The following is a 72,089-nucleotide window of genomic DNA, read 5'->3' as shown; positions in this document are numbered from 1 at the left end:
TAGCTACCACTTTCAGCTTTGGGTGGGGCTTGGAATGCATTTATACCTTCACCTAGGAGGGTATATAGTTTGTCTTGGTGAATTTTTTTAGTCTGATTTCACCCTTTGTGAGTTCTGGTGCTAGTGTCAGTTCGAAGGTGACTGATTTGTGGTCACTTTTAACTAGTGAGAGTCCAAACGTTGCAGCAGTGCACCTGTTTGACATGTTGGTGAGGACTAGATCTAGAATGTTTGTTTCTGTTGTTGGGGTATGGACAATTTGCTACAGGGAAGTTTAATTCACAGAGTCAGGGAACTTTTGTGCTAGCAAGTTTGGGCTAGAGTAGGTTTCCCATTTGATGGTTGGATAATTAAAATCTCCCATAACCAGTGTATTTGGTAAAATTTGGATTGTCTTCAGTTTGCTTAAGTAGGCTTTGTGGGTGTTGTGACCCATACAGGGGGATCTATACCTAGTTAGGACTTGAATGGGGGTCTTACCCACTGTAACTTGGATCTGGAGTAACTCCATGGAGTTGTACAGTATAACTAGACATGAGGTGAATTTATCTCTAATATAGATTAAAACACCACCTCCTTTGGATTTCTCACATTCATTTTACGGTCTAAAGGTGTGGAAGGCATTGTAGCCTTGCAGGGCTGGGGTACTCTCTGAGGCCTTAAATCAGGTTTCTGTGACTGCACAGACATCTGCATCTTCTAGTAATAGAAGTGCTTCTGGGGATGCAGTTTTTGGTTTAAGCTCCTAGCATTTAGCTTATTTTGTTTTGCTTGGTTAATTTCACATCGGTAATGTTGTTTTTGAGACCTTGCCTAAGAAAGGCACTATGGGGGAAGCAAGAATCTTTGCCAGCAGCTGAAAGCCTAGTGTTGCCAGGTACAAACATTTTCTGGCAATGCAGCAAAGATTGTCAACCATGGCTTCCCAGGCAGACAGGAACTGAATCCCCTTGGAATGGCACTAAAAACTAAGCCAGTTATTGAAATGAATTATTTTTTGTTTATACTGTGGCATCATTCTAGGTGAGGGTAGTATACTGCTCAAGGCTAGGGACATACCTGCCTGGGACACATACTCAGGGAGCTCGACCATGTCTCTCTTCATATAGTCCAATGAGGTAAGTCTCAGGTCATTCACACCAACGTGAAATATGACAGAGTCATAACGGTACTTGTTGCTGAGACACCTGAGTGCATGCATGATTTGGTGAATCCTGGCACCAGACAGGCAGCTGACTGTGACTTTCTCCTTGTCCATCCTGGTGTCTTGGACATCTGTGTGTCTCACTATTGAGTCTCCAATGACAGGAAAACTTGCGTTTTGAGTGTTACACCTTACGGGCTTGGTGGGTGAGATACTGGTGTTGCTATGTGTCATGGGTTCTGTGCAGACTGTATTAGCTATAGCAGACTTATGTTTTGGAGGCCTATGGTGTTTCAGTAAGTTTTTTGGGAGAACCTTCGCGTATGTGGATTTATGTGTTTGATGCGTACTATGCGTATGAGTAGTGGCATGTATATGAGTAGTGGTACTATGTGAATATGTAGTGGTGGGTGAGTTGACAACCTTTTCCGTGTTACTGTTTTGAGTGAGAGAGAGCATGGATTCTAGATTATTAGTGTAAATACATCTCTTGCACTCTGTACTAGACTGTGTTATTAGTAGCGGGTTGTCTGTGTACATGAGGCAATTGCTAAACTGCCTCAAGAGACCCACATCAACAAGGTCGGCAGGAGAAACAAGGGTAGTCCAACTGTCCATAATGTTAGGTTGAAGACTGTTTTCACTAGGGGTGGCTTTTCAGAAATGATCACTGAGGAGCTTGGAAAATGGATATTTCTGCCTGGGTTTTAAGGGAAAATTTGTTGAATTTAACTGTCCAGCTTTGGTGCACAATTGCGTGGTAGTGCATGGTGCAAATATACTATTTAAATTTCTAGAATTTTTATGAACAAAACACAGGTGTTCACCAACTATTGGGGAGATGGTAGGATTAATTTTCAAAATACTTCAATTTTTTTTCTGGTATATTTTTAATTGTTCCTGAACCCACATTATGTTACATTATACATGCCCTTTCATAAATACCCCGTTTGTGGACTAAAATTAGGTATAGTTAATTTAGTGGACTCATCACTTTGAAGAAGAGGTTTGTATTGAGTACCCCATTTATCCACCACCTCTTGAGTTACTTCCTTAATTAATTTTTTGGGATATCCCCTCTCCCTAAACATATCCTGAAGCTTGTGTATTTCTTGAATAAAAACTTCTGTATTAGAAATCATCCATGCTAATCGAAGACACTGGCCTTTGCTCAAACTTTTTTATACTTTAAAGGATCTATAAATATTGTAATGGAACCTTCTGTCTACCACAACAATGTAGGTGTCCAAGTAATTAATCTCCTTTTTGTTAGACTGACATAACAACAGCCAGTTGCTGTTTTATAAACCCCAAATGCCTTTTTGGAAATTACCAATATCAAAGGGGAGCTTACAAAGTTAGTTGAGTTATTCACTCAAAATGCCATTACCCAGGTGAATGAAAATAATATACTAGACACACAAAGTGTGAATATGAATAGACCTTGTGAGGTTTATCCTAGACCCGTGGTGGTAAACCTTTTGGGCTCGGCATGTCAAAAATTCGGAAATGCTTATCTTGACTCTGCTGGCGTGTCACCCCCCCCCCCCCGCCCCAGAATAAAAGAGAAACAATTCTTTACATATTCATTTATTTAAAAAAATACAGTCCAATCATGTATGCTGCTATGTATTATAAAAGTGAAAGAAATATCAGTGACTTACAATAGGGAAAATTATATGCTCACTGATAATTAGACTTAAAACAGTGCACCAAGAAACTTTTAATAGTAATTTTGAATTGAACTGAAAAAAAAAAATGGAACGCATTGCATTTCATTTGATTAACATCAATTAATGACTGTTTTGTTGCTGAGTTTTAATAGATAAGTGCAGGGTCACATATTTCTTGTATTTTTGTTCATTCAGTTTCTCTGATAACTTGGATGTTGGCGAACGCTGGTGTGTCACCCGAAACATTGTGGCGTGTCACCTTTGACATGCGTGCCATAGGTTCGCCATCATTGCCTTAGACTCTGTAATTCTACTGGGATGAGAGGTTTAGAACCATCAATGGTGTCCACCATTGGATACATAAAGAAATCTTCATATGTTCAGGGTGAAGGTCCTGAAGACAACTCAGAGCCAGAAGTGGTTATGAGACCAAAGAAAGCCTTATTGGTTCAGGCAAGTGGTAACACCATGATCAATCCTAGAGTTGGGAACCACTACAGGTTATCTGATGCCTGGAACCTTCCACAGTTTAATATGTATATGAGACCAAAGGAAGCCTTTTTGGTGTAGGCAAGTGGTAACACCATGATTGGTCCTAGAGTTGGGAACCGCCACAGGTTACCTGATGCCTGGAAGTTGGAACCTTTCCTGGTTTAATAAGTATACAATTCTGATTGTGGTGGCACAAGGAACAGTGCATTTTATGCACACTAATGGAAGTAGTTTTGAATGTAATGTGCATTGGGATGAAGGAGTAAGACCCAGAGAAGTTACATCAAGTACTGTTGCTAATTCTTTTTCCAAGTTTAACAGGAGGAACACCTTTAACTTTTCAGTTTGATTGTCTAATGCCTTTTCTTTTTCTCAAAATATGACTGGGTTCTGTGCCTGTGATTTCAGGTGCAGTGTATCCTGGGTTGGCTGACATGATTCTTTCCTTTTAAGAAAAAAAAAGATTAAAACATTTGCAATTACAGAACAGTTATTACTAGAATGTATTAAGTGCAATATAGTCCAACATGGACTATGATTCAACAAGTTCCCTAATGGGTTGGACACGATCAGTACATTTTTTGACCGTTTTGTAGATTTCTTTAACACGCAAAGCTTATAACTCATGGAATTAATTATTTCATTGAACAAAGATTTGATTTCAGGGTTGCTAAATAATGCTGACACTTAAAAAAAAAAAAAAAATGAAGATCTGTTATTTGATAGTTATGAAGAGTTGTGTTTTAACGCTTCTAAAAAAGTGGATGAACAGTATGTACTCATTAGGGATAGGAAAGTGAAGATGTTTAATAGAGATCTTTTACAATACAGAGGACAACATGGCTTATTCACTTAAAGATAACAAGAATAAACACAATCTTTACCATCACACTAACAACAAAGGGGACATACAGCTGTTCACCAAACTAATAGGGGGAAAGAATATGAGGTCAACATGAAAAGGAATGATTTTGGTCCAGTTAGTCTAAATGACCCTTCATAATTCCCCCTTCTGAGATGGTCACAAAGGCTAGCAGAGAGGAGGGGACAAATGGGACCCCAAAGGTATCAGTGCTATGACCATCAAGGGAATTTGGGACACCAAAAGCCTACTGACAAAGGAGGGCAAGAATGAAGAAACACTAATTACTGAAATAAAATAAAAACACAAGTCATGTAAAACATGGCAAAAGACTTTAAGAATGGTAGGCACTTTCACAGCTACAATTCTGCTTCTTCAGACCATTAAAATACACAATAAAAAAACCTTCTTAAATACAAAAAATTAATTCAAAAGCACAAATCAGTACAAACTAATAAAATCATGTGATCAGTTTTGAAGCTTAGATACAACCAATCAAGTAACAATGAAGCTTAAAGAAACAGAACCACTAAAACAGCACCTCATCTCCTTAAACTCCTAGATTTTAATACAGGTTTCAAATAAACTTTCTCATTCAATCCTTTGTCTTTATAAGCTTGTAACTTAATTACCCAGCATGGAGGCTAATATGGAATATATTCAATTATTGATTGACTTCTTTAAGCCATTGATTGACATTGATAGATGAGATAAACACTGTCAGAGCATCTTAGATAAGTATCCTGTCTCAGCTGTAAGAGCATAATTTTCAGAAGTAAATGGACATATTCTTGCCTATGAATCCAGACTGCTGAGAAGAGGCAGGTCTTCTTCTGGCCAAGGAAACTTAACAGCAAGCTGGCAGTGTCTAGTACATCGACTGCTTTCATAGAGAGAGAACTTGTTAATCCCCTTATTAATGTCACTGCCCCAACAGTCAATATTAATATTACCTTGGCAGCCAAGTGCTCCATATTATGAGAAATGCTCCGCATTCAACCATAAATGAATGCAGTGTTCCGCTGTTCTGCATTGAACAGCTTTGGCTCCACTAAACGGCTTTTGATTGGTTCATATACCATAATTACTGCCAATTGGCATTGTGATATACAAACAAATCAACGCACCCAACACTTTAGTCATAGGTGACTCTATAGTCGGGCACGTTGATGTCCCACTCACCAGTCTGAACAAGGAGAAAATTAAGTCAGCTGCCTGTTGGGTGCCAGGATCCGCCACATAATGCATGCACTCAAGTCACTCCACAACAAGTACAAATACGACTTTGTCATTGTCCATGTTGGAGTGAATGACTTGAGATGCACCTCCCTGGACTACATGAAAAGAGACATGGAAGAGCTCTCGGATCATGTGACCCAGGCAGGTATGACCCTAGCCCTGAGTAGCATCCTGCCTTCACCCAGAATGATACCACATTATAAGGACAAAATGATGGACTTCAACAATTGGCTAAGCTTCTAGTGTCATTCAAAGGGGATCCAGTATCTGTCTGCCTGGAATGACATGATCGACAAACCACGATGCTTTGCCAGAGAGGGTCTACACCTGTCACCCCTGGGATTCAGGTTACTGGCTAAGGCTCTTGCCACCCCTATAGTGCCTTTTTTAGGCAAGGCTCAAAGGACAAAACCACCACTGTAACAGGTACAAGCATGCAAAATCTGAAGGTAATGCTACTCAATGCTAGAAGTCTAAACCTCAAAATGCACTCTCTCGAGGCACTCCTAAAAAATGGAGAACATCGATATCTGTGCAGTACCTGAGACCTGGTTCAGGGCTCCAGAGAGCACAGGCTACAACTCTTACCACACTTTTTGGCCACAAAACCAGGACCGAAGCACTAAAGGTGGAGGAGTGCCCATATTCACCAAGGATATTTACACCTCCAGGCTAGTTGGCCAACACAGTGCAAACAAAATTCTCCAGGTGCAACTAACACTAGGTAAGACTGCAATCCAAATTGTACCTTGCTACAGATCCCCCACCATTCCCCAAGATTCTCACTACACCTTTCTAAACATACTGGAAAATATTAAGATACAACCAAACACCCTAATACTGGGTGATTTCAACTACCCTGCCATTAAGTGGGAAAGCTACTTGTGTACCAACACCTTTGCCCAATGATTCTTGGAATTCATAAATTCCAATGCCCTGGATCAACTAATCCATAGTCCCACCAGAGGCTCCAATATCCTGGACCTGGTCATTACAAACATGGGAAATTGATGCTCCACACCAGTGGTCACCCTTTCATTGGTTAGGTCTGACCATAAGCTAATCATCTTTAACATCCACATCCCACCCCCACCTCCCAGTAAGGAAACATCTGTAAAAAACTTCTCCAAGGCCAAATCCATGGTACTCAGGTCAGAAGTGACAAACTTTATGACCCCCCTGCAGACAGGAACTGAAAGTTCGACTGCTGAATCTTACACTAAAGCACTGTATGAGCACATCCACTGGTCCATGAATCATGACATCCCAAATAGAACCAAGATGCTCTCCTCCAAAAAAATGAAGCCAATCTGGTGGTCCCCTGTCATAAACAAACTATACAACAGAAGGAAGAAACTGTTGCAGAAAAGAGGAAAATCCCAGGATGCAAAAAAACTCCCTTACCAGCCTCAGTAAGAAGCTGATATCCCTCATAAAATCCTCCAAAGCTAGTTACGAAAATAAAATTGCCAAAGATTCCAAAGACAACCACATGACATTCTATAGCTATGTCAAGAATCTAAATGGCAATGCTCAGATCTGCTCTGAGCTACAACAGAATGGCATTAAATATACTGATCCCAAGGACATTACCAATATCCTGGCAGATCGATTCAGTGCCAACTTCACCCCCTTACCCCCTAAAGGGCCCATCTCAATACCAAAAGATTGCCATATTCTGGTAATCACTGCCACACAGGTAAAAACCGCACTCTCCAAAGCTAAGAATGCAGCATTCATGGGACCAGACATCATCCTCGGCTGTGTACTACATGAACAACAAAATGAACTGTCACCTCACCTAAGTGTCATGTTTAATCATAGCCTCACCTCAGGCTTCATGCCCACTGAGTGGCGCACAGCTACAGTTATCCCACTCCACAAGGGGGGATCCACCTTGGATCCTGGGAACTATGGGTCCCATCAGTCTGATGAGCCTGATCGGCAAGGCCATGGAACGTATTATCATGGAACTTATAAACAAAGACATTGCACCTTCAAACACTAGACTGCACCCAGTTTGGGTTCGTGAAGGGCCGATCATGTTTCCTGAACCTGATTGACTTCTTCGAATTAGTCTCCAGAGCCATGGACGAGGGTAAGGCGGTCCACACAGCCTATCTGGACCTCACCAAGGCCTTCAACACCATCCCCCACTCTGGAATCATAGATAAACTTACTAAGTTGGGCATAAATCCCTACGTCACTCGATGGGTTGCCAACTGGCTTACTGACAGAACCCACACTGTAAAAGTAGCCAATTCCAAATCCACCTCCAGACAAGTGGCAAGTGGAATACCTCAGGGTTCAGTTCTGGGACCGCTGTTGTCTGGCATCTACTTCTCTGAAGTACAGACCAACACTAAGGGACTCTGGCTAACAAAGTTCGCAGATGACTGCAAACTGGGAGCTATTATTGAATCCCCAAATGATGTGGATATTCTACAAAAGGGCCTTAAAGAAACAGATGCTTGGTGCCAGAGCCATGTGCTCAAGCTCAATGCCAAGAAGTGCATAGTTATCCCCTTTGGGAAAAAACATATACCCATGAATGACCACATAGGTGGCAGTATGCTAAACACTGAAAGTGTGATAAGAGACTTAGGAACACAGGTGGACAGTGGTCTCACCTTCGATAACCACATTGCCACAACAGTCAAAAAATCCTTTTATGTGGCACACCACACTGTGGGCTTGTCATCCAGAAAAAAGGCGGTCATTGTCTCACTGTACTCATCCCTCATTAGACCCATCATGGAGTACAATGCCCCATTTGGTACCTCACAAGACATCTGCAACAACAGGAAAGGCCACAGAAACACTTCACTAAAAGAATCACAGGCCTAAAGCAGATGCCCTATGCTGACCAACTAAAAAAACTCCAGCTATACTCTGTCACATATCGTCTACTCAGAGGCGATCTCTGCTTAACATACAAGGCTATATCAAACCCAGAGCTGTTGGACATGCTACACTTAAAGAAATCCCAATCCATCAGAGCCACATGCTCCAGGGACCTAAACCTTGTCATCACAATGAACAAAACATGCTGGAGGCATAGGTTCCTGACCCAGAGACTCCTTATACTGTGGAATAGACTGCCCATACATGTGAAGCAGAGCGCCTCCTTGGCCCTCTTCAAAAGGAACCTTGACGACTGGATGTGAGATAGAAAATTTACCCTGGGGATCACGTCAGTCACCCTGTTAGACAGGAGTTCAGGGAAGTAAATATTGTGGGAAGAAATAGCCAGGAAATTGTTATGGCTAAGCTTGTACTGGCCCTAGGGCCGATAGCCTAGTACCAACCTATGAACCTATGCTCCACTGTTCTGTGTTGAACAGTGTTTGCTGTGCTGCATAGTTTTTCATTGGCTCGTATACCACAATTACAGCCAATCAGCATTATAGTATAAGATCCAATCAAGTAACTGTTCCTGAGGATGGGAGCCAATCAGAGCTCTGAAATTACAAATTCACCGACATAGGACTTTGGCAACATTGCATGGTGGATTAAGTGGGCTTCATCATTCACTACCTGTTTGATTAAAGGATTTACATTTCTACAGTGGTACTGAAGCCATCAATATCCAGAATTCTAAACAGATGCACCATATAAGGTAAGATCACATAATGGTGTTAACACAGTCTGGTATAAATGAATTGTATGAAATATTTGAACAGTTATTTTAAAATGTATAATTAAATTTTTTATTTAAAACTGTGTTTGTAGGGAGTTTGCAAACTGCTCTACCCCAGTGTATCGGGTACTTTGCCCTGACACAGGGGATATAGAGGTCATGCTGCGAGGACTACAGTTGCCTGAAAAATAGTGACTCTGTATTTTAATTGGTCATATAGGTTTATCTTTATATTGTCGATCACACATGATTGACTGGCCACTTAATCGACTAATTTAAGTGAACCGAAACCGCAAAAAAATTTAAATGTCGAAAATATGTCGAATTTCAACATTTCCGGCTGCACCACACCTCCACACCAGTGCTACCATGGGTCAAAAAGGGGCGAGATTTTGCTGTTCGCTTATGCGTAATTCGACATTGGAGACGTTCGCACTTCGGTATTCGTGGAAGCTGTTTCGCCCATATTGGGTTAGACGATGTAAAGGTAAACCGGTCATATATCCTTTTTTAACAAGTACTACATAAATATTAATGGTGGCCACCCAAACAACGTTTGAAGAAATATTAACAATCTCTACAGACTTTTTTTTAAAGATTGTTGACATGTTTCTGAAAGTTAGGTACTTTATAATGTGACAATCACTCATTATACTCTTAGCCTTAGCTACAATTCAATCAATGCACATTGATCAATTAGAGAGAGCTGTAATAGCTGTAATTTTCTACACTCAAAAATTACAGACAGACTACCTATGGCTTTCAAAAATTTAAAGCAGTGAAATAAGATAATTTTTTTTTAGAAGGTCAGTAGAAAATATTTTTTGTGGTTTCAGGATTAAATAATACTGGTGGTAAATCACAGCAATAAACAATATAAAATTAGTACAGTAACTCATGACAGTGCAAGTGACTGATGTATAGTCTGTATTCCACAATGGCCTATTAGCAGGTTGAGATCTATGTTTAATGAATTAAATTCTCAGTGATTTGCTAGAAAAACACAAACTCTATGAGGAATAGACTGAAAATATGAGGCAAAGATCTGGACAGTTGACAGGTTCAATGTAATTTTCCAGAAAACTACATAATTTATGAGGTACAGACCAAAAATATGAGGCAAAAATTTGGGCAGTCTGCAGAATTCTGGGCAGTTGAGAAGTATGACAAGAGTGAATGTGTGTGCATGTTTGAGTTTTTCTATATCAGTGAGCCACTGTTTTTTTGCTTTTGCATCTCTGTGTATATGTGAATGTCTGTGTCTGCAAGAGAGTGTGTGTATTATTAAATACTTACATATGGTATATTTTGGTTGAAAGGCCATGACCATGGTCGAGGTATGCTTTTCGCTCAGTGCGAAAATAATGTGTTCCACATTTTGACTGTTTGTCACACATTGCTATGGCCTGTGTTCCACATTGGCCTATTAGCAGGTGCAACCTATGAATACTACTGCTCAACCAGCCAACATTCCATCTACCAAAAATTTAAATGTGGCATCTGATTCAAGTAGTTAACCAGTTATATGCAGAAAGGTATCAGCAACAGTGATCCAACCACAGATTTTTCCGAACCTCCCCCACCCATACAATTGAATGGTACAAGTGAATAAAACTAATCTTTGATCTGGGGGAGGAAGAGGAGAAAGCACTCACGGGAACATCATTTGAGTCAGAACATCAAAAAGATGTGGCAAAATAAATCACTGACATGGAATATATCTGATAAATAGTTAACTGAGAGTGAGAAAGGAGCACTTGAGAGAAAGGTTTGACCTTTATTCCTGTCAGTGGGGCAGATTTTAGCCAAACTGTTATTGACTTAAGACTATTTGCACATAACATAATTCTAAAGACTATGTATGCTAATAATGGTTCTGTTAACCTTTTTAAAAAAACAAGTGTGTTTAACTCTAATTTATCTCCAGCACTTGAAGTTTTTTTTAATACATGTGAAAGAGATTTTACTGAAATATTTTATGGTAAAGCTAACAAGTTTAAGAAGTTTTATAATATGTCAAAAAAGGAATATGAAGGACTGCAAGCCTTACGAAATGAAGATAATATATCTATTCGGTCAACCGATAAAGGCAGGTCCATAGTGATAATGAACATATATTTTTATGATAAATATACTGAGACTTAAGTTATTCAGAGGTATATATGAAAGTGAACTATGAAAGAGTTAAGTCATGTCTGTTCACTCGGTGCTTTATGATTGCTTGTTGGAAAATTATATCACCTGTGATTTATACAAATATTTAAAGGTTGAAAATCCATTAATACCTATTTTAATGGGCTGCCTAAAATACACAAAAATCCTGGAAACCCTCCAGTTAGACCAATAGTTTCAGGTCATGGATGGGTAATGGAGCCCACTTTGATATATGTTGAACATAAATTGAAAGGTGTTTTTAGAAAATATTAGTACTGTCTTAAGAGACACCAAACACTGACTTATATGTTTTTATGGAAACTTGTCTTTATAAGTCTGATATATTATTAGTTACATTAGATATTTACTCTCTATTTACAGTTATTGCAAACAATATTGGGATTGAGTTTTTGAGAGAGCTTTTGAATTGCAATATAACAATGACTGCTAAAGATACAGAATTGTCTTTTTGTTGAACTAGTCCTAGAGAATAATGTTTTTGTTTCAGCTAGTGAATATTATTGACAGCACACTATGGGCACATCTTGTGCCAATAGTTAAGCCAACGCTGTTTTAGCACATCGGGAAAACAACTATGTTTTGAAAGATAATGTTTTTGCTTCGCTTATCTGTTTTTATACATGCTTTGTTGATGATGTGTTTTTGCTGTGGAGGGGAACAGAACAACAATTCTATGAATTTATTAAATATATTCATACCACTACCTCCTTTTTAAAATTTACAGTCAAGAGTTCGTATGCATTTTTAGAATTTGTAGAGGTACAAATTATGAAAGATGAAGAAGAATAGTTTAGTACAGGTCTATAGAGACAGGATTGTCACAAGAACTCTATTCTACATAGATAAAGTATGCATCCTCAATATATTTACAGCAATATAATCAAAAGACAAGGTTTGAGGATGTCCAGATTAAACAGCAGGCATAAAGGAGAGATCTTGAAAGAACTTTTGCAAAGGGGTTATAAACATGATGAAGTTAGCAAGAGTTTAAGTAGTATGATAGATTTACATGACAGTTTGGCAAAACCTTACTTCTTGGCAGGGACCACTGAGTCAGTCCAATGCACAGAGTCTATTGACTCAGGTAGAGTCATCTTTGTCTTATTTTCCTTCAGCAATATAGGTAGAACATGCCAAGTTATATGCAACAACTTGCATATATTGACTACAGATGAGAAGTTGAAAGCTCTAGTAGGGGAGAAACATGTCTTTAGTTATAAGAATAAAAAAAAATCGGAAGTGAGTTTTATGCTATAACAATGGTCGTAAACAGAGCAGGGACTTTTCCCTGCAATGCTTTTAGTTTCTGTAGCTTTATAAACAGTGACAGTAGTTTCCAACATCCAACATTAGGTAGGAACTTTGTATTTAATGTGACTGCAGACTGTAATACAAGAGACATTGTTTATCTGGCACAATGCATATTGTGCTCTTCTTTTTATATAGGAAAAACTAACAGGAGTCTGAAAGAATGCATAAGAGATCACGTTAGAAGTATTAGACTTCTGGAAGAAACTAATGCACTTGCATGACATGTCTGTCGGTATGAGGAAGCACATGCTTCTACCTTTATGGCTATGCTAAGTTATATTTTTATTTTAGGTTGGATGATTTTAATAATATCACTGAAGAAAGAGAATTACGCTGGATAATTAAATTACAAGCTTATAAAGACAAAGGATTGAATGTGAAAGTTTATTTGAAACTTGTATTAAAATCTAGGAGTTTAAGGAGAAGAGGTGCTGTTTTAGTGATACTGTTTCTTTAAGCTTCATTGTTACATGGTTGGTTACATTTTATCCAAGCTTCAAATTTGATCACATGATTTTATTAGTTTGTACTGATTTGTGTTTTTGAATTTTTTTTATATTTAAGAAGGTTTTTTATTGTGTATTTTAATGGTCTAAAGAAGCAGCGTTTTAGCTGTGAAAGCGCTTACCTTAAGATTATTAAAGTCTTTAATCATGTTTTACGTGACACATATTTTTATTTTATTTCAGTGATTTATAATACTATTGAGTTATGTTTTAATCAGCCTACTTTTATATTTCTTATTTGCTTTTAAACATTGATTACTATTGATGGTGGAGAGATTATATTGACCCCAAAGGTTTCAGCATATTTAATTACAGTCACCTGGATATTACACCAACTCATTTTAATTTGTACCAGAATGGCTTTAAATATAAGATTTACGAAACCCAACAAAAGTGGGGATGGTCTTATTTGACACTAAAGATTATTGTAGTAATATGTTTGAGATTTTACACAATGATGCCACTTACATTATCAGCCCTAGAAATAAGGTGAATATAGCTCATAGGAAAATAGACCTTCAGTTGGAAGATCATGAATTACAGAATTTATTGATGCCTGACTTGTTTCATTTCCTTACTGGCACTTCACCTAAAATTCCTACTATATTTGGCATCTCCAAAATACATAAAGATGTTTTCAACCACCCACGTAGACCTATAGTGGCTGTACAAGGTTCAAAAACTTATTATTTGGCTGTTTTTGTGGACAGAATACTTAAATCTGTGTATGCGCTATTAACACATCTTTTAAAGGATTCATGGGACATTTTAAGTAGGTTAAAAAAGGATATTTAGGAAGAAATCTTGATTTTAGTAACCATAGATGTGAAAGATCTTTTCAGTAGCATTCCTAAAATAGAAGATTTTAAGTTGGATTACTTATACATTTTGTAAACTATACTTACTTTTCTTGGATAATATTTTTATTTTATGGAATAGATCTGAAGAAGCATTGAATGATTTTATATTAAAACTTAACAACTATGCCAGATTTTTGGATTTTATGTATCAGTCTGATTAAAAGGAAAATAATTACTTGGACACCATTATTATTATGGTAGACAAATGGTTCCATTCTAATATTTATAGAAAACCAACCTTAATAGCTTCCATTCTTTGACATGTAAAAAAAAAAAAAGTTTGATTAGCATGGATGATTTCTAATAGAGAAGTTTTTATTCAAGAAATATGTAAGCTTCAGGATATGTTTAGGGACAGGTGATATCCCAAAAAATTAATTGAGGAAGTAACTCAAGGAGTGGTGGATAAATGGGATACACAATACAAACCCCTTTTTGGTAGTGATGAGTCCGCTAAATTAACTACACCTAATTTAAATCCACAAATGGGGTATCTATGAAAAGGCATGTGCAATCAAACATACTGTGGATTCAAAAACAATTAAAAATAATAGAAAAAAAATTAAGAGTATTTTGAAAATGAATACTACTATCCCCGATAGTAATTGAACCCCATGTTTTGTTTATAAAAATTCTAGAAATTTATAAAGTATATTTGAAAAAGAACATAGGATACCTTTTAACAGGAGTGATAAAACAAAAGGAAGTAGAAAGTGTGGTTTTTGCAACTACTGCCCATATTTTTATGAAGGGGAAACTATCAAAGTAAGGAGTGAACAAGGAATTTTATTCCATTTGCAAGATGGACATTGTCTTCATAGGGCTGTAGTATATATAGCACAATGTTCTACCTGCATTTGTTTTTACATAGGGAAAACAGAGAGGAATTTTAAGAAAAAGATATATGAACATATTCATGAAACATCTATCAAAATACTAACAGTGTTCTGATTAAACATAGTGAAACATGTACAGGTTTTGAAAAGTTTAGATTTGGTATTATAGACAAAGTTAACATACCCCCTAGTGTAGGTAATTGGGAGACATTATTCAAGTATAGAGAGCTTTACTGGCAGTTTAGATTGAATGCTACTATAGCACCAGGATTGAATGAGAATGTGTCACTTGTAACTGTTTTAAAGCTTAGGTCAGCTAAACTATAAAGTCATATTGCTATTATGTTGTGAATAATAAAACATTTTCAAAAATAGTATTTATTCATCTATATTATTAGGATTTTTTTCAGGTGTCAATATACAGTTTTGAAAGAAGGGCAGAAGAAAATGTAATCCAAACAAGGGATTTTAATGAGGTAAGTTATAAGTGTTAGTGAAAACGTCTGTCCCCTGTCACCGCCACATATCCCCCAAAGCATCCCTACCACATGCTCTCCACCTAGCATCTCCAAAGAGCAGATTGTACAGCTCCTATTGGACCTGAAAATACTCCATGCTGCATTCTAACTGGATTAAAACAGAAACTAGCTGCACTGCTGGGTACTCTTTTTAACCACATTCTGTGAACTGGTTTTGTACCTGCTGAATGGAAAACAGCAACTGTCATCCCATTACATAAAAGAGGCTTCTCCACAGACCCTGGGAACTATAGACCCATAAGCCTGGCCAGCCTAATGTGCAAGGATATGGAAAGAATAATCATGGACCTTATCAACAAAGATATAGGAGACCTACAAACACTTGATCTGACCCAGTTTGGCTTCATTAAAGGGAGATCCTGCCTCTTGAACTTGGTGGACTTCTTTGAGACAGTCACCAAAGCCATGGACAAAGGCAAATCCATGCATATAGCTTACCTGGAACTGGCCAAGGCCTTTGACACTATTCCCCATTCAGGCATCATTGAGAAACTCACCCAGCTGTAGATCATCTCATATATTGTCTGGTGACTTGCAAACTGGCTCACCGATAGAACATACACAGTCAAAATAGGTGAGTCTACTGCTGCCAGCAGACCCGTTACCAGTGTTGTTCCACAGGGATCTGTGCTGGGGGCCCTATTGTTTGGAATCTACTTATTGGATGTACAGGCTAAAACAAAAGGCCTATGGCTGACAAAGATTGCTGATGATTACAAACTGGGGGCAGTCACAGACTGCTCAAACAAAGTCAACATCCTACAAGAGGGACTTGCACAGACAAACGACTGGTGCCAAAGTCATAGGCTAAAACTAAATGCAAAAAATACATTATCATCCCCTTTGGCAGACTACCACATTAATAACAACACCCTAAGCACACAGTCAGTGGTGAGAGATTTGAGCACACTGGTTGACAGCAACAGTTCCTTTGACCACTACATTTCCACAGTGGTAATAAAGGCTTTCTACATTGTCCACCTCATAAGTAAGGGCATTGCATCCTGAACAAAAGAGGTTATAACCCCCATTACTCCTCACTCATCAGGCCAATAATAGAGTACAATACTGCCTTAATATGCTCCTGCAGCAATAGGAAAAACCTCAGAGATTTCTTACAAAGAAAATTCAGGGTCTTTACCATATGTCATACACTGATAGACTGAAATCACTGTCTCTATACTCTGTTTCTAACAAACTACTCAGAGCTTACCTCTGCATTGTATATAAATCAATTGTAGATCCTGCTCTAATGGAAATGCTGCACATTCATAAATCAAATGGTATAAGATGCACTTGGTTTAAGGAACTCAACCTAGTTTGTGACATCAACAGGACTTGCTGGAGAGACAGATATGTCTCACAGAGGTTACCTCTCCTCTGGAACAAACTTCCAATTCAGGTGAAGCAGAGCCCTTCACTAACCCTATTTAAGTAGAATTTGGATGACTGGATGGGAAACTACAAATTCACCTTGGGAGTTTCACCTGTGTCCCTCCTAGATAGGGGCAGTAGTTGTTGACTTAGCTCTGCTTAATATCTTGATATTCTTGGTAACAGGGGTTGTACTTGGCTAGGCTTGTAAAGGCCCTAGGGCAATTAGCCTAGTAAACTCCTATGATCCTATGAAATGCAACTAAGAATATAATTGGTTGTTGAGTATATTTAAACAGGGAATTTTTTGTATTGAATGGTTCTGATGAAGTTTTGATAAACAATGAAATGAAAGTGCTCAACTTTTTTTTATTAAAAAGAGTTTTTATCCAGTATTTTGCTGTTTCCATGGTGGCGACATCTAATAAACACTATTTCTTTGGTTATTAGTTTGGATTTTTGGTGTATTAGCCTGTTTTTTTTTGTTTGTTTTGTTTTGTTTAAATGTTCAGCTGTAGTTTATGACAAGCACTCAAACTGATTTTTTACTTTTTTTTTATTTTTATTTTTGCTCAGTTATTGCCCCTTCCCCCAACTGACCATCAGCTACTTCTAGCACCTTTCCTTCTTCACCAGGTCTTGCAAATCTGCCTGCCCTTCTCTGGCCTTACTCTGACCACATTCAGGACCAATGAGAAGATTGGCGTATCTTGGGAAATAATAACACTGTTGTCAAGGGAATGTTTTTCCTTAAACCTAACTTCTCCACCTGTCTGTGCTTGTAATGTTCAACTGGTTGGCATGTAGTATATCGTCCATGCCTCCACATGCAACTCAGCCAGTGCTTTGTTCCACTTGCAGGCAACAGCCTGTGTGCTTCCCCACTCTATACCAGTGATCAGTCATGGTGGTAAGCCAGAGCATACATCTCTTTCTTGTTTCCCCTTCCCAGATAAGTAAGCTAACAAAAGCCACTCAAGCCCACCCCCTTCCTGGCTTCTAAAGTGCCTGATGCAATAATTGACCTTGAGTTGTCTGGGAGCCAGGTCACTCAAACTGATTTTGTAATACATAGACCACCTTTTATTCCAGGACTACAATTGGAGAAACTGAATATTAGGTCAGCCAATTTTTCTGACAGCAGTTGTGGAAAAAATGAAAGCATGAGATATTATAGCTGAAAATCTTTTGTTTTATAACTTTGGTAGAAGGTTTGATCCCAAAAGACCATCTGTCATCCATGAGTCACATTGTAAAACCAACTTAAATTACAAATGCTGTAAACATTGACACCGCTGTGTTGTAAGCAGCAGCATTGCAGTGTCAATGCATTAAGCATATGTCATCAAAAATAAGTGTTAGCATAACACTAATAGCAAAATAAACATAGATCCTTATGTGGTTCACCAATGAGGTAACCATGCACACAGAGTTTGTAAGTGGTCCAGTCATGATATAACCACGCATATATTGTTCCTTAAGAGGTTTAGTAATGATATAACTATGCATGCATATGACCATAAGAGGTCCAGTAATGATGTAACAGTGCACTGGTATAAGTGGCCCAATAATGATGTAGCCATACATACATAGGTCCATATGTGGTCCAATAATTATATAACTGCATACACTAGTCTGTGAGTGGTCCAGTAATGATATAATCCTGCAGCATAATTCCACAAGTGGTTCATTAATGATGTAACTTTGCAAGCATAAGAGGTTCATTAATGAAGTAACTGTGCATACGTAGGTCAAAAGTGGTCCGGTAATGATGGAACTTTATATGCACTGGTTTGAAAGTGGTCAAGTAATGATAAAACCAGGCATACATAGTTCTATACATAGCTTTGTAATGTTACAACTATGAATGCATACATCTATAAATGGTCCAGAATGATGTAACTGTGGATGCATAGGTCTATAAATGTTCCAATAATGATGCAACTATGCACGCATTGTTCCATAAGTGGTTAAGTGATTCCTCATATAGAAGTCTATTGATACAGTTGAAATGAAGAACCAGATGAGACGCGTTATTACCTCTAGAGTGATCTGGTTTTATTTTCCTTCAGCAGTGGCAAACTGCCAGTATCCAGGCACATAGAGTACTGCACACTGCCAATGGCTATACAATCTTAGAATAAAATGAAACCTGCAAAAACTGTAGCATGGGGGATATTTTAGGCAGTTAGGAACATAGAGTGAAATATTCTGACTCCACTAAGAGGCTTTCAGTTCAAGAGATACAAGATAATCAAGTCAAAGTATAATGTGCTTAAGTAGGCCCAAACATATGGCTTAAAGTTTGTACCAGTATTACAAAGGAACAAATATGGATTCACTCAGTGAAGAAAAATTTTTCCTGTATATCCCTCAAATAAATAAGGCTACTGTATGAATTATATTTATTTTGTTTTGTTATTAAAGTTATCAGTGTTGTTAGTGTACTCACACTGAAACAATAATTTGACTGGAATGCTAGCTCTGTTGCAACAGAAGGCTATAGATGACCCAGGTTTGACTAGCAGCCAGGGTACTGTAAGAGATGGCAGAGGAGAGAGAAGAATGAAAAGGCAATGCCTGCTCATCTCCCTCTGAGGAAGGAGAGGGTGGGGCTGCATGCCTGAAGTATGTGTTGCTGTGGTAGAATCCCCAGTGCAGATTATAGACTTCATGCTAGTGCTAGCTTGGGGGGGGGGGTGAGCAAGGCTTTTTTTTTTTTTTGGTTGTCTGATTTACCAAGTCTACTGGACCTGCTTTAGCCACGTCCAGGCTCTACCTGACTTATGTCCAGGGTGGTTGAGGTGCTCGAGGACTCTGGCATGGTGTCAAACTGCTTTCAGGAGTATTTTTCTGTAATACCTTAGTCCACCCCTGCATAAGCTTTGCACTGTCTGCTGCCCTCAGGAGGTACTTCTGTGCATGGATACCTTTTGATGAAATGACATACTGCTTGTAGCATGGGATTTGTCTAGCTTTTCATGCTGTTCATACAATTACACTTAGCCAGACTGCTCCCCCCCCCGCTGGGTGATCCACCACAGGTCCATTCATGCCTAATTCCCCCCATCGCTCTAGTGTCCATGCTGCAAACCTTAACACAAAAGAGTTTGACTAGGAAGTAGAAAATAATAGGTATGTATACAATCACTGAAGTTAGAGGTATTAGCTACTATTAGACATTGCATGTACACTGGTGAAAAACAATCATATAAAATTACAGGATTTATAGATATTAAGTTCATTGCAACATTTTAAAGGAAGAAAGTACCATTTAAATTAGATTATAATATTTCAGTATTTAGTCAATCATGTTTACTTTTATTGGCAGCTCTTGAATTTAATTAGATAATAAGCAATGTAGGAAAGTAATGTGAGCTGCACTTGTTGTTACTATTATCACTTAACTTCTTCTGGGGTTTTTGTAGATGTTAAAACTGGGTAGTTGTAGTAGGATCAGTTTTTTTAATATCTCCGTTCATGTAGTCAGTTATAAACTGGAAGTAGGACCGTGAGATGTATATGCTATGGTTGATACAGGCATGAAGCAAATATAAGAAGCATGGTTGAAGAGGTACAGTTTTGCAGCCTATTTTATAAGAGACAGAGAATAAGGTGTTTTTTATTGTAGTTGGTGATGCAGGGCAGCTCTAGATATTGGAGCCTTTTGTAAAGAATGTGCTGGGGTTGCTAGAGATTTCCGAGACACAGTCACGATATGAACTGTCCAGTAATGAGTTTTTCCCAGGTGGTCATACATTTAGATGTAATAATTTACATACAGGGGTCACTATAATGTATTGTACCTGAAGATTAACAGGCATCATATTGGCTTTATTAAGAGAGAAGCATTGATACTCTAGTTTGGAGGACAGGCCCATACATTGATAGGCTCTAGTAAGGCATGCTTGTTGCATAAGGGTATTTTTAGCACAGTGAAGTACTGCTGTCAAGACACAATTTACCCAGGGTCCCTTGGTTTGTTTTGATAACCAATTCTGGAGCTGGTGCAGTACTTTTATTTTTCTGTGGGATTTGCAGTAGATTTCTTACATGAATGATGATATGAGGTAGTGCCATCTGTGCCAGGGAGAGTAGGGCAGTGCATATGTAACATATACCAGCATAGCTAGTTAGAGTTTTGTAAAGAGTTTTATGTCATTTGACTATCACACTGATTTGTACAGTTGCTTGTGTTAAAAATGTATTTGTAAAGTTGCTTGTGTTAAATAAGCATCAGCAGTGGGTCCTGCTGGACAGAAAAAGGTTATACATTGATGTCAGACAGTATTATTATAACTGATTAAATGTATATGTTTTTACAGAGAATTCTGGAAGGAAAGAGGTTAATCTCATTCCAGCTAATTTTGAAAATAGGTTGAAAATTAAATGGGTTGTTTTAGGCCATAAACATTTTATCTTATAGGTCTGATTGCAGCCAGAGAAAAAAAATGCCTGGGAAAATTAAGACTAGGAATCTTACTGTATTGTCAGGTGACCAGATGTGACGTCAGTCTATAACAGCACTAAAATGATTCATTAGATATTAGTGAGAGATATGACAGAACTCTCACAGCAGCACTTTGTTTGTCAGAATCTGACAAGAAAGATCTCTCACAGATATCTCATAGAACCTCAAATTTCATCTTGCCTTGCTGTAGTAAGCAACTCAACACCTCATCTTGCCCTGATGTAATAAGTAACTTAACTAGGGAAGAATAATTCTTTAGTCAGCCAGGAAAATATAATAAGATTAGTTAAATATTGTTTTCTACATCTGTGTGAATCTATCCATCTGTGTTATGTTTTATATCTCTTGTGACTGAAACTCTGGTGTTTATTGTAACTAGATATTCAGTATTCTCATGTTTTCTATTTTATTATTTATTATTAAATATTTCTATACCTTTCATTGTGGCTGGTCTTTTAGAGAATACTTTTAACATCTTAAGAGTACTTATGCTTATTTTAGTGACACTGTGGCTGCTTCTGAAAGCCTTGATGCTTTGGTCAAACACTACCATTTGTATTAGTATTCATTTTACTCGGTATAATTGGGTACCCTTGTAACAGCCTTAGAGTTGCTGATTAGTGGCAGCATAATTATGGATATTGTGGGGCCTCTGAGTACCACAATTCCACAGGGAAGAAGCATATCCTGTTAAATTATGCTACTAGATACCCTGAGGCAGTGTCTCTGTCCTCTGTCAATGCACAGAAGGTGGCAAATGCTTTGTTAGAGATTTTCAGCAGGGTAGGTTTCCAAGAGAAATACTAACTGACAGAGGTGCCAATTTCATATCAGACCTGCTGGCTTATCTGTGAAAGCACTGTGGGGTGAAGCACTTAAAGACCACCCCTACCACCCCCAGACTAATGGTCTTGTGGAGAGGTTAAACTCTACACTAAAGACCATGCTACAGGAAGTTGCAGACCAGTTTAAGAGAGAGTGGAACAAATATTTGCCCTTTCTTCTGTTTGCATACAGAGAGGTACCTGAGGAATCTACAGGTTTTTCACCCTTTGAGTTGCTGCATGGGCATACGATGAGGGGGTCTTTAGCTTTGATTTGTTATGTGTGGGAGGGTGAGTGTGAATCCCACAAGGTGTCTGTTGTGGCAGATGTCCAAACCTCAGGACAAGGTTAGGGAACTCATGGGCTTGGCTCAGGAGAACCTGGCAGGAACCCAACAGCAGAAAAATGTCTGGTGTGACAGGAATGCCGAAGCCTGAGAGTATTCTGTGGGACAGCAGGTTATGGTGCTCATTCCTGTCAGGCACAATAAGCTGCAGGAAGCTTGTGAGTGACCCTTCAAAGTGGTAAGGAAGGTCAGTGATGTTGAGTAAATGGTAAACCTGCTAGGCAGGAGTCAGGGGCACAAATTGTACCATGTTAAGATGGTGAAGCCTTACCATGATAAGGAGGCCCTGGTGCTGAGTATTTTCAGTGGGTGGCAGGAGGAGTCTTAGGGGGACCTGGTGACTGATCTCCTCAGTGAGGCTTGGACTGACACCTCAGTGGAAGGGGTTGTAATGTCCCAGCTGCTATGCCCTACAAAGGTTTGAGAAGTCTGAGCAGTATTGCAGGGGTTTGCGAGCATGTTCACTGAAAAACCTGGGTGTATCCACCTGGTGCAGCACCATGTGGATACAGGACCCCAAAGGATTATCAGGCAGATCCCTTACAGGGTGCCTGTGTGAGTCAGACAGACTCTAAGGGAGGAGATACAGGAAATGATGGAACTGGAGGTAATCCATGGGTCCAGCAGTCCCTGGGCATCCCCAGTGGTACTGGTACCAAAGAAAGCTGGCAGCTCTATGTTCTGTGTGTACTACAGAAAACTAAAGAGTCACACAGTCAGATGCTTACCCCATGCCTAGGAGAGATGAAGCCTTAGAGCAGCTTGGTTAGGCTAATTATCTGATCACTGTTGATATGACCAAGGGCTACTGGCAGGTGCCATTGACTCCCACAACTAGAGAGAAGTGAGCCTTTGTGACTCCTTTCAGATTATACTAGTAAAAAAAGATGCCCTTTTGGATGAAAAATGCCCCAGCAACCTTCCAGAGGCTGGTAGATTGTATCCTAGCAGAAGCAGGAGGTTATGTCCTTGCTTACCTGGACTATATTGTCATCGACAGCCATTCCTGGCAAGAGCACCTCAGCATATCAGGGAGGTCCTGGGCAGACTGCAAATGGCAGGGTTGATCATTAAACCCATTGTGTCAGGTGGGTATGGTAGAGGTCTCCTACCTGGGACATAGAGTGGAGAGTGGTAAGATCAGGCAAGAATTTGCCAAAGTGGAAGCTATTCAAGTGTGGCCTGCCCCTGTTACCAAAAAGCAGGTGAGGGCATTCTTTGGGACAGTGGGGTATTGCAGAAAGTTAATTCCCAATTAGAGTACAATAGCTGCTCCCCTAATAGACCTCATGAGGAAAAACATGCCAGATAAGGTAGTGTGGACCCCAGCCTGCTAGTAGGCATTCCAAAAGCTTAAAAGGGTTTTGGGATGACCTCCTGTGTTAGCCAGCCCAGATTACAGCAAAGAATTTGTCGTGCAGGTGGATGCTTTGAACCATGGAGTGGGGGCTGTACTCAGCCAGGTTTCCTCAGAGGAGGAAGAGCACCCAGTTGTATAACTCATCAGTAGATTCCAATGCAGGGAGGAATATTATGCAGCTGTAGAAAAAGAATGTCTAGTGATAGTATGGGCTGTACAGAAACTTCAGCCCTATCTATATGGAAGGAAATTCACTGTGGTTACAGACCACTATCTGTTAACATGGCTACATCATACCAGCCAGCAAAATGCCAAGCTGTTAAGGGGGAGCCTAGGGTTGCAGGCATAGGACATGACAGTACAGCACCACAGTGGGGTCAGCAATGCCAATGCAGATAGGCTCTCAAGACAAGGTATAGAATAATGTGTTCCCAGACAGGCCTATTTCTCTCAAGCAACATTTTTCCAGGGTCACTTGAAAACCTAGATTGAGTCTTCAAACGGGGGAGAGATGTGATGATATGAAGTAGCGCCATCTGTGCCAGGGGGAGTAGGGCAATGCATGTGTAACATATGCCACCATAGCAAGCTGGAGTTTTGTGAAGAATTTTATGTCATTTGACTATCACACTGATTTGTACAGATACTTGTGTTAAAAATGTATTTGTAAAGTTGCTTGTGTTAAAAAATGCCTCAACAGTAGGTCCTACTGGACAGAAAAGAGATATACATGTATGTCAGACAGTATTATTATAACTGATTAAATGTCTATGATTTAACAGAGAATTCTGGAAGGGAAGAGGTTAGTATCAATCCATTTAATTTTGAAAATAGTTTGAAAATGAAATAGGTTGGTTTAGGCAATAAAGATATTATCTTACAGGTCTGATTGCAGTCAGAGACAACAATGTCTGGGAAAAGCAGGACTAGGAATCTTGTTGTATTGTCCTTAGGGTGAACTAATTGGTACCCTGGAATGGGTGGAAGGTTTTGAAATTGTTTTTATAGCTTTCAGATGCTGCAACAGATCTTAGCAAAGCTCTGGGCGTGTATTGTACCAAGAGTTGGGTGATGTTATTCTTGAGAGAGAGAGAGCGAGAGAGAGAGAATGAGAGAGAGAGAGAGAGAGAGAGATCTGTTAAGGGAAATTGTGCTTCATACAGAGAGGTGCATCAGAAAATACTGTGTATATACATTTTTGTTCCTAGTGGCTGTCCATCACCAGTGACAGTGGTGAGGCTCCTTGATTACTGACACGGAGGAGGGACCATCTCAGCATGGTCTTTGAAAGACAATGTTGAATTTATCCAAAGTCTAATAATTTGAAACAATAGATTTGTTCAGTACATGTAAGTCATAAAGAATGTAGTCATTCATGCAGCAGGTCTATGTTAAAAGACAGAGAGGAGCTTGAGAGTGTTGCCATATTGGAGAGCTAAAAAATCAGAAAAGTCAGCATCATATGGAAGAGCATTGTAAGATGGCAGAACATTGATAAATTTGTTAATGAAGAGAGATAAAAGGGAAAGTCACAATATTGCTGGTAGGAGCCGTGTAGGTTTGGTCATGTGAGAATATGGAGCAGTCATAGTGACTATGAATGTAGCAGAATTTAAAGGAGTTTATCAAGTAATATAGTATTTAAGGCATTGACAGGAGTAGGAATACAGCTGAAAGCACTCATTGTTTTTGTTCTATCAAATGAAGTGTTTTTTTATTTTAAACACTTGTCCAGTTTAAGTGTTTTACCTGCAGAGCATAAACCGTGGTATTTAGCCAAAGATTTCTCCTTGCGATTTTGGTGTTTGTTCCTTGTCTAACTTCAGCAGTGCCTACTGAGCTCTTTTTTGCTGGAGTAGGAATATAGCCCCTCTGAGATATCCTGATTCTATATTATTATTATTATAGAGGAGACCAGTAAATTAATATAAGGAGAACACTAGAGGTAGTGTGATTTTGGAGAATCTCTGTTGATTGTTACAAAGCAGCTTATTTTTGTATGCTTTTCTTCTTCTGGCTTTTCCCAGTTAGGGGTTGCCACAGCGGAACTCCGGTCTGCTAATGATTGGCAGTTGATTTTTACGGTGCCAAGGTGTCAGCCCGACACCCAACCTTCAACGAAGGCACACCCATTCACACACGTCTTTTGAATGCCATTCGACCACAGGGAGGACATGCAGACTCCACACAGAAGGTGCTCCAGCCGGGAATCGAACAGGAGAACCTCTTGCTGTGAGGTGACAACGCTACCGCTGCACCACTGCGGCTCTACATTTTTGTATTCTCTTCGAATCAAATAAAAAAGACTTAAACAAGAAAAAAATTATTTTTTTTGAGAGTCCATGGATACGTGTGACTTTTGGATGTAATGGTGAGTGTAGACAATGTGAGCCAACATGGAAGAGGACAGACAGTAAAAGTACCAACAAGGTTAATGTAAAGTATGTCTGGGTATATACAGTCTCTATGGAGACACCTGTGTTGCAGTATTTTTGCAATTTCCTTTTGACACTGTGGGACATAGAGATGCTATGCATTGTTGAGAATAGAATATTTCTAGTCTTACTAGCAAAGGAAATTTCTATATTCAGGCAGATGTTGCATGGATTGGAAAGCTAGTCTTTCTTCAATTTAATTAAAAATGAAACATTTTTGGATGTCATAGAAGTCAGCAAATAATACAGTGCTGATGTCTATGGCACACAGCTTCCAGCTGATGATCTGATTTATTGTACTGATTGTGCACCTTCAATTGATAACTATTTGCTTTTTCATTTTTAAATTAAGGCTCATTTAACTACCTCTCTTTTTCCTTATAGAAATAACTGATGTTTTAACAGACATTTTAACCCAGCTCTGAGTTACACAGTATACAAGCAGATACTGAAAGATTATATTTGATCTCATTGCTTTAATCCTATGTGCTATACATTGAGTATGAAGTAAAAACAATAACCATGTGAGGGAGGAAGGTAACACACATTCTACCAGTAGTTGTATCCAATTTACTTTTAACAAAAAAGTCAGTTTAGTGCAGTATCTTTAGGAATACTTAAAGGTGGAGTCTACACTGTTCTCTAACTTTGTGCCACCTACACTTACAGTAATTAATGGATTACGAAAGGAAATATGTAACATGTGAAAGAGGAAATTGGCAGCAGTCAGCAGCCACAAAATTCACTAAGACAGGAAGGCTTTTAAATCATTAAACAAAGACAATAGTCTGAGACATTAGCCTTGCAGCTTTAATAAAATATTCTCATATTATGACTAAATGATGCAGTGAATTGCAGAATATAGGCGAAGAGTCCAAGAACCATCCAGAAATTCTGGTATTTTTACATGGATATATTGATGTTAGCTATACAGCCTTTAAATTAGTTGTAGAAATTTTATGTGATGAGTCATTGTATTGTAATTCTGCATGACTTAGTGTTGAAGTTGCTTGTTATTGGGGAAAGTTTATGATAATTTCTTGCTTCAGTAACAGAATAGAACATCATTTCAAAGTCTAACAGCCTCTTGATTTATGAAAGCATTTACTTTCTAGTTGCTTATTCACATCTGTATCTCATTCTAGATCCCTGCCAGCCCTATCATATGTTTTATGTCACATCTTATTCCTTTTAATGCCCCAACATGTCCTTTTACTTACAGTAGAAGTATGTTTAGCTAGAACATGGCATTGCCTACAAAGCACCTGTGGTGTGCAGGTTCAGGAACACAGACTGTGATGGAAGTTAAGGATAACTTAGCCCACTGTTTTCCTGCCTTCTGTATAATCTGCAGATCCTATTTAATAAAAAGCTTAATTGTTCCTAGTCTGTGTAGCAAATAACTTAAAATAAAAAGCTTAATCATTCCTAGTCTGTGTAGCAAATAACTTATATTTGCTCCAAGCATTTTTGATTTCTTGACTGCTTTTTGTGGCTTCAACATCTTCATGAAGGCAGAGGTTGCTATAGTCATCTACTACTCTTTTCAGGAAAACATGCTTACTTGTTTCTGTTTTGTGGTATTTACCTTGTATCATCAAGTTGTTTTCATATGTCAGTGTTTTGGAAGATGATCCCTACTCAGCCTCTGTGGATTCCTGGTGGGTACTTGAATATTTCAGTCATATCCCTTGTCTGTTGCCTTTCATTGTCAGTGTATATGTTTAGTTTTTCTTGACTTTATATTTTGTTCTGGTGAATACTATACGGCATTTTCCCTGAAATGCCTGTACCAGATTTATAACCCTGTAAAGAGAAGGTCCCCAGAACTGCACACATTTCCCCAGAAGATGTGTTACCAGCTATAAGAAAGGATAACAGCTTCTTATTTTATAATGGTACTGCAATTTCATCTGCTTTACAGACTCATTTTCTGCATTCCTTACCTATACTATATGCTATGACTACCTCCAGGAGTTTTCCTTAGTTTTGTGGTTGCCAGTGCTTCTTCTCTGATTGTCTTCTCCTTTTTCTGGGTTACTGCTTTCCAGATTCATTGCAAAGTATTTATTTCACTAAATTCAAGATGCCATGCTTTATATCATTCTCCCAATCTGCAAAGTCATGTTTCCTCATTTCTAAACCTTGTTATGCATTGACCCTGTAGCTTATATTTGCCATCAACAAAATGGCATACTTTTCCTTGTAGACCATCTGATAAGTCACTTATTCTGGACATGGAAAAGGTAGCCATAGTTTTAAATTAATGAATTCCTCATATTGTTAATACCCCTGGGGCTCTTTATCCAGAGATTTGCCCATGTAAGCACCTTGCAGGCTCCCACAAGTCAGTCCCCTTTGTTCATTAACCTGTTATGTGATGTACTGACAAATGCCTTGCTAATATTTAAGTAGGCCTCAGTATGATACCCATTCTTGCCTTCTGCCCTGGTTACCCAGTGAAAGGACTTTGTCAGATTACAGACATAGCATTTTCTGCAGTTTCTTTTCAATTTATTTTAATTGTCCAAAAACATTTTGCATACAAATTCAAAAAGTTACAGTGAAAAAAATACATGATCATGACCATCCAAACAGCATGAACTAAACAGACATTGAGACATTCAAGTGACTATTCATAGACAACTTGCCTAACATGCCAGCCAAACAAGTTGCTTTACATACTAGCCAAGGCTGCCCAATTTATATTTACACTCACTGTCCAGTAGTGCATCCCTAAACAGTAAGAGGTTTGGCACTGCATGTAAATACAGTGGTGGTTGTGTTTATGTAATATACTACTGAACTCCACTGGTATTTTATTGCACTGCATTACTGAGTAAATTGCCCTGTTTGGTGATTCATAGATGTCTGCAATAACTGATGTTATTTGTGTTCATTCTGTGTTTATTTTTATTTTTAAATGCCACATATTTTCCTTTAAATTTGATACTGTTTAATTTGAGAAATGTTATGATGTTTTTCCAGTTTTAGTTGCACTGCCAACTTTCAAACTTAAGAACCTCTTTTTTCTCCATCTCTCTCTCTCTCTCTCTCTCTCTCTCTCTCATTTTCCATTTATTTATTTGTTTATTGGGATATAGCACTGATCTCATTGGGCTGTTTAGGTTATGCACCCAAGATAAACATAAAATTCTTTGTAATTGCAATCACAAAATAAATAAATAAAAATAAAAAAAAAAAAACAATCACACAACAATTTATATAAGCCACTAAGTATATTGAAATGGACTACCTAATTACATTAAATCAGGCATTAGTTTAGATATTTTTTAGAACAGCCTGGACACATTATGGCAACAAGTGTTTTGGTATATTAGCAAGCTAGAAGGGCATTAATGTCCATGCTTGAAATATATGTATGTATTAAAGAAATTAGGCATTTATGATAGAAGTAATATTTGGCAATTGAAATTGTTAAATAACCATTTGCATTGATTTGAGAGAAAGTGTACAGTTTTTTTGCAGAATGTCCAGATTTTTGTCTCATATTTCTGGTCTGTTCCTAATACAATTTGGGGTTTTCTGGCAAATCACTGAGGATTGAAGTCACTAAATAATGACATATATTTTACTTTCAGACTTCATATCCATCAGGAAATGCATACTAACTAAAAGAGTGAATGTAGAAAAGAAGATTAGTAAAGTAGAAGTTAAAAAAAATAGAAGTTGAAGTTATGGAGTGCCTGCAAAGTGAAGGATTTTGTGTAGAAGGTTCAACACAGGTTACATCACAGTGTGATGGAGTGAGTCCCCAAAGTAAGGAGAAACAGGAAGATCATGAGACATCTGAAGAAGAAATATGGACAAGGGAAAGAAAAAAGAGATTTAATATGGTGTAATATTTATGCAAAGGAGAAAGCAAAACTAATCAATGCAAAAAGAGCAGCGCCCAGATATTTGAAGAGAAATGCAAGCAAAGGAATCCAGATATGGAAAACTTTACAATACAAAAAAATAAGAAGACAAAGAGGAAAAGTAGAAAAGGAGATTAGTAATGGAGAAGTTAAAGAAATAGAAACTGAGGTAATGGAGTACCCGTGAAGTGAAGGATTCAGTGTAGAAAATCTAATTCAGAAAGCACCACAACAGGATAGAGCAATGGATATCCAAATTAAAGGGAAACCAGTAGAACAGGAAGCAATTACTCAGGTGCCATATGAAGATATTTTTGAGCCTTCCACAAGAAACCAGTATAAATGTTCACTTGAACTTAGACAGCAAGGGAAGGAACAGGAAACTTTGGAAATTGATGCAGTCAATGTTGAGAAGTGATAGGCCAGTGAGTTCCCATATGACAGAGCAACAGATGGCACAGGATGATATTGAAGATAATGTGCCACAGGAAGATGCTATAGAACTTTCTATAGAATGCCTGCAGGAAATGGAAAAAATATATACCCTCAGTTTAGAAGAAAATGAGCTAAGAGAAGAGCTGCTTGATTTAATAGAGATAGATAGACATATTTAAATCAATGAAAGAAATAGATCGCAGAAAGTCAATAAAGTCCAAAGTCAGAAGTTTGATAAAACAAATGAATACAGTAATTAAGACTGTCCATAGAGATCCATGCAATATAACAGAAGTAAACAGGATATATTACTGTGCAGCTAAATTAATAGCTGATAAAGTTCTACCACAAAAGCACAGGGTAGTAAGGGAAAGGAATGGGAGAAATCAATACCATCATGGAAGTATCGAATAGAGAAAACTATAAAGTAATCAAGGCAAGAAGTGTCATTGTTAAAAGCATATAGAAGAGGGAACAGATCAACAACAACAAAAATACTTAGAAAGATAGATGTAATAAAAGTAATGTGCAGTATTAGAACAGACCAGGATCAATCATGCACTATCGCAAATAACAAACTAAAAATCTCAGCACAGGGGGAAAACTTAGAAGATATGTAGGTAAATATAAAGGAAAAGTAGAAAATAAACAATTTATTATTGACCTAAAAACGTTTTACAGAGACCTGGGAAACAAGGTAAAAGGAATAGAAAGACCACTAAAAAAAAAGAAGAAATAGATACGTCTTGGAGAAGTATTTATGAAGATCCCGTGGAACATAACAAAGATGCTAAATGGATAGGAAAAGTAAAAGAAAGAATAAGAAGTTTAAAGATGCAGGATATAAAATGGGATGAAGTAACAGCCAGACAGATTGAAACAAATTTAAGAAAAGCCTCTAATTGGAAAAGCCCAGGCCTAGATGCGGTACCTAACTTCTCGTTAAAAGTATTAACATCTTTGCACGAAGATTTAGCTATGAGTAAGAACTATTTATATGCACACACTGAACACACACCAACCTGGCTAACAAAAGGAAAAACAATGCTCCTACTTAAGAGTGAACCTACAAGCTACCCTAAAAACTATAGACCAATAACTTGCCTTCCGACGATGTATAAACTATATACTGGAATTGATGCCAACAGAGTTTATAGTCATTTAGAAGAAAACTCAATTATGGCAGTAGAACAAAAGGGTGATAAAAGAAAGTCATATGGAACAAAGTTTCATTTGTTGTTAAATAAAGTCATAGTGAAGAACTGTGGAAAGGGGAAGAATCTAAGTATGGCATGGATGAACTATAAAAAAGCATTTGATGGTATCCCACATTCATAGATAAAAGACTGCTTAAAATGTATGATACACCCTACATTGATTGATTACATTACAGTGACCATAAAACAGTGCCAGTCCACTTTGCAGTTAAGCCATGATAAAAGACAAATTATTATTCTAGGGATAAAAATTCAAAGGGGATAATCCAAGGTGACTTTCTGTCACCACTGTTATTCTGTCTTGCCCTTAACTCATTAAGCTGTCTACTTAACAGCTAATGCCATGGCTATAATTTGGCTCCTAGAAAACAACAAACTGTAAAGACTTCTCATCTTTTCTTTGTTGATGATTTAAAACTGTATAGCCCATCAGATGAGAAACTGAAAGCACAACTGCAAGTTGTCAAAACCTTTTCAGATGATATAAGAATGTCATTTGGTTTTGATAAATGTGCAGAAGCAACCTTTAAAGCAGGAAAACTGCAACACCAAGAAAACATCAGTTTGAGACAAAAATGTGATATAAAAGAACATGAACAAGAGCGAGTGTATAAATGTTTGGGAATTGATGAAGGATCAACAATAAAATATGAACAAATGTGAACAAAACTTAGTAAGAATACTATAGAAGACTTAAATTAATCCTGAAAACAGCACTGACATCTAGGAACAAAATTCAAGCTATAAATTAATTTGTTCTTCCTGTCCTAACTTACAGTTTTGGAGTGACTGACTGGCCCCAAAACATGTTGGATAGATTAAACAGGAAAACAAGAAGAATGCTTCATGCTCGCCAAATGATTTATAAAATTCAGTGCATACCAAGATTATATATTCCCTGTTCCGAAGGAGGGATTGGATTCTTTGAAACTTATTGCGTGTACAGATCTGCAATTGTAGGACTACACACATATCTGCTGACTTCACAACACCCAAATGTAGTGAAAGTTTTGAAACATGAGGAGAATAAATCTAAAATGACTTCTCTGCTTAGTCTAACAGAAGCATATCAGCATCAGGCAGGAATGGAAATCAAACCAGAAGAAGATAAAAATCAGATAGCAACTGAATGTGCCAAAAAACAAAAGAAAGAAGATAAGGTGAAGGCAAGAACTGTGGAAAATGTATAGATATAGGTGCAAGTATAGAAAACTTCTGGAAGAACCTCACGTTGATCAGGAATGAACACAGGAATGGTTAAGGAGAGGCAAATTCAAACCAAGAGATGAAGGTTAATATTGACAGCCCAAGATCGTGGGCTACGTACACATTGGTTTACAAAGTCCATTGAAGAGACAAATGTAGGTTTTGTAAAACAGAATTGGGAACAGTTGCACACCTCGTTGCTGGTTGTGACATACTAATGGTGGATTGACTGTATACTGAAAGGCATAATAATGCGGCAAGGCTGTTGCACTGGGGATTGTGCAAACATTATGGTATTGAAGTGGTTGAAAAACACTGGAAACATGAGCCACAAAGCATCACAGAAAATGATGACGTTTACATCACATGGGATCACCCATTACCAACAGTTCAAAAGATAGATGGTAGAAAAACAGATGGTCCATGAAAAGAAGACAAAAGTAGCACTGATCACTGAAATCGCCACTCCCAGTGACTATTGTCTTGCAGAGAGACACATAGTAATAAAATATCAGGATCTGCAGGCAGAAACAAGAGCAATGTGGAAGAAAGATCCCCAGAGAGTTCCAATAGTATAAGGAGCAATGGGTCTTATAAAAAGAATCTACAATCGTATTTAGATATGTTACTATTACATGTAACCCCATACAAATTGCAGAAGGCTTACTAGGCACACTGAAGGTGCTGCGAAGAGCACTTCTAGCTGAAATCAAAGATTGAAACAATATTAATTTCATGAACTTTAATTGTCCTTTGACTGAGGAATAGGGTCCATTCCCGTCATGTTATAAGAAACCACAAAGACTTGGGAGAAATAAAAAAAAAATCCTGTTATTCTAGTAATATACAAGAGCAACATTTAAAATATGTCTCTATTTCTGGGCTTTTGTCCCATTATTTTAGGCTTTGTCCAGATTTCTTGCACTAAGATATTGAGAGGTATTAGCATAGGATACAAATGAAGATGGAAGAAAGGAAGAGATGCTGTGGGAGATAAGGTGACTGGTTTATGATACAAGAGTCACAGTTATGATGGAGGTTTTAAGGAAATGCAGGTGTTACAGATATGTAGAATTATGTGATAATGCTGTTGTGAACAGATCTGCAGTGTGCCTGATTAATAAGGAAAAGTTTTAGTTCTTTCTGGAGATTGTTGAAACATGAAATGGAATTTCTGCCATCTGGAATGGATTCCCGTATTTTAGAGTGAGTAGGGAGAATGTCTGTGTCCTGTGCCTTTTAGTCGATGAAGAGAGTTTGTACATAGAGTATGGAGCTGGACATTGATCTCAGGTTGTATGTTGCTAGGAGTCTCTGGGATCCCTAGAGAGAAATAGGAGAGCCTTTGTTCAATGATGAGACTGAATAAAAGAGAACCTAATAGAAGTGTAGTTCTTTGACAGAAGGAAAAGCACTTAGTTTTAGAAAGGGTAAGGCAGTGGTGCTGTTTTTTAGGAGACGGTGAAGAATCAACAAATGTTGTTAGTCGTAGTTTGTAAGGTGGCTAGATTTTTTTAAGGTGATTGAGGTGAGAGGGAAGCCATACTCCAGTTGGGGAAAAAGGACTCCTTAACCAATTACTGCACTGGCACTGGGGCAAAGGAAGGGGGATATCTTCCAGGCACAGAATAGACATTTGTTTACTTTAGCTTTAATGACCTGAACATGGCACTACCAACATTAAAATGTAAACACTTAGTGTTCATCAGTTAGTGATTACTTCAGCTCAAAAATATCAGTGTTAGTGTTACCAATTGCAGCACATTTCCCATGTCTGTCCAGCATAACAACAGAGACTAACTCCTGAAACTCAAATAATCTGTCATCTAACTGCATTCTTCACAATAAGAGTTGGATGATAATTACTGAAAGTATTTACTGTTGACAGTTAAGGTATTTAAAAAAATCATTAATAATAACTGGAACATTTTGGAAGGCAACAGAGAACTGTTGAGTGTTGTAGGTAGGAAACCAATATTTGCAAATAAAATAACTTGTAATATAAAGATCTTACCAAAACAGTGCAGTGAACTTTCTCTGGATACCTTTTTTGTTTATAATAAGAACTTCGGTACTTATAACTTTGGTACTGTGGAGCTTGTAGTTGTTGTAGATATATAACTGAAGGGTCATAAGTGCAAGTAAAGGCAGGAATAAGCCTATTGGTCTTAAAGGAAGTTACGATAAGGACAAGGGTGAAGGTTGTCAGAGGAGTAGAGGAAGACTAGGTTAGATGATTTAGATAAGAAAGAGGTCTCAGGATATATCTTAGATGGCATGAAGGTAATCTGAGTCTAGAGAGTGGGTGTGAGGGGAATTGGCTTTTTCAAGTTTGGGAAGCATTTATAAGTAGTGAGCACAAATGGGCATTACAAAGACATAGCCTTTATAAACGTCCAAGTTCTGCACTAAATAAACTTATGTAAATGCAGTTGCAGTCAAGCAAATAGTGTGTAGACCATATGATCTCAGGCAGTTACAATATTTTTGAAAACTGTAAATCTTGTTTACATTAGAATTACAGTAAGCTATGAAACGTTTCTTGTTTGGAATGGTAAAGGAAAATAAAATAAATAAATTATGTAGTGCCTACTGAATACATTTATGACAACCCATATACTGGCATCATTACCCTGTCTTGTCTTTGATGAAGCTGTACAGGAATTTATGTTGAATAAAACAAGACTCAAAACAAGAAGAATATGCTCCTTTCCTATTTGTAATGCGACATATAATATATAAATAGGAAGCTTTAATTTTTTTCACCATAGCAAGACATTTTAGATTTGCAATATGAGCTCACAGTGCAAACTGTGTTGTTTGCCTACATCTACTTCATGATTTAAATGCAGTATCTAAGTATTATATACCTGCAGAGAAAAGTGTAGGGCTGATTTTACTTCTTGTCCCATCTTTTTGTATATAAAATTAAACTTCATGACCAGAAAATACACAGAGTGGGATGAAAATAAATTGCCAGTGCAGTATTCTAATAATGTGGGCTAATGGGCATTGCAGATTAGTTATAACAGAAAAGAGACATCCATCCATCTACCTTCTAAATAACTTGTCCTGCTGAGGATTACAGAAATAGCAAGCTAAGCAGAGTAGAGTAGACCTCTAGGCCTATAACAGTCTCCAGCTTATTATATGGGATCTCCAAGTTTTATGGGATTTGCAGATCTTTTCAGACAAGCTGAGCAATAATTTTCCTCCAATATATAGTGGGTCTGCCCTGAGGCCTCTTCTGTGTGGGTTGTGCTTAGTACACCTCTCAAAGGAAGCATTCAGAGGGGATCTTCACAAGACACCCAAACTACCTCAACTGACTACTCAACCTGTAAGACCAGTGACCGTGCTCTGAGATCATCCCAGACTACTGATTCCCTCAATCTGCTACAAGGAGAGGCCCCAGCTATCCTACAATGAGTTTCACTTTTCCTGCTTGTATTCATGATCTTAGCCTTTCAATAACTACCCAAAGCTCATGCTGTACATGAGGATGGGGGCTTAGTCTGACTGGTAAATTGAGAGCTCCATCCTATTACTAAGCTCTTGTTTCATACCATACTCAGGTACAATATCTGTAGTATTGTGATTGCTGGGCAATTCCACTGATCAGTTTCCTGGTCCTCTGTTCCTTCTCTGGTGAACAAGTCCACAAGGTACTTAAACTCCCCCACCAAAGTTAATTGCTATCTCCTCACCTGCTAAGATCAGTCCACACTTTCCTGGGACAGAACCATGACTTCTAATTTGAAAGTATTAACCTTTATCCCAACCATTTCATGCTCATCAGTCTAGTGTACAATATTACTCGCCTTCACGTGAGTCTAAGAGGACGACATTATCTGCAAATGGCATAGAAGCTATCCTTATATCCCCAAATGAATATTCTTCAGATTTTGTCTGCACCTTTTTATCCTAGCCATAAAAATCACTAACAACAGAATAGAAAACACACCATTGTGGAGTCTTATACCTACCCTAAATCTATTTCACTTAATGCTGAAAATGTAAGCACAACTCTTGTTCCTTAAGTGCAAGGGTCAAATGGCACAAAACTGTGGTCCTGGCACCCCATAGTCTGATGACACCTCCAACATTACATTTTCAGATGCATAATCAAATGCATTCCCTAGGGATACAAGACACTCATAGACAGTATTAGCAAACTCCCATAACCCGTCAAATATCTGTATAAGGATAAAGAATGATCCTGTATTCCACACCCAGGATGGAATCCACAATGATACTCATGAATCAGAGGGTTCATAGCTGGAGGAAGACCCCATTGCAGCAGCTGGCATAGGTTCAAGAGGTGGAGGAGCATGATCCTTATATAATTATAACCTACTTTCCTGTCTGCCTTTATGAAAATAGAGACCTGGAAAGGATAACTTAATATTTAGGTTTGAATCCCACCCTTACCACCGTCCACTTGGAAAGAGAACTTATATTAGTAAAGATATATGTTATGTCATAAAGAAAAATGAGCTCTATGATGGATCTAACTTGTCAGAAATATTACTTATAGCTGTATAATTTTATACTTTATTTTACTACTGTGTTGTAAATAAAAGGATACATTTGTTGTATCATTTTAATTATTTTGCACATTCATTGTAAATGTATTTTATGAATTAATTGTAGTTTTGTATCCTATAATCATCAGACGTTAGGGAAATTCATGGCTGGAATTTTCCACAACTAGTTTAATTGTATTATTTTCTAAAAATGTATTTCTATGAATCTGCTTATGACAGCAATAAGTCTGTTTAACTTTTGAGTGAGAATGTTATGGACTGGAAAGAAAGCATTTGTTTTCAGCTTGATATTATCTCAGCTTAGCCTTGCTGCAGCTCCAATAGGATAAGAAAATCAAACTCAGTACATAAAAACATAAGAGTAGCGCTGCAGCAACCACTAGTGTTCAGATAATTTATATTTGCAGTCACTCAAATTTCTCTGTATAAACGTATTTAAGGACAGTGCTGTGGTAGTGTTGTCACCTCATAGCAAGAAGTTCTTTGGTTCAATTCTCAGCTGGGGTGTTTTCTGTGTGGAGTCTGTATGTCTTCCCTGCATTTGTGTGGGTTTCCACTGGGTTCTCTGGTTTCCTCCCACATTATAAAGACATGCGTCTGTAGCGTTTCTCCCCAGGCTTCTGCTGAAAATTGGCTTTGTTCCACATCAGACTTTCCTGGTTAAATAATAATTTAATTAACCTCTTAAAGAAGATTCATATTACAGAAGTAAAACCTGTGCAGTGTATCCCAGATAGTTGTGTTTTAGCAATAGATTATTACTAAAATGTAAGCACTGTAAATTTTTAAACTATATTTTGTGTGCTCTTTCATTACTGTTATCTAATGGACCTTCCTGAATGGCCTTAGAACTGCATAACAATAAATGAGGATATTTTTCGTATTATAAGACTTGCACTGTAACCGAGATTCAGAAATAGTGGTTATGTGGCCATGCAATGTGGCCTGAAGCTGATTAACAATGTAATGGGGCAATTAGCATAGCAATAAGAAACTAGTTAAGGAATGTACTGATGAAAACTGCATAGATCATGTAAACAGAAGCCTAGTGCAATGACAGTCGTGTCTCTAAGATTTCTGAAGCATGTATGTAGTACACACATGACTATACAAGTTGTCATATGCTACATTGTGCCACTACAAGAACTGCTGACAACCAAAATACTCCCTAGCATAGTGCCAAAACCTCCACATTCTCATTATGGGGGGGCAAATATGTGTGTATGAGGCAATCAAAAAGGAGGAAGTGCTATTTTTTAAGAAGGTTATTGGGAGGAAGGAAGGAAGTAGAAGGTGTGCGTTTAGGAAAGAGAGTACAGAGATGGCAGCAGGGACAGAGACAATGACCAATTGTGAAGATGCTGACACAAAATGAGGGGTAGAGTCATAGATAGTTACTAAAAATGCAGTCTAGGAGACCATTAAGAGCATAGCTAAAATTCCCAATTGCTCTAAAGCTTTGTCTGGTTAAATGACTTGCTCAATGTAAAACTTTACGCCAATGAAGGCTGACGGAATTAAATCCTGTACCACAGGCAGTCTCTTGTTAACAGCTCAAGACCTTCATCCTCTGCACCAACTGCTAGACAAAATAGAAAGCAAAGATAATAAAACACAAGCTCTTGTAATCATCAGGATTTGAACCTGTGAAGGAAAATCTCAATGATTTTAAGTTCATCACCTTGACCACAACTACAAATCCCAATAAAGAAACACAAACAGAAAGAAGGAAGTACAAATGATGATGGATAGCACTAGACAACAAACTGGGGAGGGAATTAAACACAAGATAGAACACACTGATGGTGGAAGGGGTGGGTCGATGGCTGATTTTCATGCTGCCCAGTGCTGAATCATGCCATAGGTCAGTCACCCAGTGATTGCCTTCTGCATTGGGCCCAACTACTGAAGACCTGATGGGAAGGGCCAAACTGTGGTGTGACTCTCCCAGTCACATAAGTATATTCTCCAAGCAGGCAAAGTGGATGTTAAGCTGCTTTTTCATCACTGTTTGTCACCACCTCCTGTTGGGTAACATATAATGACCTACCAGTAGTGTCACCAGAGGTTGAGAGTCCCCTCCCCGAGTGACAAACCACATGTAATCATAGGGGAAGCTTCCAGCCCACCTCTTCCTGATTGACCTTCATCACTGTGGTGGAAGGCAGGCCCGGAGGCTACTGGAGACTCATCAGGTGATGGCATGTGATGGCAGAACAGGTCAAAGGTGAGGTGACAGCTGTTAAACTACAGCCACGATTGTGGCTGACACTACATAAAATAGTAACATAAATAAAACAATAAATACCAAACAAAAATGAAGGAAGGATAATGAGAAAGGGAATGACACTGCCATGGACAACATTAATAAGTCTGTTTAGTATCATCATGCACTGAAGTACGTAGAAAACTGAAATGTTGTTATGTATTATATGGCGATGTGGAGAATAGGTCTGACCTAGACAAAAGTGTAGGATTGGAGCCAGTAAGTCATAAGGGGCAGGGGGGCATGAATCTTAGCAAGTTCCCCCCTTGTGTGTATGTGGGATTGTCACAAAATAGCACTGATACACTTGGTTATATCTGCCTGCCTGTCTGCTTTCACACGTCCTTTGATTTCTGGATCCTCCACTAGAGATGTTGGCATGCCTGAGGTAATATGTCAGCCTGATGATGATAGCAGCCACATCATGGTGCAACCTGCAAACTCAGTGCCACTATTAAGGCACGTGCACCATAATGGGCATATCACCCTTCCCTTACCTTTCATAGATATTGTTTGTGCAACCTGGTCTTTAGTCACAGAGTACTGCTGTAGGACAAAATTAGGCTAACACAGCAGCCCAGGGTGTGTTGTTAACCTTTGCATGCCAGATAGCTTTGGATGCTGTCAGCTTGCATGTACATGAGGAGGAAGGTAAGGGCCAGCACAATGATAGCTGACAATACCTTGATTCATGCCCTGCACCTGAGCTGATAGTCTCCATGGCCACCATGCAACAGATATGCAGGGCAGTCATAGATGCATAGGCTGATACCACCATAGTTTTTCTAATCATATCAACCATTTGGTTAATGATAGTTATAGAACTATAGGTTCATAGGTTGGTACTGGGCTATCTGCCCAAAGGCATATATTAGTCCACCCACGTTGTGTGGTATTCACCTAGTTACTCACCTTTTAGTAGTTCCCTAGACCCTTGTACTAACAGCTAGTACCCTTGGCCCCTATCTAGTAGTGCTGTTGGTGTGATCCCCGATGTGAACTTTCTGTTACCCATCCACTCATCAAGGTTCCTCTTGAAGAGTGATAGTGAGGGGCTCTGTCTTATGTAGATCGGGACCCTATTCCACAGTAAGGGAAGTCTCTGCGAAGTCTATAGGATATATAAAAAGATTTATAAAGTCTAAGAAATTAAAAATGATGAAGTCATTGCTTGTTAGTTACATTAGACCCAAACTTGAGTATGGAATAACAATATAGAAACCCTATAAGAAAGCAAGCATGAGTAAACTGGAAAGAGTACAGTAGAAATATACAAAGAGCATCCATGGATGTGAACATTTAAGTTATTATGAAAGACTAAAATATCTGAATGTGTACAGTGGCTCTTACAGATATATAAGAGGAGATCTTATTCAGGTATATAGAGCATGGGTAGTTCATGCACAGTACAGCATAGCTTGGTTGTAATATTGTATGCATCATTGTTATTCTTTGTTATGTCTAGGCTGTACCATAGCTGTGAAAATGATGCCAGTGTCACAGTGTACAGCAGGTGACTCTACCTCACATGGTCATCCCATGAAGCAGTGTCCTACACACTCTCTTCACCAGGTCCCTCCTCCAGTGCTGACATCTTCACATCCCATTCCCTGATGTCAGTACCCTGCTGTATCTGTTTGCATACCCACATGCTGCATAACACTGTAGAAAACAGGAAATATCTGTGTGTTTTTGGAGCATACTGCAGGATACCACTAGAGGCATCTAAATAGCAGAAGTGGGCCTATATCAGTCCAAGCACATGTTGAATGATGTCTCAGGTCTCCAACAGAGCAGTGGTGGATGCATTTTTTGCTGTGATCTATGGGTTTCATGTTGGTGTCATGAGCCTTGTTTCCAGGGCATATCCAACATCACCAGTTTGATGTCCCCGTGGGAAATCAACCCTCACAAATTGCTGATATAAGTCACACATATGCCATATGTGGGAACTGTGAGCACTGCCTGGGTGATACACTGACACAATGTATATAATATCTGTGGATTTCATACCACCTGGCAGTGGATGGAGTGGAATCTGTTATGGTTGATATACCATCCTCACAGTGTCCCAGACAGGGCCTTGATGGCAAGGTTAGTGCATTCAATGGAATCTAGTACCACAGGGAAATTAGCTATTTTATAAAACATTGGCATGGTGCCGTTTCTGTCTATGGTATATAGAAATCACATATGCTCTAGCACATGCTGTTGCTGAGGAACAGATGTAGTATGTTGAGGTAGGAGCTTGGGACGCTCAAAATGTCCTAATTTGGTGAACTTGAAGGTCCCTGAAATTACAACTGTCAATGTTACACACACCTTTCTGTCCACAGGAATGGATATTCCATCCATCCCTTGAGTCTGCATGTGAGGATGACACATCTGTACCATCTCCTGCATTGTGTTTCTATTTCTGTGTCAGAAGTCAGGATGAAACGTTAAGTGCAGTCAGATCCTTCTGCAACTTGACGGGTGTTGACTCACTTTTCATAGCTACTAGCTGTGAGGACAACTTCAGACATGTACATTTCTGTTAATCCTTCTTCTACCCTTAATATCTTTCCATGGTTGTCGCTGTCTCTGCTCACCACAGACTTATGGCGTACAGCTAAACTGGTGCTCACTGCTCAAGGTACAATTTTTATGTTTCTGAATCTCTCTCCATATCATTTACCCTCATTTGAATTCAACATAATCCTCATTATCATACTGCTAGTCATTTCCATCGCATTATGCACTCATTTGCATGCTATGTTGGCTGAAATATCTCATAGCCTTGCGTAACTTCACTATCATACAATCTTAATCTTCTGAATTGCACAATTTGTTTTTGAATACTGACATATCTTTTAACTATATGTGCATTTTAATGTACATCTCTTTATTGGTAATGATTCATTTCATGTTGTAATAATGTATGGTTCAAAAGGGGTACTTGTTTTATGGATACCCATTTTCATGTTATTAGATATTTTCTTAGAATGCAAAATAAAGATAATGCATATTATTAAAAATAAAATGTGATAATGTTGCCAATACATTGTTCAAATCATTAAGAATAAAAATTGTTTTTCAAAAAACAGCCAGCAGAATGTTATAAAATTTGTGTAAATGCACCAACGTGCATCCATTTAAAATATAGTGGTATGTTTTTGTAATCCTGCAGTCACAGATAAAAATATAAGGCTAAGGCTAGGCATCAAGAGCTACCATAAAAGGTCAATGGTCTAAACTGTTAGCAGTGCTCTGTCAGTCTGGTAAATGAACCTGTGTACTTCATGTTTGCCCTTTTAATAGAGTATTCTTCCTAATAACAGATAAGTAATACAATGATGAATAAAAAAGAATGGAAGTGTTTCTCTTATAATTATCAGAGTTTTGTTTCTTAATTATTCCTCACCCAACAGACCACTTATCCATTTTGTCAAGCCAGAGATACTGCCTCAACCTTCCATGCAATATTTAAAATGCATGTTATCCAGGACACCACAATAATGATTCATTCTCCTGGAATTTATGAGTGGATCTCATCCACTTACCACAGTGACATCCTTTACAGAAATGTCTCCAATCTCACCATCTATTTCTGGCAATGCCTCCTCAAAAGTAGACATGGCTACTACTTTCCAGAGTTCCTTAAACATTTTTTCCACCTCTTGGCAATGTCTCCAGTTGAGGTCAGCATTTGTTTGCTGCTAGTTACAAACAGCCTGGGCAATGTTCCACCTCATCTTCCAGAGTCACTGGATGTTTTGCAGAACGTCTTAAGACCATCTGAAATTACTGTCCATGTCTCACCTCACTCTATCCACATTCAATCCTTTACTTTGGTGATTATTGCAGCTGCTGCTTTTCTGGTTTGCTTGTATCTCTCTGTCATGTCTAACAACCTCCCATTAACACTACTTGGAAGGCCTCTTTTTTAGTCTGAATGCAGCACTGAAATTCATCAGGCAAAGTTGAGTGGTTTACTCATATGCAGAAGTTGTACTGTATTTGTTTGGAATGTGAATGATAACATGTTAATGGAGTAAATCTTTTGCAATATCAGTTTCACTATGCTTTATTTTCATAACTTTAGTTTTGGCTGGCAGCGATTATGTACTTGTCTTGGTTATTATATGTATACACATACCAACATTCTCAGAGTAACCACAGCTGGTAACTAAAACTGCATTAGTAAATCAAAATGTACTGCTGTAATTTTACTCCATTATTTAACTTTGGGCATCCCGCATTTACTTTTGTGGAAATAGCAAGTTTAGATTTTATATTACAAGAAGGGTTCACCATCATGGAAGAGACAACTTAACCACCTTATACGTCCTGAAATTATCCATTTGTACTAAATAGACTTCATCAACTGTCCTTCTGAAAAAAAAAATAGCATAGTGTGTAAATTGGACATAAAGTGTGAGTCATGTTCTCTGTGTTATTTATCCAAACTGAGGCAATTTACCCTCAGGCACTCAGCTCATGATTTTTGCTATTTGTGAAATTACTTAAGATGAAACTCTCTTGTGTAATGTACTATGCAGGCCCTTCCACATGCATGCCTATGTTAAATATAAACAGATCATAATCTAATTATAACAGCATCAGGGACTTGTTTCAGGGAGTATGTATACTTGTAAGTCAAGGGTCAGTGAGAGCAAATAAACTTGTAAGCAATGGCTTACTGTGAATATGTGACCTTTACTCATTGCTCTAGTACAAAAAGCAACAGAAATTCAGAGCAATACAGAAAATGCTTTTGTTTTGCTCCTTTCTAGAGACTTACTACATAAAACACACTTGTATTTGACAATCAGTAAAACATTAAGAGAAAACTTGTGTTCCTCCAGCACACACACACACACACACACACACACACACACACACACACACACACACACACACACACACACACACACACACACTCGCAAACAACACAAAACACTAACATATAAAAACAACATGAATTAGAATACTTTGTCTTTAAATGGAAATTTTAATTAATCTAACATATAGACAGACAAACTCCAAGGCTAATAACAAGCAGGCCATCATCAAACAGTATAAAACAGCAGTTCAGATTTAAAGTTTAATTCAGCTTAAGCAATAATGTACTTTGTATAGAACATGGTATATTAAAACGCGCATATCTTCTTCATTTTGGGTAAATGAAAGACTTTATCTGGTTTCCCCTTTCTTGGATCAGTAGTGTTTGCAGACCTGTCCCCATGGTTTCCTTTTCACATGGGAGTGCATACATTTGATTATTGTCTGTTGTGAGTACCTGCGATAAGACCTAATGGTGCCCCAGGGACACTGTAAACTTGTATTATCGCCACTACACCAGCATGAAGGACAGGGTCACACACATCTGAGTGCACCTTAGCTGGAAAAAAGAAATCCTCCTTGCCTACTCAGTATTCCATGTACTGGTTATGGTTTATGACATACGCTACATTCACCTCATGGGGGGAATGGGCTACGATTCTTTAAAGTTCACTTTCTAACCCCTCTCTAATCTGCCGCATGTCATATCCATTTCTATAATATCCTAGACCTTGTTAGATAATTTTCTGACTTTCCATCATATTCCATGTCATTTTTTCCTTACTCCGTATATTTTTTCCAAACAGATTTGCATATTTTATATAATATATGTCTGTGCATTATATGCTGCCTTCTGATTCTTTAACATCTTTTTGAACATTTCTTGTCTTTGTAATGGTTTGGCCAGTAAAGGATATACTATTTCCTTTCTTCCTTTAATAACATAGTTGTTTTTCCAACCATTTTTTCATTCTAGTTTGATTATATGTATGTATTTCTACTTATTTTTTTATAAAACCGAGCATTATCCCTATATACCTTTATTTTTTTTACCATCCATTTCTGAAATCCAATTTCTGACTATAGCTTCTGTTTATACCCACCAGCTTGTTCACGGTTCATGAAATACTTTCATTTAATTCCATAATGTATTAAAATCTTTAATGTTATGTTGTCCTATCTCGCCTTCATTCTTACAATGATGGGTTCGGACTGATTCTTGGCTCCGACTCGGTCGAATACATAGCTGAAAGTCTTAAACTTGGCTCGTGGCAAGTAGGTATCCCACAATGCAGTGGTGTAATTCCCCAGATCTCATTTGCCGCTTTACGAGGTTGAATGCTCTCATCTTGGCCATGGCTAAGATGTGACAAATTTTCTTATATTTCCTGTAATACTGTTCTGTTTTATAATAGATAGCTTAGTATTCAATCATATTTAATTCATTGTGCCTTTTATTGCATTATAGTTTAATAGTTTTAGTTGTATTCCCTTTGGCGTGGCTTTTGGCCAATGCCTTGTAGGCCTAACTGTATCCCTTGTAGTAGTTGTTGTTTCTATCTGTCTTAGTTTATAGTAGCTCATTTAAGTTAGAGAGCTTTTCACCCATTTAAGTTAGAGGGCTTGTAGTTAGTTTGTGTTTTGCCTGGGAAATAAGGCCGTTTGAGTTAGAAGCCCTATTTTTCTCCCTGGTTGTCTGTGTCCTTCGTTTTTCCCATAGTTTCTACTCAGTTTAGCTTTAATAGTTCAATAGTTAAAATTTTCTTGTTTGCTGTTTTTTGTGGTCTTATCTTTATTATGTCTAAAGACGCAAAAGAGAGGGAACATAAGCCTTCGGGCTTTAAAAAATGCCAGAAGTGTTCACAAAAAATGTCCATCACATGTCATATGTGTTTATTGCCTTGGTGCAATTCATCTACAAGAAGATTGTACTTTTTGCCATTCTTTCAGTGCAAGGGTTCTTCAGGAAAGGAGAAACAAATTGATCCTTAAAGGGCTTTTAAAGCCAACTTTTGAGAAAGCTATCCATAGTTCTTCTTCCTCTTCTTCTTCTCTTTCTTCCAAAAAGGAAAAATCCCAGAAGAGACAATCACCTGTGACATCGGCTTAGTCGGAGCCGCCAGTCAAGCTACTAAAAATCTCTAAGGCTACTACCTCCTTGGCTCCACAGTCCTTGGAGCCATCGGAGGTCATACTAATTGACAATCCTGGTTCTTCGGCTCTAAAGTCCTAGGAGCTGCAAGATACCTCTTCTCGGAGCCGGTCCATGGATATTTCACCGTTTTTTCTGACACTGAGATCTCCCATTCTGCACAGGTCTCGCTCTCCATCCCTATCTTCCAGGTCCACCAGAAGCTTATCTGACAATAACGTGGAACGGGTGGTGTGCAGACTCTTGAAGTTGCTGGTGCTAACTAAATTATTCTCAGCTCCGACCCATTTGGTCTTGGAGCCTACTGTACCAATTGTACCCACTGTTGCTCCTCCGCCGAGCCAAGCTGGACCTTCGGAGCCAGAGTGCTTGGTACTGCTTACTGTGGATCTGTCAATTCTGAGACCCCCTTCGGTGTTCATGGAGCCAACTTCTGCTCCGACACTCTCGGTACCGTCCAGAGTGTCTGGGATCTGGGGTTCCCTGGTCGGCCCCGGGGGGATTTTTGGCCCTGATTATCTTCAGTACCGAGCCTACCCCTCGGAGCATTGGTCCAGATTAGCTTGGCTCCTACATCTGCCTCAGGTCCAATCTCGCTGATTCCGGTGCCTTCCTCTGTCTCCTCAAAGCCGAGGGAGTCTTCGGAGCCAGTGGAATCTATGTTTGAGGTGATGAGGAGTGTGTTGTCTACCCATTCAGTGCCACAGAAGGATACTGGCACTCCTCCCCCTAAGGCACTGGCTACTGTCTCTGCACCACCCATTCCACATGACAGCAGAGATCCAGAGCCTCAGGATCCCCCAATGGGAGAACTGCTCTCTTCCAAGGCCTTCCCAGAATATCCTTCTGAGAAACCACCTCGGAAGAGAAGGAAGCACGTAGACACCCTAGATGAGTCCGTCACTTCAGACACTAGCCTCGATGAGTTGGAAGGGTCCCCATGGTCGTCCTCCGATGATATCTCATTTGCAGATATTCTAGAGATCCTGAAGCAGAGAGGCAGCTGGCAGGCCACCACCCCTTCTGATGAGGAGTCAGTGTACCTGAAGGCTTTTGGATCTCAACCTTCAGCCTCCTGGGCATCTCCGCCTTTCGATGAGCTGCTGGACCTGGTTAGTTGAAAGGCATGGGAGTCACCTGACACAATAAAACCAGTCCCTCGGAGGCCAAACAAATTCTTGTCAGCTCCTTCGGGAAAGGATTTCCTCACTAAGGGGGTACCTGTAGATGGCATGGTGGCGGCAACAGCCACCAAGAAGGAACTTTCAGAGACTTCCTCATCTGTTCATCCTCCAAATAAAGACTCTCAAATGATGGACAGATATGGGAAGCTTGTCTTTTTGTCAGCGACATTTTCACTCCGATCGCTGAACTACCTATCTCACTTTATGAGGCTACAAAGAGATCTCCTGAAAGAGCTAGGAGATACTCTACAAGTTACATTAGCTGTGGGGGTGAATGAGAAGGTCTCCTCCCAGCTGTCCACCTTAAATTCCATCGTCAACTCCTCCATGAGGCTGATATCCTATGCAGCAGATGAAGCGAGCAGGGCAGCGGGTTCTGGAGTTTCCCTTAGGAGACACTCCTGGATGCGCTTGTGCAATTTTGCGGAGCCCTTTAAGTCTACTTTTACCAATGCCCCTTTTGATGGTTCTTCACTCTTTGGACCCAAAGTAAAAGGCACTCTAACCCAATGTGAGCAGGAAGGAAAAACTCTCTCTGCCGTTGGAGTACATTTTTCCATACTTTCAAGATCTTATCCTAAAAGTCAGAAGAGTGGGAAAATGTGGTTCAAAAGATCCCAGAGAGTTTTCCAGGATGCATGGGGTGATTCCTTCCCCAGGGCAAAGGAGGAGGTAATAATGGTAGATGCCATCCCAGAGGCAGAGGGCATCCACAGAACCAGGGTGATCATGATTCCTTTTGCGGACGCCCTTATCAGCGCTCCTGAAAGGCGGCCCAACTGCTCTACTCTGGAGGCAGTCAGGGGACGTTTATCCATGTACCCAGGAGCCTGGCAAACTATCTCAAGAGACAAATGGGTACTAAAAATAATATCCAGAGGATACTCCATTCCATTTTCCAATCCTGTTCCACAGACCAGAACAATCCCAGATGTTCCACCCAATCTGAGGGAGCAAGCAACTGTATAGATTCAAATGTTGCTGCACAAAAGAGTCATCCAAGAAGCCCCCTCAGACTAAATAGGATTCAAAACTTACTCAAGATTCTTTTTGGTGCCAAAAAGAACAGGGGACTGGAGACCCATATTAGACCTAAGCAAATTAAACAAATCTGTCAAGAAGTCAAAGTTCTGAAGGGAAAGACGACTGGATGTGCGCAATAGACCTTCAAGATACGTACTACCACATAAAAATGGACAGGATATTGAGAAGGTACTGACACTTCTGGCTGGGAGCCAGTCATTACCAGTTCCGAGCTCTGCCCTTTGGGCTCACTACAGCCCCCAGAGTGTTCACCAAATGCATGGCAGCAGTCACGGCTCACTTGAGGCATCTAAGTTTCCAAGTGTTTCCCTATCTAGACGACTGGCTCCTATCTGCCACCACCAAGCATCTACTCCAAGAAGCCAGGAATCTATCTTTGGACGTTTGCAATCAGTTGGGTATTACAGTCAACTTTCAAAAATCTGCCTTGTTGCCCTGTCAACATATTACATTTATAGGCACAGATCTAGACACCACCTCTATGGTAGCACATCTTCCAACAGAAAGAGTTGTAGCACTCAGACAGCAGATACTTCATCTCCTTCCCAAGACCAAACTGAAACAAAGATAATTCTAAGATTACTAGGAGCAATGGCTTCCACAATAACACTGGTCCCTCTTGCCAGAATGCACGAGGATCCTTCAGTGGCTGTTGTTCTCCCAATGGTCACTTCAAAAGCTTCCTATGTCTCACCTGATCAGAACAATGGAATCATGCAAGAAAGACTTAAGATGGTGGATACACTCCAGTCATGTGACCATAGGGAGATCCTTTGTTCTACAACAACCCATAGCTACGGTGACCACGGACACTTCCCAGATAGGGTGGTGGGGGCATTATCTGGGAAGAACAGTCCAGGGTACATGGCAAGAACATGAGGCTCACTTGCATATAAATGTCCAAGAGATGAGAGCAGTGCTTCTTGCATTGCAAGCACTTCAAGACTCTCTCCCTCTAGGGACAATTGCGATACAGTCAGACAGTATATCTGTAGTTTGTTACATAAAATAGCAGGGGGGAACCAGATCTTACCCCCTTTGTTGCGAGGCCCTAAGAGTTTGGCAATGGGCAGTTTTTTCCCCAGCACTTTCTAATAGCAATGCACATTCCGGGGAAGTCCAACGCTGAGCAAGGCAATTTTAATGCCTCATGAGTGGTCTCTCAATCAGAATGTAGTGGAAATGATTTTCTGAACATGGGGTTTGCCTTGCTGCAATCTTTTGCCACTCCCATGAATGCCAAGTGCAGCAACTACTAATGCACTTGTTCACGATTGGCCCTAGGGACTTCTGTATGTCTTTCCTCCATTTCCTCTCATACCCAGAGTCATTCAGAAAGCACAATACTTGAGAAGCAGGATAATTCTCATTGCTCCTTACTGGCCTCACCAAGTTTGGTTCCCCTGCCTTTGGCCTCATCTTCAGGAGAAGCCTTGGACTCTAGACCCACTTCCAGACTTGCTGACACGTATGTCAGGTGCACTTCATCCTTCTCCCCACACCCTAAAATTGACAGCTTGGCTGCTCCACTTCCTAACTTAGTCAGGCTTCACAATTTCACTCCTACAGTTAAGCATATCTTAATGTCATCTCATAAAGCTTCCACTAGAAAACTGTATTCTAGCAAATGGAAAAGGTTTTCTCTTTGGGCTTAAAACAGGAACATTGATCCTTTTTCTACACCCATTCATTCTATTTTGAAATTTTTGGCGGAAGTCTTCCAGCAAGGTTCAGCTGCAGCAACCATCAGGGTTCAACTCGCTGCAACATCTAATTTCCACATTGGTGATTCTTTCTCCAACTTAATGTCACACAGGTTGTGTAGAGCCTTCTTGAAAGGTGTCTCCTTATTAAGACCTCCCTTTAAGGAACCCCTTTCTCCTTGGGATCTAAATTTTGTTCTGTCTCACCTGACATTACCACCTTTTGAGCCCTCATCATCTTCAGACCTCAAGTTCCTTTCCTGGAAGACCTTGTTTCTGGTGGCTATAACATCTGCTAGAAGAGTATCAGAGTTGCAAGCTCTTTCTATTAAACCGTCATATTTGATTTTTCATAAAGGTAGGGTATCCTTGAGAACTAATCCATCATTTTTACCCAAAGTCTTTTCTCCAACTAACATAAATCAATCTATTGAGCTTCCAGTGTTCTTTCCTAATCATAGCAACAAGGCAGAATATAAATTACATCAACTGGATGTGCACAGACAACTCAGATTCTATTTGCATAGGACCAAAGATTTTAGAAAGTCTGACCAGTTATTCATATCCTTCTCTGATGCAAAAAAGGGTAGCTCAGTTTCTAAAACTACTCTTTCCAATTGGCTTTCAAACTGTATTACGTTCATCTATACTACAAAGAACAGAAATTCAAAATGAAGGCTCATTCCACTACAGCAATGGCTACATCATCTGCTTTTCAAGCCAGAATTCCTATGGATAATATTTGTGCAGCAGCTACTTGGACCACTCCTCATACTTTTATCACGCATTACAAAGTGGATTTGACCTCCAGGGACAGGGCCTCCTTTGGATCCACGGTGCTTGAAGGTATACTCTCGTAAGCCACCCAGGGAAAAGGTGCTAGGGACGCTGTCCCATCATTGTAAGAATGAAGGCGAGATAGGACAACATAACATAAAAAAGTTATGTACTCACCATAATGTTCCATGTTTGTTGTCCATCTCACCGTTCATTCTTACGAACCCTCCCTCTTTCAAAAGCCAAAGACTCCTTGTGGACCTGTATATATATATATATATATATATATATATATATATATATATATATATATATATATATATATATGTATATAGTTTACATTTCATTCAGTAGTAGCAGCAAACAAGATCTGGGGAATTACACCACTGCATTGTGGGATACCTACTTGCCACGAGCCAAGTTTGAGACTTTCAGTTATTCTCGGCTCCGAACCTATCATTGTAAGAATGAACGGCGAGATGGGCAACAAACATGGAACGTTATGGTGAGTACATAACTTATTTTTCACCTCACCAGAACAAATAAATTCATCTTGTAGTCTTTTTAACCCTGTACTTAGACGTACTCTAGATCATTCCTGATTAAGTCTCCATGAAATAAAAATGTCATAAAATTAAAACTCTCTGATGAAAGCTGGCATTGTCTGGTCAGACTTTTCCATTTGAAAAAGACAAATAAATAATGAATAAATTAATCCTTGCACAATATTCCATATTCTTACTATAGCTATGTTTCCTCTAAAATAAATTTATTCTTTTGGCTTTTTTATTTTTAAATCAGTGTTTCTCAAAACTTCCAGAATTTTCTTCCTCCCTCCACCATTTTAGGCAGGAGCGAATAAGCAAACAGTGCAGTCAAATTGGTGTGAATGAGTTAAAAGCCAGCTGGGACATACTGGGAGTGAGCTTTTTGGTGTGCAGAAGAAAAGGAGCCCTGATGTATGCTGCATACTATGCTACAGAAAGGGGTTTCATCAGATTGGACACTGTCTAAACTATGGCAGCACATTTACCTGCAGGTTAAATTTCATTTGTTCCTAGAATAATGTTAGAGTTTCAACCAACATTATGCTGCCTGAGAAGGTACAGTAGAAGGGATTTTTAAACCAGAGATGTAGTTAAACTGTGCCTATGAGACAGATTTTCTGGACTGAGACTGTGCAGCAGCCCACACTGGGTGTTTCCAGAAAAACAGACAATGAAGTAAGACATTCCAGGATTGGTCACTGAAAAGGAATTATCTTTAAACAAAAGTGCTCTACAACTGCCAAAGAGCAGGATGATATGGAAGTCTGTGAATTCCGGAAATGTACTCTTTTCTACGTTTGTATAAAAAGAGACTTGTTTTGTTTCAACAGCTGTTTTAGTTTCACTGAACATTTTTGTCCTCTTGTAGGCTGATGTAAGCCATTCTTTGCTCCATTTAATAAATTTATTTATTTTTTTTGTAAATATTAACAAATGGACATTCTTCCCAAAGGTTATAATGTTAACTGTGTTGCAAAGCATATGTATTACAGATTCTAACATGTTCATTGTTAAATAATAATCACAAATTAATATAAACGCCACATCTACTATAATATAATTAAAAGTAATTTTAGATTTCTTCATAGATAAAACAGATCCTCCTGAGCATTTATCAGACCAGTGGACCCAGTCACATGTCCCTCATAGAACTTCAGCCCCTTTTCTTACACATTTGAGAATGAATCAGTAGGTTTAATACTGTTTACATTAATAAACAATACTCTAAATCTTTATATCACTTTTTACACTTTCTTTCAGCTTAAGCGTAGTTTTACTTCTGCTTACTGTCGTACAGATTGTCCCAATACCTTCCTTCACAGCATCTTCATCTTCCTCAATCTCATTTCCTGCTTCCAAATGCAATTTAGAAAAAGCATTTTCACCTTCTTGCTTGTCTTGTTTTCTTTCCTGCAACATCATTAAGTTAATGCTTTGATATTTCAAATTCGGATACAGTTTCAGTAATTAACCTTACTAACTTCAATATCCATTACAGTCTGTTTTATATCTATATTTATCCTGCTTCTATTGTTTCGTTAGTCTCTTGGCAATCCAGCCATGCAAATTTGAATGCAGTGGTATTTTGTGTATCCTGTCTTTTCACACTGCTCACACTTTTTTATTACAGTTCTGAACTACATGTCCCACTTACTGACAAAGGATAACAGTGTTTAGGTTGATTATGACAACATTCTGGTACCTTAAAATTTCTTGTAAAAATAAAATTAGACAAGTGAACAACTTGTGTTATCCTCCATTGTTAAAACGAATCTTATATCCTATTCCCATTGCAAACTTTGTCAATGCCGCATATTCACTGACGCAGCAGTATCACAATTTTATTTATTTAATTTCTACCCACATTGCCAGTTATTTCTGATCAGAACCTAAGTAATGAAAGATTCTGTAGTCTGAAATCACATCAAGCAGCAAAGTCATTCTTTAACTTTTGCGGTTGTCTGATTTACTCAAGGAAAGCACAAAGCTTTTCTGTTTCTTAAGTGGATAACTGCTTGTAGATCTGAAGCCTCTAAACCCAGAGGCTGCTAAATGTTAGTACAGATTTCATAGCTATGCAGCATATTCTCTTTTGCATATAAAAGCCACACCACATTCCATTGTTTATTAATTTACTTACTTCTGTGCTGTTCTCCTGTGTCTACGTTCCATGCTGCCATTACAAGACACACTAGCTAGCTGCTCACATATCCCACCTTTCCATCTAGAGTGGTATGACAATCTTCTGCAAGTGCACCTCGTCAGGATGCACTCCTGCCTCTACATCACCCCAGTGTTTTGTTTTTTGGGTTTTGCCATCATCCAAAATCACTTGTCACACCTCTTCACGAATCTGGCTCCAGGAAACTTAACCACATTGCAGAAGGTTCACTGATTTTATTTAGCATATTTAACATTTTATCATCCAATTAACCTGGTACTAATTCTCAATAAATCTTCAGTAGAGTCAATGTTTTCAGTTCCACATACCTTTCTTTTCTATTCCATCCTCCTCTATTAAGTTTCTCACTTCACTCCACTCTTTCTCCAGATCTAGAAATGAAACATATCAGACATTAATAATAATTCACGTAATTTAAACATTTGCCAAAAAGTATTGTACATCTTTACATGTATCTTCCAAATTCCAGATTTTATGATATAACACTTTCCTACTCATATTTTGATCATATCATATCCTATCCTGTCATATCATATCCTGATCATATTTTCCACTGAACAAAAACATTCATATCTCACTTCTCTGAAAAACACTTAATTCGTTGAAAATCTACAACAAATCATATCTTCCTCTGCATAGTTAGCATCATATACAAATCCATTAGCCCTCTATGTTTTATTTATTTATTTATTTACCGGGAAATTCCAACTGGACGCAGGTCCTTTTTCAGTGGAGGCCTGGGGAAAAAAGCTCCACAGACCAATAAATGAGCACCAGAATGCATGAAGAACAACTGAATATACATACAACAGCAAATAATAGATACTGCAGCAAACATTAGCTATACATACAATATGAAACATGGTAATAAACAGATATACCAATGTCTAACTAAAGGCTAGGAATAAAGTTAGGATGTATATACAGATAGTACTAAGCTCAAACAGATACTGTTCTAAACTCATATACCTAAATCTTATATACAAATATTGCACTAAACTCAAGCAGATATAAAGCAGAAGCTCCACACGAAGGTGGAACAAGCTAGAAGGGTTAATGGGATGGAAGGGGAAGGTAGAGGAGTAAGAGAGGAGTCTGAGTGAGTAGTATATGTGGTAGTGAGAGGAAGCTAGGTGTAAGTCAGTTGGATATGTATTTGGAGTTAAGATGATGTGAGGTAGTTAAGCATGTTATAACAGGTCTGAGAGACTGAGTGAGGAAGGAAGGGGAGGGTAAAGTGTGAGCCAGAGCCTGCAGAGGAAGGAATGTAATGATCAGACAGTGTGAGACAGGGTAGGTAGGGAAGGGGAGGTAAAAGGAGGGTTACTAGTCATTATTGGTGCATGGGCATAACCAGAAACTTTTTTAAGTGATTTTTTAGTGCAGTCTTGAAGTGATTGTAAGAAGGTAGTGTGGTTATAGAGAGGGGAGATTGTTCCACTATCTAGATATGACACATGAGAATAGTGCTTCTCTCGCTGAGTTCTTGGGTTTGGTCACTAAAAGTAGATTTTTGCTGCTGGAGTGTAGTGATCTAGTGGAGCAGCAGGGCTGGAGAAGGTTTTGAAGGATGGTTTACTAGCTTGTGGGTGAGAGAGTTGATTCAGGTGAAGAAGCTGAGGGAGTTCAAGCCAGTCAAGTTCTCTACGTGAGATACAGTGGTGGCTATGATAAGCTGTACCAGTGGCAAACTTATCAGTTTTATTGTAGCAAGCCTTGAGCTTATTTAGGTCTGTTTCTCTAAGGTTGGAGATTAGGTGGGAATTGACAGCAGAAATTCTGGCTGTCTTGGTGAGGAATTGTTTGTTTCTGTACAATGCACCTATTTTTTTTGTGAACCTTTTCACGGTGAGAGAAATGTGAGTGTCAAATCTGAGATTGTTATGAATCTTAACACCAAGTAGTTTGGTGTGTTCTGTTGGGGAGATGGCAGCGTTGTCTTTGGCTAGAATATTATGATAAATGGAATGATGTGGGATATTTTCCACAGTGTGGGGTCATAGCTTTCTGATAAGGACCAATTAATTAAGCTAGAGACTGGATAAGCTAGGGCTTCTGCTGCTATTTTAGGTATTCAGAGGGGAGATTGTCAGCTGCAAGTTTTGTAGGCTTAAGTTTCTATAGAAGTTTTTTTATATAGGAGATAGGTACTGATGAAAAAGAAAAGACTGTGTGTGGGTAGACTATTTGGTTTTGATGTAGGAAAGGTGAGTAGAGGGTTGTGTTGTTTAGTCAAAGACAGAATGGTTCCAGTAAAGTGTTTATTGAATGAGTCAGCAATACTGCTGGAGGAAGGGGGAGTGGTAGGTGGGGGTTGCTACTTTACCTGGGTGGGGAATGGAGTTTATTGTGGACCAGAACTGCTTAGGGTTGTGATGGGAGGAGTTTTATTTTTATTTTTTTTTTTTTTGGGCACTGCTGGCCTAGCTGGAGATTTCATTATTTTTTTCAGAGGAAAGAAAAGCCACTACAGTAAGTAAGTACATAAAAAAAACATACTGTTTTTTTAAAAGTTTAAGAGACAAAAAATTAACAACTCTACAGTTACTTATTATTACTAAGTGAGTTAATTACTGACTCACACAGACTATTTGTTAAGGGCAGACTGATAATATTGGGTGTTATCTTCTTTTATTTGAGAGAATATGTCCCATGAAAGATACCAACTACATGTTTTTTTGATGACCAAGCACATTGTATTGCTGCATGCAACATACCTTTCCACTAATAGATGTCCACAATTTAGCAAGTGAGACAACCCATCATCGCCAAGATAGGAGAGCTTGCACTGGGACTTGTTTTCCACCCTACCTCACCTGCTTCCTCCAGTACCTAAATCCCTAACTGAACACAGGTCATCTGGGTCAAAGCCAGAGCCTTATCCCTGTATACTACAGAAACAGGTTCAAAAATATATTATTCAACAAAACTTATTCCATTCATAAGACAAGTCCAAACGTATTTTGGAAGTCCCTCCCAGTCTTGGTCCACATGTCTTTTATCCAAAATATGTTTATACTGTAACTCATTGCTTTGCTCATAACTGTGTTCAGCAATTCTCATCATAGGTTCATAGGTTCATAAGTAGGTACTAGGCTATTGACCCTAGGACCTATATAAGCCTAGCCAAAAATGTACCCTGGCTTTCGCCACCCAAGAAAATTATTTTTATGTGCCCCTGTCGAGCAGGGCCACAGAAGTGATCCCTGGGGTGAATATCCTATTTCCCATCCAATCATCAAGATTTTTCTTGAAGAGTGCTAATGAGGAGCTCTGTTTGACATAGATAGGTAGTCTGTTCCAGAGTATGGGAAGTCTCTGGGACAGGAATCTATCCCTCCGGCATGTTCTGTTTATTGTGGTGACAACGTTTAGGTCCCTAGAGCATGTAGCTCGGAGGGATTGGGATTTCTTTAAGTGGAGCATGTCATCATTCTAATTTCTTTTGTAAGTACTTGGTATCTGTAGCTAATCTATATCTATAGTTATAGCTATATGTATAGCTGTATCTATGTATCTATCTTTCGTTTGACATTTTCTTCTGTGAATAAAAGAAAAAAACTTGATGGGTAATTTTCAACAAGTTCTTAACAAAGGGCCATGCTTCACTTTGACTGCATTCCATAATAGAACCTCAGATATAAAAAGTTCTATAACAATAATGAGGTGAACCACTTCCAAACCATCCTTCTGCTAGGAAGTATGCAATAGATCTCTTCCAAATATATTCTGTGGACTACCCCTTATCATACTAAAAAAGTTCAGCAAACTCCTAATAAATATACTCCTGATAAGTAGGTACCAAGCCCCACACATAAGATTTAATCATATAAATGTTCTTAGAGTAAGTTACTTTAAAAAGTCCCCACATTTAATTATGTTACAATTTTATAATATACTTCAATTCATTTCCTACAAGTAACTTCTGAAATCACAAATTAATTCTGGCACAAGAAAAACTTTATAGAAAGACATTCCTGCAGCAACACCTGCTTCTCTAAACCTCTCTGCTGTTTGAGTGTTCACCCACAAACCATATTCCTGTAAGAATTTCTGGGATAATTTAATAATTACAAGAATACCTTGCTACTCTTCAACAAAGAAAATTAGGCCATCTAGATATGATCTCACAAGTGGAAAACCAAACGCCTTCTCATGAATTATTACCACATCCATAACTCCTCCTATCACTAAAGAGTAGATACAAAAGGTACACTCCAAGCCAAGAACACTGCATCAATGGGTACAAATAATATCCCAGGATGGCTCCTTAATAGCATAAAACATGAACTATTGGGTCCACCAGAATCAATATTTAACCACAGCCTCAAAACAAGCTTCATGCCAAATGAATGGAGAACTGCAATGGTTATCCTGCTGCACAAGCAGAGGCCATCCATGGACCCAGGGATTTAACTCCTAAATTATGGCATAGCTAACCTACAAACATTGGAACCAAATCACTTTGGGTTTGTCAAGGGCAGGTCTTGCCTACTCGGCCTGGTGGAGTTCTTTGATAAGGTCACCAAAGCAAGGGGACAAAGGCAAATGGTGCATATGTATACATTGACCTGGTCAGGGCATATGACACAATACCCCACTCTGGCATTGTATAAAAGCTGACTAAGCTGTGTATAAACTCCTACATTACCCACTGGATAGTAGGCAGGCTGGCTGACAGACAAGACTGAAGAAGTTAGAATGGGGGAGTCTACCTCCGCAAAAAAAGCTTGTTACTGATGGAGTGCCTCAGGAATCGGTACTGGAGCTACTCCCGTTTAGCATCTACATCTCTGAGGTCAAGGCTAACATCAAAGTCATTTGGCTGACCAAGTTCACAGATGATTGCACATTGGGTGCAGTCACTAAATCTCTCCAAGACACAAATATCCTCCAAGAAAGCCTGACACAGAATAGTAAATTGTGCCAAAGTCATGGTCTAAAACACAGTGCCAAAAAGTGCATCATACTACCTGTCAGAAAAATGACCACTCCAGCAAACTCTTGTACATTGACAATGCATCCCTAAGAGTTGACTCTGTAGATTTTCAAATGCATGTAGATAGTGATTTGGCATTTTACCAGTCATGCATCTACTGTACAGAGGAAATCATTCTATGTTGCACAAACTATAAGCAGGAGAATGGCATCTAGATCTAAACATGTCATTGTTCTGCTGTACTCTGTTCTCATAAGATCAGTCAATGAATATGATTCCCCATTCTGTATGCATCTGGACAGGTATATGCAACAACTACAGCACCCACAGAGCCTCCTCACAAAAAGAATACATTATGTGGAATACAAGCCCTGTTTAGTGTGCCTCAAAGCTTTGTTCTTATATTCTGTTTTCTACAGGATGCTGAGAGGTGAACTAAGCCTGGCCTACAAAGCAATCTCCAATATAACCCTAATGGACCTGTTGCTCATCCATAAAACAAAAAGGATCATGATCACCTGATTTAGTGACCTAAAACTTGCTTTCAACATAAATAGGACAAGCTGGAGGGACAGGTATGGGTCTCAGAGACTCCCCCTTTTCTGGAACAGGCTACCCATCCATGTGAAGCAGAGGTTATCCCTGCACTTAAGCAAGTGAAACTTGGATCAATGGATGAGAAACAGTTAATATACTCCTGGTCTTGCACCTATGCCTTTATTAGAGAGAGGGAGATCTAAAATCATCAGCTCCACAAATAGGCAATGAAGAAATAATATATACCAACCTAAAAATTAACCAAAACAATAGCATCAAGATAATTGGATGCTACTTCCCACCTGGCCAAAACATCCCTCCACTAGAAACCCCCCTCAGCTGGTCTACCCACCATCTCCCCCAAGAAACTACAATCTTAGGTGATTTCAATATTGACTGGCAATCCTGTTCTGGCAACAATCCAACCCATCATGTACACCTTCATGGCTTCACCCAACTAGTCCAGTCACCAACCAGGATAAATAAAAACTCCAGCAAGCACACTACCCTGGATTGGATACTAGTCAGTAAGAGCCCCCAGTCATATATAACAGGCTGCTTATCAGATAGCCTCAGTGATCACTCCCCAACATTCCTACTCAAAAAATACCTATACCAAACTAAACTTGTCATCTACCATCAAATACATAAAAAACTAAACTTTAACCCACTCACATTCATCTCATCCCTCAAAGAATGTAACTGGCATCCTCTAAAGTACCTCAGTCTAGATGACACAGTTGAACTTTTTAATACTACCTTCCTGAACATCCTTAATTACCATGTCCACATAAGATTTTCCAGAACCAAAGCACAACCCTCCCCATGGCTACAGAAAACCACTGTCAGAAATGAAAAACAGGGATAAAGCCTGGGAGCACTAGCACAAAACCAAAACCCCCTCAGCTAGACAGAAATTCCTAGAACTATGCAATAGAGTCAAAAGCTAATAAAACAGGACAAATTCCAATACTGCCAGTCTGCCCTAGACTCCTCACAACACAGCCCCAAACAATTCTGGTCCTCCATAAACTCCATCCTCCACCCAGGTAAAGTCAGTACCCCTCCTCCTAACATCCCTCACTCCTCAGAAAATATTGCTACCTCATTCAACACACACTTCACCCAAACCATACTATCACTAGCTAAACAACACAACCCCCTTCCGTCCAACCCACACCTTCAACTAGTAATCTCCACACTGCCTTCTCTTTTTCTCCTGTACCTATCTCCAACATAAAAAAACTCTTAACTAAACTTAAACCCACCAAATTAGCAGCAGACAACCTCCCAAGTGAATACCTACAAATCGCAGCTGATGCTCTGGCCTACCCAGTATCCATCTTGATTAACTGATCTCTGTCAGAAAGTTACATTCCCACACTGTGGAAAGTATCACATATAATTCCCCTCCACAAAGGCGGACCCTCTGCAGAACTAACCAATTACCACCCCATAGCTATTCTCTCTCCACTCTCCAAAATACTAGAGAGATGCATACACTCTCAGGTCTCAGACTACCTCCTTACTAACAACCTCCTTTCCAGTACTCAGCATGGTTTCTGACCAAACCATAGCACCACCACTGCCTTACTCTCCTTTACTAACACTATCCTTCAGCATAAAAACAATGGCTATCTCTCCTCTGCTACTTTCTTAGACCTATCTAAAGCATTTGACATGGTCCCACACAAACAACTTATCTCTGTCCTCAATAACCTATCCTTCTCACAATCAGTCACCAACTGGTTTCAGAGTTACCTGTCTGACCGCCAACAATCTGTTGTATGGCAGAATGACATATCTCCCCAACTACCTGTCTCCATAGTGGTTCCCCAAGGATCCATCCTTGGACCCCTACTCTTCTCTGTTTACACCAATAATCTAGCCTCTGCCACCAAACATGACACACTCATACAATATGCAGATGACTCGACCATCATCTGCTCAGCCCAGTCCCTACCCAAACTGCAAAAAGTCACACAGGAAGCCTTTTCCTCTGTTGAAACATGGTTATCCGATGTCCAATTAATACTCAACCCAAACAAAACTAAACTACTCATCTTCCAACCCACCAACCATACTCAAAACAACTCTCACTTTAACATCACAGCAAAAGACAACACCACTATATACCCAACTGAACACACCAAATTGCTAGAAGTGGAAATAGACAATAAACTAAAATTTGACATTCACATATCCATGACCATAAAAAAGTCCACAAAAAACTAGGAGCGTTATACAGAAATAAGCAATTTCTCACCAAAGCAGCAAATATTTCAATAGCAAATTCCCACCTTATCTCCACCCTACTTTATGTCTCTCCAATATATACCAACCTAAGGCAATGTGATCTAAACAAACTAGAGACCTGCTACAACAAAATCACCAAATTCACCACAGGGGCATCCTACCGTAGTTACCACTGTCTCTCACTTGCTGAACTGGGCTGGCTTGAACTCCCTCACCTCCTTCAGTGGTATCAACTCTCACTCGCCCACAAACTAGTAAACCATCCACTAAATGTCCCATCCCTCCAGAATCTACTCCAACCCTATCGCACCACCAGACCACTAAGATTCAGCAACAAAAATCACTTGCAGATCACTAAAGCCAATAACTCTGCTGGTGAAGCACTATTCTCTTGCACCATAGCCAAATTATGGAACTCACTCCCACCCACAATTACCTCCGTACCATCATGCACCCACTTCAAAATTTTACTAAAAGCGCACCTAAAAACATGCTGGCTATGCCCTTGCAACTCCCACTCTAATATCATCCACCCCATCCAACCACTACCTTTCTTTCCACTCCACTAACTACCTTGATTATAGCAAGCTCAGATGTTCTTAAGCCTAGTACTTATTATACAGCAGGAACTTCTCATTATAACATTTGTTAATGTCTGTTATGTACTGTTCACTGATAAAGATTCTAGTTGTCTACTGATGTACTACATTCTTCATCTGTAAATATGTTGTAGGTAATTGCTATGTTAAATTGCTAATCGCTATGTAATCCAATGTAACTACTGTCGGTTTATTTCACTGTGGAGCTTTTCTCCCCAGGCCTCCGCTGAAAATGGACCTACATCCAGTCGGACACTCCTGGTCAACAAATTTAAATAAATAAATAAAATAAATAAAAGATTGTAAATACTCAGCCACCCATGTCCAACTATATATATCCATATAAAACCTTTGGGAACCAGCACCTATCAAATTTTATTGGGAAACGTGGCTACACATAAAAAGGTCCCCTAAGTCGATGGCCTAGAATTCTAATATGATACTATGATACATTGGGAAGGGTCAGATTTACAGGCACCAAAAACAAATGGTAGTAGAAGTAATAGAAAGGGACTCATGAAATGTTCCCATTGTAGACAGTGAAAGTTAATTTATACAGGGCAAAAACTGAAGCTTAACACATTAAAAATGAACTAATATTAAATGAAAAATATACATGTAACACAAAAGGAGTGATCTATGTATGTTTCCGTGATTCCTGTCATTATTTTTATGTGGGTAAAATGGAGAGAACCATATGCAGGCTTATTTGTGAGCACAATTACAGTAATGAAAATAAAAATGACAGTGATGCACTTTTTAGTCACACTCTGCAGTGTAAACAGTACTCCAAGTTTTAGTTTGTTGTTCTTGAGCATGTTCCCATCCGACCCAAGCCAGGTGAGACCCATGGGAACTGAAATTAGAACACAGAGAACTGATTCAGCAGGTGCGGCTTAATACAGACCAATTTCCTGGGTTAAATGACACTGTATCTATTAATAGTGTATTAAAATTACAAGCTGCCAAATTATGAACTTCAACAAATGTGGAAGTTATACTGTGCTATGTGTGTTTTCTATAAATACCTACCTGCTTTTAATTAAGTTCCTTGGAATGGTGGAATGTTAACAAAAATAAAACATTGCTTTCTATTAGAATGTTACTTTTATAGTTAACTTAAGAACTGCTTTATTTCTATTTTAAATAATTGCATTTTTATTTATTTATTTTTTCTTACTGACAAAGTGCAATTTAAACCTAGGAACCCAAAAACACTGTGAAAGAGTGCTGAACCACGACCAAGAACAACATAAGCACTCTGTAAGCTGTTTGAAACAATGATGACAGAAGTCCACCAAGTAAAAAGTTTAATAAACCACCAACAATCCACAGTCAAGCACTTTCTTTCTGCATCACAGGACTTCTTCAGAACTGTGTAGTTGAAAACACAACCCATTTAAATAACACCTTCCAGCCAATCACAAGTAAAACACATTTTTCTTAAAAGTTTAAAGGCACATTATAAAATGCATAAAATGGATTATAATAACATTGCTTGAAATTTTAACACAGGCATGATAGAAATAGCATTGTTTATGCCTGGTGTTACTGTGGCATTAGTTTTTATTTGCCAGTTAAGTTAAGCAATTTAAACCTAGGTAATGGTTTAGTAATGTGATTACTAAATGGGTTATATAAACCTGTATTAGTTTGTAAAAACAGTTCTGATGAAGTCCTGATGTTCTTGGATGAAAGCGCTTAACTCCAAGTTCTTTATTTATTTCATTACCTTGTGGAATTCTTGAGAGGTGCGTTGTGAAGCTTGTGCCACTGGTGCATTTCATTTTGGTTCTAACATTGGGAAGATTTCCTAATCTTAGTCTTTATTTATGAAAAATTCAAAAAGGAAAACACAGAGGTGACCCCTCTCCTTAATTCCTGTGTTCACTGAAACAGAAAGCCCAAGGTAACCATTAGCAAAAGGTAGAATCACAGATTAAGTATGTATCTCATTTATCCAGATAAATATCCATGACCCAAAACCAACAAGATCAACCAAACAGCTTATCATGAAAATGTTCATCATGTGCTTAGCAATATCTATAGACCATACCTATCCATTCACCTGCTGCAACTGATTTAAATATATAAACTCTCTTCATAAAATATTGTATATGGTTTTACCAGGAAAATAGCCCATAATCTGATCTAATATTAAACCTTTATGTTTTAACTTTAACTGTAGGATTCTGATCCACAAATTATAATTGCAGTTTACTAGTGATGTAAACTCCAAGTACATTTGATGCTCCCTCATATAATATGAAAGGAGCTTTCAAGTATCCAGCGTACCATTTAGTAAATAATTTAAAATCTTTAACTGCCACTATTTTAAAATTTTATTGCAGGTTTAATCAATGCAATCAGAGCACTTTCAAAATAAACTTCAGTTCAGATTCAGTAGCACCTCTATTAGTGTAAGCTGTATCTTTATGAGTAAGTTGTTCTGATATATCTACTGATCGTATACAATGTCAAATTTTAGTTAAATAAAACTTTAGCCTAGTGGGACTAACATGGTTAACAAAGAATAAATACATAAATAAAATTTTGACAGTACATTTTTACTCTTGACAATTTTCCCTTCATTACCCATAAACATTGATATAGCTTGTCTTGTTCTTCCAGTCTAATTCATTGGGCATACAGAACAGCAACTTCATCTTCTGATCCTTGCAGTCTGAAAGCCTGTGTGCCAAACCACTCTGTTCTTTTTGCTTGTGCTTTTATAAATTTACTGAGAAAGATTTTTAGTTTGACCATCCATATTAACAATCCGTTGGTTAGTTCACCCGAAAACCTTATACTTTCTACTCACTTTTCTAGACTCCTCCCCACTGGTATTAAATCAGTAATTTAGTTTTTAATGCTCCTTATTACTCCAGCCAGGTTACAATGAAACATCTGATATTTAAGTGAACCTTTCAGACTCTGCCTAGATAAGCCTCAGTATTTTTCTGTTCATTTCCATACCGTATTATCCAAAAAAGTCCACATCCCTGCACTCTACCTATGTAATTCTTAAAAGTACTATATAATGCAAATATCAGTAATCAGGAAGTCCACTTTCAACCATCTTCATCATGTTTTCTGTTAAAGTTTTAAAACAGATAAAATCAGCACGGGTTGTAATGTAACGTTTTTGATAAGAAGTTGCTGACAGACCCAAAACATATAAGTCATTCAGACTGATAAGCTCCTTGTAAAGCTGCACATCCCTTTCAGTCCTACTATATGTTTTCCAGCTAGCATCTGTACTTACTGCATTACAGTTAAAGTTACCACAAATGATGACATTACTTCCTGTAATATAAGGTACTACAACTACCCAATTCCACTTTCATAGTTCTGGCATCGGAAGAGCATAACTTGCTAAAATTCTCTATTTATTCACATTTTTCTGGAAATCTGTACAGTGGGCTGTACCCATAACAAGAATGGATAAGGAAGTGACTTGCCAGGAAATATGTGTTTTAACTAGAATGCCCTCTTCCAAGCATTTTCATGCTATCAGACCAGTAGGCCTTACTGCAAGTATGCTTTAAGTCTATTGTATTCCAAAGTATTGATTTTTTAGCATTTTGTGACAGAATAATGTTACCAATTCATCTTTTTCAAATACTCCAATATATATTCTTTTGTTTAATCTTTTTCTTCATTCGGTTTACATTTGAAGTACCTTCACCCACTTCCCCTGTTTATGTCTCTTTTTCTTTACTGCTTGCCTCTGTCATTAGTAGAAGTGTATGCATCAAAGCCACTCCCATCACTATGATCAGAATCCTCCTCCAAGGCCAAAACATATTTGATACCTAAAGCTCTCCAGTATCTTGTAGAGCATTGACATCCTGATTTTATGCCCTTCTTGCACTTCTTCCAAATTCTCCTGCTCTGCACTTTACTTCCTTTCCTTTCCCACAACTGTGTTATTTTTGGGGGCAGTCAACACAAAATGAACTTCAAACCCACACTTCTTACATTTTTTTACGCAACTTTCTTTGATATGTCCTGCCCACAATCAGCACAGTTGGTTTTAATATGTCCCATGTATACACACCTAAACCATTTTTTTCTTTCGTTGGACCATCCTCTTTAAAAAACATGTATTATTTTCCACATGCATTTGGTTTTCAACATGCTTTTCAACAAATAACTAAAATATACCGCCTCACCCCAGCTGATAAACAAAGTTTATCCTTTGGAGGAAGAAAATTAAAGCAGTGCATAGTTTCCTCCATTCAAATGTAATATATTTTTCTTCCAGTTAAGAATTCCTACAGAAATTTTGTACTTTATATTAATTGTTCAGGTATACATTATACAGTGCAAACTTGCTCCAGGGTGTCTTACTTTTTCCCATTTTATATTTTTTAAATATTTGAATGTCACCCTCCTCATTTCCCAAGCTAATGCCATATTTGAGATAATTTTCATAAACAGGATTATTCTGAAAGGGCAAAGAAATCTTACATGTTGCATATGTACTTCAAAAGGCAAACCTTTTCTCAAAACTGATAACAGTCCCAAAGGCCCCCCACTCATTCCACCCATCTAATCTCAGAAAAAAAATATTTGATCCAAATATAAATTGTTTCTTGATTGTAGGTGCTTCCTAAAATTGCCTAGAGTTTGAACAGTCTCTGCACATATCTGGCCACCTGGGATTACTTGAAAACTCCCTGGTGTTCCTAGTCATGCAAGATGCAAATTTTGCATTTTTGCATGGGTCTGGAATTGAAACTAAAGAGCTGGCAGTATTTTAATTATGTCAAACAGCACAATGTCCTTTCAAAACTTTGTTTTCTCTGAGTTTATTGACAAATGTACTCCACAAAGCATCATTATTAGTACTATAGACATCAGCTTCCAGAACATCCATTTTAACAGCATTTCAGTGCATCAGCCTTCCTCTTAGAAGGTTGTAATAGTCACTGTGTTCTTTTCTACCTGCTTCCAGATTAGACTTCATGCTTCAGAGAAAGTGAAGTGAATTAAGTACTCTGCCTGGTGCCGAGTGAGTAGGAGGAATTTTTCTTTACAAATATATGTATGCAAACACACAAAGGTGGGCAAACTTGGAAAAAAAGACTTCATAGTCCACGTTGAAGCCAACAAAAAGCTTAATGTCAAATTACACTACAGCCAATATGCCTAGTACTGTAGAGGGTAAAGCCACCGACTATGACCTAGATGACCCAGGACTGATTAGCTACTCAAGCATCTGACAGAGCTGGCATGGAGGATGGATATGCTCAACATTGGGTGAAAGAAGCATGCTGGCTGTGTGAATCTCTCACTGAGCCCTGACTGAGGCCAGATCTCAGGGATATTATCTGTGTGGGAATGCAGGAAGAAGATGGAGTACCACTGCTAGATGTCTGGGAGCAGGCATGACCTCCTTGACCATGCCTCATTGTCCACACCCACCAATGGATCAGTAATCGATGAGCCTCAGTCCTCACCACTGGCAACAGTGGGGGACATACATTGGGAGGATGACAGGTACACACACAGTATTTTCAGGTGCAGCTCTCTCCATCAAGTGAAATTTCCCTTAAGGGCACAGAGAGACCACAGTCAGTCCAGGGCTGGTTTCTTCCTCTTTCTTTAGATTTCCAGTAAGACTCCCCACTGTCACAGCTACAGAGTTGAGATCTCAGCTGAGTGCTGAGTAGCCAAGCCAAGACCTCCAGCTCCCTCTCTGTCCAACCAGTGCTTTGTGTTCCTGACCAAGTAGCTGACACACACACACACTCTCTTTGAGGTTTGATTTACACACACACACACACACACACACACACACACACACACACACACACACACACACACACACACCTGGGAAAGGCTGGCACAGGTTTACTAGCTATGCCCCCTTTTGTCCAGACTATAAGGTAGTTATCACTGCCACCAGCCAACTCCTTATCATCTATTTTAAGACCCTTAACAAAGGTTGTCCAATCTTACTGTGCAATATTAATATTAATACAAATGGTAGTTTGACCAAGAGCAAGGCTATTAGGAGTGGCCCACACAATGTAACTAAATAAATATGCAAGTACTCTCAAAACTTAAATACCTCTAGACAGATCAGCCATAATGAAAGGTTTAAATATATTTAATAATAATAAAATAACAAGAAAATAGTCAGTACATATTCACAGTGACATCAGAGTTCAAAATCACCGGAAATATTTAAAACAACATTGCAGGACAGTCTCAAATAAATAAAGAAAAATATATAAACTAAACTCTGCTGCATTCCTGACTTTATCTAAGAGAATTGTACTGTTCCTTACAAACTTACTTGGAGCAAGCCAGATGTGTGGTGAATGGTTCCTGTTGTTGTCAGGTCAAAGGCAGAATACAGAATGCACTATATCTCTGAGAGAGTTCTCATATTAATATCTTAAATATTACTGCTGGGATAGGTGGCAGAATGACATCATTTCTTGTCATCTGACTCTATCCCAGGTAAAACCCCCTACTGCTGGAATCTGGCAGTATTAAGCATCTACCTGTGAAAATACATAGACCTCAGATCTTTGGCAGATGCCGGAAGTCATAAAACAATTGCATTCCTTCATAATTTCAGAGGTAGTAATTAGTTCAAACCGAAGACAATACAGAAAGCTTCTCAGCATAGATTCTGTGTTGGTAGCGGCAATGAAAACTGAAAGATACCATATTTTATTGCATAGCCATAAAGTAATTTAATTTCAGATATTTTTCTAAAGTTAACCTCATGTATTCCAGTTTCCACTATTAAAATATATATATTTAAGCAGCTACAATAGTGCATGTACATTTCTGTTCTTTTCCAGTAGGGCACACTGTGGTTACATTTCAAACAGCACTTTGCAAAAACCTTTTCAACTTACACTTCTGCACCAGCAGTTTGATATACACATAACATACAGTTCTAATAAATTTGTAACACAAGCATCTTATATAAATCATGTTGATATTCACAAATGACATATAATTATTTACAAAATTCTAGATAGCTGGGCTGGCAGTATCTTTATTCATCATACGTAGTATCATCAGCATTCTGTGAAGCAGTGTGCAGGAATAGCCTTGGTAAACTGGTCAGCATATATTACAGTATTGGCTTTGGTTGCTGTCTCTGTCTCGTTCTTGCAACATGAATGATTGCCTCAGTTGGGGAGGTAATACCAGTAATAACTGAGATTTACAGTCCCATACCCCTAACATGTGGGTGTCAGGAAGGAGGGAGAGAGAGAGAGATAGCCAAGCAGCTGATAATCAGGCTGAAAGACACTAAAGACCCCCCTGCCAAAAAAATATATGTATGTATACATATATGCAAATTACACTTAAGGTTAAAAAAAATCTTGTAATCATCAAATCTTATTAGATAATAAAGCAGTACAACATTTACACCAGACTCACCACAAAATGTATAAAATATAAGTATCATAATTTATGTTAGAGATAAGCATGAAGAATCACATCTGTATTAAATTACATCAGAATTAATTTCATAATTGCCAGGTATATTCATCAAGTAAGGGAAGCTGATGGAATTTTCAATGGATGTGTAAACTTGCTGTCCAAAGTAGAAACAAAGGGAGACTGAACATACTGTTTATACTGGAAAACTATCTCCTCAGGTGCAGTTTTGAGCTTGTATTTATTTTCATAGAGGAATCCTGGGTGTGCTGCTGTTTATCCCAGGAGGCCTCCCAATCCACATACCAAAATTATAACCCTTTTTCTACTTTAAGGTGTACAAACACTTCCTCAGACTTCTTCATTGATTTTTGGTCCCTGGTGGTTGTGTACTTTCAATTTGGAAGGATACAGGGAAGTAAATGTGATTCCTTTCAACTTTTGAAGTCTTGCTAGAAATGTTTCTTTTTTCAAGAATCAGAGCTACGAAACTGATGTCAATTTACATTGCCTTACCCTGACATTAAATATTTTTAAGATTCTAAGATATCCTCAGTACTAGTCTCTTCTCACCATAGATCTCTGCTAAGTAGAGATGCTGTTGGCCTTTCATCTTCTGCCATATTGCTCAGTGTATTCTATCAGTGTTTACCCTGAAAGTGGCCCAAGTTGCAGGATGGTTAGAATCCATTCATGAAGAGTTTATTGCATTGTCAATCTCCACTCCTTCAGTCAAATCAGAGTTTTTATTTTCTATGTCTAGTATCCCAGTCATCTAACTGTTGTTTCTGGGAGTAGGCAAGAAAAAATCATAATCATCATCATCAACTCCCTTTTTCCCATTTTTTATATGGGCTCAGGGTGTAGTGCTGACTGTCACCATCTCTCACAATTCAATGCCACTCTCTTACCTTCTTTGACATTCATGCCTGACTATCTCAGGTGTTCTCTTACACAATCCATCCTCTTTGCTGGACACCCTTGTTTCCTCTTACCTTCTTTCTGCCTGTCCCAAATCTTCTTCACCAGATTGTCTTCTGCTTTTCTGGACATGTGCCAATACAACCGTAATCTGTTCTCTCTGACCTTCTCTGCAATTGAAGCTACTTTAGCTTCTGATCGGATGTCATTATTCATTTCATCATCTGTCCCACAGTGTGCATCCTTCCATCCATCTCAGGCACTTCAGCTCTATCACCTCTAGCTTCTTCAGCTGCTCTGCCTTTACTTCCCAGTTTACTGTACCATACAGTAGTACTGGTCACACCAGTGTTATGTATACCTTACTTTTCAGCTTCTTTGGCATTCTTCTGTTATACATTATCCCTGACACTTTGTGCCAGTTGGCTGCAGACCCTCTGATTCTATCTTTGACCTCCTCATTCAGACTTTTCCTTCCTCTCAACTATCCCTCCCAGACACTTTAACTTGTTAAGATGTGCCACCATTTTCCCCATCTATCTTAATTCTTACCTTCTTCTGATTTCCCCCATTTGCTGCCATTACAACTGTCTTATCTGCTCAGTTTAATCCTGTGTGACTTCAGTTTTGCATTTCATTCCCATATCCTTTGCTGAAGTTTTTGCTCATTGTCTGCCTGTAATGCTACACCATTTGCATACAGCAACTATGTTGATCTGCCCCCTTCAACCTGTTTGCTGTTGTAGTCCATCACCAGTATGGAAAGCAGTGGGCTCAGAGCTGAACTCTGATGCACACCCACTCCCACTGGGAACCCCTCTGTGAGACCAAACACTGCCGTACTTCAGTTATTTTGTCCTTGTACATAGCCTGCACTAATTCTACAAATGTTTCTGGGACTTCAAACCACCACAGTGTTGCCCAAATCAGCTTTCCCGGGGCCTTGTCATATGCTTTCTTCAAGTCTAGGAATGCCCAGTTGGACTCTTTCCTCATCTCTAGCTTCTTCTCAGCTATATATATCACTGTAAATGCCAGGTAATTTGTGCTGCATTCTTTTCCATATCTGAACTGCTCATCTCCCATCTTACTTTCTGCTACTCTTCATATTTATCAATTGCCCTTCCTTTCCAGAACTTTCACGCAGTGTGACAGGAGTTTGAAACCTTTGTACTGCCCACAGTTGTGGCTGTCCCTTTTGTTCTTGTACGCTGGCAGTAATATGCTTATTCTCCAGTCATCTGGGATATGCCTTTCTCTCATACTGCTATGAGTACCCTCAGGAGCCATTTCACCCCTGACTCACATAACATCTTTCTCATATCTGCTGTGACCTCATCTGAGCCTGCTGCTTTCCCTGACTTCATTTT

Source organism: Protopterus annectens, chromosome 5.part0, assembly GCF_019279795.1.
Source record: "Protopterus annectens isolate FY-2018-M chromosome 5.part0, PAN1.0, whole genome shotgun sequence".
In the NCBI taxonomy this organism is placed as follows: Eukaryota; Metazoa; Chordata; order Ceratodontiformes; family Protopteridae; genus Protopterus; species Protopterus annectens.
This window is presented reverse-complemented; position numbering follows the sequence as displayed.